Genomic DNA, 72,089 nt, shown 5'->3' with positions numbered 1-72,089 from the left:
CATACAGTATTGAATAGGGATTATTCTGCCTTTATGAAAAGGGATTTAGATTAAAACATGGCTTTTCTAGGGGACATACATCCTTTCAAACCAGCACACAGGGCTATTACATTAACTGTACAAAACAACCAGATCTCAATCCTATTCAAGTTTCCTGTAACAATATTGTTTGAATAAACTGAACATACAGTTAAATTAGATAGTATACTACAGAAAATATAAATCTTCATTGAATAAATATCTCTTCCTTTGGTCTCACACAGAAACTGAAGTTGTAAAACATTCAATAACATCCTTTACCCTGTATTCTGACTTATTTTATTCCTAACCAGATCAGCTTCATTCATATCTCCAATTGAAGTCTGATCTCTTTTTCAGCTTCTTTAACAGTTGCTGTATGGGGCAACACTGACCATCATAGTTGTAGAACTCTAACTCAGAGTCTCAGGTGTCACACAGATACCCAAAATTCCAGGGAATGACCAGATTATACACAGAGCCGTGCATCTCAGAATTTAGAAATAACAGTAAAAACTCAGGAAAGGATGTTATAGCTATAAGAGCTTATAATCTAGGGACCTTTACAATAAGCATTATTGAACATTCTGTACTCCATAATCATCAAATGCCCAATTTCTGCCTGTGTTCAAGTCCCTGATAACCTACACTCTAAAATTAAGTTCTCAGAGTTTGCACATTATACTTTGTCCATGTTAATGGGGAATTACAATATTTGTCTTTTTGTTTCTAGCTTATTTCAATCAACATAATTATCCTCAAGGTTTATTCCTCTAGTTGCAAGCCTTACAACTTTATTTCTTTTGGCAGCCAATTAACATTTCTTTGTATGCATACATCAAAGTTTGCCGTTCCACTATCAGCCACTGTATGCTTAGGCCACCACTATCCATTGCAAATTGTTAATACTGCCACTATAAACAGCAGAGGGCAAATGCCCATTCATGTTCCTGCTCTAAATTAGTCCAAGTATATACCTAATAATGATTGCAGGATTATATGGCAACCCTAGACCTAGCCTCCTGTGGAACCACAACACTGCATTCCAGAGGGGCTCTACCACTCCACTTCTTTATCAACAGTGAATGAGTACATCTCTCCACATTTTCTCCAGCATTTGGATCTTTGTTGATTTTTTACTCACACACTATACAATCCATTCTTCATGTACAATCAATGGTTCCTGGTATAAGCACATATTTATGCATTCCCCACTACAATCTATATGAAGAAATTTCCATTTCTTTTGCAGAGAAAAAAAAAAATGAATACAAAAATTAAAAGGAGAAACAACACCACCACCAAGAATTCCATACCCTTCCCTTATGTCACCCTCCTATTGACATTTAGCTTTTATAGATTGCCTGCTATAATTAATGGAAGCATAGCAATAACAATGTTATAGCTAACTATAGACCCCAGTTTGCATTGTTTTTCAATATACCATCCCATCTTCAGCACCATGCAATGTTGACATTAATATGATCTCACTCAGGCAAAATTTATATATAAATATATACATTGATTCACCATTATTAGCCACTCAAGATTTCATTAAGGTATATAATCCGTTTTTATCCTCTATCTTTCCATCTGGTGTCATATATATGTCCCTAGCCTTCCTCTTCCACATACTGACACTCAGCTTTGCTCATTCATTATAGTTACAATATTGTGCTATTATCAGAGAGTATTGTGCTATCTATTTCTGAATTTTTACAATCAATCCTGTTGAACATTCTCTACTCCTTAACCATGAAATGGCCTATCTGGCTAATTTCACTTAACATAATATCCTCAAGGTTCATCCACATTGTTGCAAGTGCCATGACTTTATTCTGTCTTACAGCTGTGTAATATTCCATCATATGTATACAACAGTTTGCTTATCCACTCATCTGTTCATAAACATTTGTGCTGTTTCCATCTCTTAGCAATCATGAATAATGCTGCTATAAGCATTGGTGTGCAAATGTCCATTGGTGCCCCCACCTTCAATCCTTCCACATATATATATATCTAGTAATGGGGATGCTGGATCAAATGGCAATTCTATACTTAGCATACTGAGGAACCACCAATTTTCCAGAGCATTCACACCATTTTAGGTGCCCACCAACAGTGGATAAGTGTACATCTTTCTCCACATCCTTTCCAGCACTTTGTTTTTTTGTTTTTTGGGTTTTTTTTTTTAACTTTTTTTATTAATTAAAAAAATTAACAAAGCATTAAGATATCATTCCATTCTACATATACAATCAGTAATTCTTAATATCATCACAGTTGCATATTCATCATTTCTTAGAACATTTGCATTGATTTAGAAAAAGAAATAAAAAGACAACAGAAGACACGAAATGATAACAGAGAAAAAAAAGATTATACATACCATACCCCTTACCCCTTGCTTTCATTTACCACTAGCATTTCAAACTAAATTTATTTTAACCTTTGTTCCCCCTATTATTTATTTTTATTCCATATGTTCTACTCTTCTGTTGATATAGTAGCTAAAAGGAGCATCAGACACAAGGTTTTCACACTCACAGAGTCTCATTGTGAAAGCTCTATCATTGTTCAATCATCATCAAGAAACATGGCTACTGGAACACAGCTCTACATTTTCAGGCACTTTCCTCCAGCCTCTCTGCTACATCTTGAACAACAAGGTGATATCTACTTAATGCATAAGAATAACCTCCAGGATAACCTTTCAACTCTGTTTGGAGTCTCAGCCATTGACACTTAGTCTCATTTCACTCTTCCTCCTTTGGTCGAGAAGGTTCTCTCAATCCCTTGATGTTAATTCTCAGCTCATTCTAGGGTTTTTCTCAGTCCCTTGATGCTGAGTCTCAGCTCATTCCAGGATCTCTGTCCCACGTTGCCAGGAAGGTCCACACCCCTGGGAGTCATGTCCCACGCAGAGAGGGGGAGGGTGGTGAGACTGCTCATCATGTTGGCTGGAGAGAGGCCACATCTGAGCAACAAAAGAGGCTCTCTTGGGGGTGACTCTTAGGCCTAAATTTTAAGTAGACTTGACCTATCCTTTGTGAGGTTAGGTTTCATATGAACAAACCCCAAGACTGGGGGCTCAGCCTATAGCTTTGGTTGTCCACACTGCTTGTGAGAATATCAAGACTTCAACTTGGGGAAGTTGAATTTCTCCCCAATCTCACCATTCCCCAAAGGGGGCTTGCAAATACTTTTCCAGTCACTGATCAAATCACTCTGGGATTCATCGGGGCATCACTCTGGACAAACCAACAAAATCTCATGTCCTACCTGTGATTCCAAGTACTTATCACATTCACTCAAACTATCTACATGAGTTATATTAGGAAATGCTCTAGTCAAAATATAAATTTTGTAGCAAATAAACATTTTTTGCTTTAGTCTCACGCATAAGGTGACATTTTAAAGTATTAATTATCATCTATTTTCAGCACCCTGCAATAATGACATTCCTTTGTTCTTCCTCATGCAGAAACATTTTTAAAATTTTTACATTGTACGTTTCACTATTATTATACACTCTAGGCATTCCTAGATTATACCATCTCGATCTTTACCATCTATATTTCTTTCTGATTTCATTTATGTCCCCAGCCCTCTTCCCTCTATCATTCTCACATGCAGCTTCATTCAGTGTTTTAACATAATTACATTAGTTAGGTAGTATTGTGCTGTCCATTTCTGAGTTTTTATATCCAGTCCTATTGCACAATCTGTGTCGCTTCAGCTCCAAGTACCCAATATCTCACCCTATTTCTATCTCCTGATGGTCTCTGTCACCAAGGAAATATTCCAAGTTTATTCATTAATGTCAGTTCATATCAGTGAGACCATACAGTATTTGTCCTTTTGTGTCTGGCTAATCACACTCAGCATAATGTCCTTAAGGTCCATGCATGTTGTTACATACTTCATAACTTTATTCTGTCTTACAGCTGCATAATATTCCATCTTATGTAAATGTCACAGTTTAATCAACTGTCTGTTGATGGACATTTTGGCTGTTTCCATCTCTTGGTAACTGTTAATAATGCTGCTATAAACATTGGTGTGTAAATGCCCATTTGCATCCTTGGCCTCGTGTCTTTTGAGTAGACAGCATATAGATGGGTCCTGTTTTTTAATCCATTCTGCCAGACTGTCTTTTGATTGGAGAGTTTAATCCATTAACATTCAAGTGTTATTACTGCATGGGTAGTACTTTCTTCTACTATTTTGCCTTCTGGATTTTATATGACATATCTAATTTTCCTTCTTTTTACCTTTACTCATAGTCTTCCTTTCTACACTCTTCTCCACACCTCTCTCTTCTGTCTTCGTATCTGTCTCTAGTGTTCCCTTTAGTATTTCTTGCAGAGCTGGTCTCTTGGTCACAAATTCTCTCAGTGATTTTTTTGTCTGAAAATGTTTTAATTTCTCCCTCATTTTTGAAGGACCGTTTTTCTGGATATAGAATTCTTGGTTGGCAGTTTTCTCTTTTAATAATTTAAATATATTATCCCACTGTCTTCTCGCCTCCATGGTTTCTGCTGAGAGATTTGCGCATAGTCTTATTGTGCTTCCCTTGTATGTGATGGATTGCTTTTCTCTTGCTACTTTCAAGATCCTCTTTCTCTTTGACCTCTGACATTCTGATTAAATGTCTTGGAGTATGTCTATTTGGATCTATTCTCTTTGGGGTATGCTGCACTTCTTGGATATGTAATTTTAAGTCTTTCATAAGAATTGGGAAATTTTCAGTGATAATTTCCTCCATTAGTTTTTCTCCTCCTTTTCCCTTCTCTTCTCCTTCTGGGACACCCACAACACGTATATTCGTGCGCTTCATATTGTCTTTCAATTCCCTGAGTCCCTGCTCATATTTTTCCATATTTTTTCCTATAGTTTCTGTTTCTTGTCAGATTTCAGATGTTCCGTCCTCCAGTTTTGAAATCCTATGTTCTGTCTCTCAAAATCTACCATTGTAGGTTTCCATTGTTTTTTTTTTCATCTCTTCTACTGTGTCTTTCATTTCCATAAGTTCTGTGATTTATTTTTTCAGACTTTCAGTTTCTTCTTTTTGTTCTTTCCTTGCGTTCTTTATATCCTCCCTCAATTCATTGATTTGGTTTTTGATGAGGTTTTCCACATCTGTCCGTACATTCTGAATTAGTTGTTTCAGCTCCTGTATGTCATATGAATTGTTGGTTTGTTCCTTTGACTGGGCCATATCTTCAATTTTCCCAGTGTGATTTGTTATTTTTTGCTGGCATCAAGGCATTTAATTACCTTAATTAGTTTATTCTGGAGATTGCTTTCACTTCTTTTATCTAGGGTTTTCTTGCTGGATGAATTTGCTGTCTATCTGTTCTGTGACATTCCATTCAGCTTTATCTGGACCTTTAGCTTAAGTTTTGTTTAACAGAGAATTTTTCAGTTCTTGTTTTCTTGTTTCTTGCCCTGCTTGTGTGGTGCCTTTCCCACACACACCCTTAGGAGGGTCTACTTAGATATTATAGACCCCAGCCAGATTTTCCCAGACCAAACTGGCCTCCTATCAGGAGGAAAGAGTCACCTGCATCGGTTTTCCCTGAGGGTGAGACCCAGCAGGTTGAAAGACTTTCCTGTGAAGTCTCTGGACTCTTTTTCTTATCCTGCCCTATGTGTGGCGCTTGTCTGACTGCAAGTCCCACCAGCATAAGATGATGCGGTACCTTTAACTTTGGCAGACTCTCCCTGCTGGGAGCGTGGTGGAGACAGAGGAGAGGTTGTAGGCTGGTTTTAATGGCTTCAAATTACCAAGCCCTGGTGTCTGAATTCCTTGATGGAGGGATTCCACCTGAGTTGGGCTTCATCCCTCCCCTAGGGAAGGCACAGGTTCCAGACAAGCCCCCAAGAGAGCTCACTGCTGCCTATGCCTGGGGCAGTTGCAACCTGAAATGTCCTGCCGCTGTATCCAGAGGCAGTCAAGCCTTTGTAGATACACAGCCACAAAAACTTCTGTTTCCTTCTTTTTTTTTCCCCCTTTTTCTGTCAGTCCTGCCCCCTTGGCACCGGGGCAAAAATGAGCAACCTCTACTTTGATCAGGTTCACCTAAGCTGGGGGCCTATTTTTAGTAGTCAGAATTTGTTAATTATTTCCACAATTGGCGTTTGATTGTGCCCAGTCCCTGCTGCTGGTAAAGTCCTTTCCTTTCCCCTCTGGGAAGCAGCCTGTGGGGGAGGGGTACTGGCCGCCATAGCTTTGGGAACTCACGGTTGAGGGGGGTGCTCGCAGCCAGTCCAGCTGGTCCAGACTGGGATACGCTGTGTGTCTGTCACTGACGTGGCCCCAGGAGCTGTTCTGTACTGTTTCTGGTTATTTAGTAGTTGTTCTGGAGGACGAACTAAAACATGCACGTTGTTAAGCTGCCATCTTCCGTTTTGTTTTTTTGAAAATGTCCATTCTAGTGGGTGTGAGATGATACTCATCATAGTTTTTATTTGCATTTCCGTAAAAGCCGGTGAAGTTGAGCATCTTTTCATGTCTTTTGCCCGTTTTAAGACTGGGTTGTATGTCTTTATCCTGTTGAGTTGTAGGATCTCTTTACGTATTCTGGATATTAAACCATTTTCTGATATGTGGTTTCCAAATATTGTCTTTCATTGAATAGGCTGCTTTTCTACAAAAAATGGACTTTCTGACAAAGTCCATTAATGCACAAAAGTGTTTAATTTTGAGAAAATTCCACTTATCTATTTCTTCTCTCAGACTTTGAGTGTAAGGTCTAGAAGAACAGCTCCTATCACAAGATCTTTAAGATATGTCCCCACATTTTCTTCTAAAAGTTGTATGGTCTTGGCTTTAATGTTTAGGTCTTTGATTCATTTTGAGAGTGTTTTGTATAAGGTGGGAGATATGGACCATCTTTCATTTTTGGGGATATGGATATATAGTTCTCCAACCACCATTTGTTGAAGAGGCAGTTCTGTCCCTTTCAGCTGACTTAACCACCTTATCAAAGATCAAGTGTCGGTAGATGAGAGTCTATTGGTGAACACTTATTTCAGTTCCACGGGTCAGTATTTCTTTATCTCACTATCAGGATGTTTTGACCACTGTAGCTTTCTAATACGCTTTACAGTCAGGCAGTATGACACGTCCCACTTCATTCTTCTTTCTCAAGGTATTCTTAGCTATTCAGGGAACCCTGCCCTTCCCAATAAATGTGGTTATTGGTTCTTCTGTTTCTCCAAAATTGTTAGTATTTTGATTGGTGCATTGAATCTATAAATAAATTTGGGGAGAACTGACATCATAACTATATTTAGTCTTCCAATCCATGAACACAGCATGCATTTCCATTTATTTACATCTTCTTGGATTTCTTTTAGCAATTTTTTTTTTTTTTAGTTTTCCATGTATAGGTCTTTTGTGTCCATAGTTAAATTTATTCCTAAATATTTGATTATTTTGGTTGCTATTGTAAATGGAATTTTCCTCTTTATTCCCTTCTCAGATTGCACATTTTTAGTGAATAGAAATAATATTGATTCTTGGGTATTGATCTTATACTTTGACACTTTGCTGTACTCATCTATTAGCTCTAGTAGCTCTGCTGTAGATATTTTGTGATTTTTGATATATAGGATCATGTCATCTGCACCCAGGGAAAGTTTCACTTCTTCCTTTCCAATTTGGATGACTTTTATTTCTTTTTCTTGCCTAAATGCTCTTTTGGAACTTCCAGCAGGGTTGATTGATGACAATGGGCATCCTTGTCTCGTTCCTGATGTTGGAGGGAAAGCTTTCAGCCTTTCACCATTGAGGTTGATGTTAGCTATAGTTTTTTTCATATATTCTCTTCATCCTGTTGAGGAACTTTCCAGGTATTCTTACCCAGTGAAGTGTTTTCAGGAAGAAAGGTTGTTAAATCTTGTCAAATGCTTTTTTTGCATCAATTGAGATGATCCTGTAGTTCTGACTTATTAATGAGATGTATTAACATTAATTCATTGTCTTGTGTTGAATCAGCCTTGTAAACCTGGAATAAAACCATATGGTCATGGTGTATAATTCTTCTAATGTGCTGCTGGAGTCAATTTGCGAGTACTCTGTTGATGATTTTTGCATCTATATTTATCAAAGAGATTGTCCTGTAGTTTTCTTTTCCTGTAGTATCTTTAGCTTTGGTATTAGGCTGATGTTGGTTCCATGGAATGGGTTAGGTAGTTGTCCCTCCTCTTCAATTCTCTGAAGAGCTTGAGCAGGATTGATACTAATTCTTTCTTCAATGCTTGGTAGAATTCACATGTGAAGCCATCTGGCCCTGGACATTTCTTTTTTGGGGAGGCTTTTTTGTTTTGTAATTTAAGTTTGATTTCTTATTTATTATCAACATACCTGAATTATAGCAAAGCATATTAGGTTAGAAGTGATAGGCCTCAAAAATTTGGATGGCACAAAAGGTATAAAAACAATTAGAGCAATAAGTTGGGTGGTTTTAACAAAATAAATCTTATATTGAGCAATGAGTTACATATCTGTATGACAAGAAATCAGAATAGTAAGTAAATGACAGATTTAAAGATATGCAAAGTGTGGATCACAGACTATTAGGATTTCAGAATAAGTCCATTTTTTTTATGAAGAATAACAAATGTATTTTATAACTCCACCTTCTCCTTTGATCTTTTTTTAAATTATTTACTGAAATATATATTCACATACATGTACTCATCCAACGTGTACAATCAATGGTTCAAAATATAATATAGCTGTGCATGTATCATTACAATCGACTTCTTTTCTCCTTTTTGTGAAAAATAACATATATACAAAACAGCAATAATTTCAAAGCACTTCACAACAATTAGTTGCAGAACAGATTTCGGAGTTTGGTATGGGTTACAATTCCACAATTTTAGGTTTTTATTTCTATCTACTCTGAGATACTGAAGACTAAAAGAAATATCAACATAATGACTCAGAAATCATGTTCATATGCTAAACCCTACCTTCTCTGTATAACTCCACCATCACCTTTGATCTTCCTCTTTTTGGGAGGTTTTTTGATGACTGATTTAAACTCTTCTGATTGGTTTCTTGAGGTCATCTATTTCTTCTCAAGTCAATGTTGCTTGCTGATGTTTTTCTAGGAAGTTCTGCATTCCATCTAAGCTGTCTAGTTTGTTAGCATATAGCTGGCTCATGGTAACTTGCCATTATCTCCTTTATCTCCGTAGGATCAGTAGTTATGTCCCCTCTCCCATTTCTGACTTTATGTGCATCCTCGCTCTCTTTTTTTGTCAGCATAGCTAAAGGTCCATCAATTTTATTGATTGTCTCAAAGAACCATCCTTTCGTGTGGTTGAGTCCCACTATTGTGTTCATATTCTCAAGTTCAGTTATTTCTGGCCTTATCGTTGCTATTTCTTTCCTTCTGTTTGTTTGCTGTTGTTTCTCTAGTTCCTGCACGTGAAAAGTTAATTCTTTGATTTCTCCTATTTCTTCTTTTTTAGTATAGGCATTTAGGGCAACAAATTTCCCTCTCAGTACCGCTCTTCCTTCATTCCATAAGTTTTGATAGATGTTGTTCTCATTTTCATTTGCCTCAAGATATTTACTGATTTTTCTTGTAATTTCTTCCTTGACCTACTGGTCGTTTAAGAATAAATGGTTTAGCTTCCATATATCTGAATTTTCCTGCCTTCTGTTAATCATTTTTGACTTCATTCCATTATGATCCAAGAAACTGTTTTGTATAATTTCAGTCTTTGTAATTATATTTATACCTTCTTTGTGATCCAACATGTGGTTTATCCTGGAGCATAAGCCAAGAGCTCTTAAAAAAAAATGTGTATCCTGCTGGTGTGGGATGTAATGTTCTATAAATGAACCTGATTTATAGAGTTCTATAAATCAAGAACTATAAATCAAGTTCATTTATCATACTAATCAAACTCCCCATTTTCTTACTGATCCTCTGTCTAGATATTCTATTCACTGATGAGAGTGGTGAATTGAAGTCTCCATTATTGTAGAGTTGTCTACTTCCCCCTTCAGTGTTTCAGTGTGTGCCTCAAGTACTGTAGCTTGGTGCATAAATATTTATGATTACTCTGTGTTCTTGATGAATTGTCCCTTTTATTAATACATATTGTCCTTGTCTCTTTTCATTGCTTTATACTTGAAGTCTCTTTTATCTGAAATTAATATAGCTGTCCCCACTCTTTTCTGGTACTTGTTTGCATGAAAAGCCTTGCTTTCAACCTTTCACTTTCAAACTATTTTTGTCCTGGGTCTAAAATGATTCTCTTGTTGACAGTATACAGATGGGTTCTGTTTTTTAATCCATTCTGTCAGTCTATGTCTTTAGATTGGGGAATTCTAATCCACTAACATTTATCCTAATGTTATTACGATAAAGGTAGTACTTTTGTCAATCATTTTGTCTTTTGGATTTTATATGTCATATCTATTTTTTTTTCTCTTTTTGCCTTTACTGACAGTCTTCATTTCTACACTCTTCTCCAGATCTCTCTCCTGTCTTTTCCTATCTGCCTGCAGTGTTCCCTTTAGTATTTCTTATAGAGCATGTCTCTTGTTCATGAATTCTCTCAGTGTCTGTTTGTCTGAAAATATTTTAAACTCCCCCTTATTTTTGAAGAACAGGTTTGCCAGATATAGAATTCTTGGTTGGCAGTTTTTCTCTTTCAGCATTTTAAATATATCATGCCACCACCTTCTTGCCTCCATGGTTTCCACTGAGAAATTTGCACACAGTCTTATTGAGCTTCCCTTGGATGTGATGTATCGCCTTTCTCTTGCTGCTTTCAGAATTCTCTGTCTTTGACATTTGATAATCTGATTAGTAAGTGTCTTGAAGTCGGTCTATTTGGATGTATTATTTGGGGTATGCTGCATTTCTTTTGTCTGCAGGATTTCAGATGTCTTGTCCTCTGGTTGACTAATCTTTTCTTTTGCCTCTTTACACCTGTCATACGTCTCCAGTGTGTTTTTCGTCTCCTCCATCGCGCCTTTCCTTCCCATAAGCACTGCCATTTCTGCGTTCAAGCTCGTGACATCTTCTCTTAGGTCACACAGTAATTCCTTTATTTCCTTCATCCCTTCTATCATCTCTTCCTTCACCTCCTTAAGCTGACTTTTTAGCTGATTTTGAAAATCTGCATAAAAATCTTTAATTAGTTGTTTCAACTCCTGTATATCATTTGAAGTGATAGTTTGTTCCTTTGACTGTGCCATATCTTCATTCTTACAAGTGTGATTCATGATTTTTTGTTGCTGTCTAGGCATCTGAGAGAATGTGATTTTAAAGGGAGCTTGGTCCTGGTTCAGAAATGAGCACAGATGCCTGCTTCTCCTCCTCCTTCCTGAAACAATAAAGGAACACAAAAACAAATAAACTTTCAAGAATGAAAGGAATTTAGGTTCTCATGGGGGGCAGTTAGAGATCTGAACAATGTTCTGAAATTCTTAAAGAACATGGAATTTTTTATGAGAAAAAACCAACTCCCACAACAGAGCCCCAGCAAGGGCCGGTTCAGTGGATGTGGACACAGAGCACAGGAGTTAAATCGGAATATTCATTTAATGTCAGTCTATAGAGAAAATAGTTAAACATGTACACACAATGTCCTCACCTCCTTGTTCCCATCCTAAAACACATGTAATCTCTTCTTAAAAATAAAAAACAGCCATTGATGGAGAGCGATTGTACTTGTGGGTATACCAAAAGCCTTCATTTTGGCATTTGGGGAACTCCTAATTTACAAAGCAGCTCTTTGCCTCTAACCTCAAAACAAATTTTTTTAGTCAACAAGGCTCACCCATAGAGTTCTCAATCAGCTTTTCACTCAGGAAAGAAACTTATGAGGAAAGCACAATATCAAATCCCATACTAACTATTTTGCAGAATTAACCCAATTTTTAATTTTAGTTCTTAACTATGAACAAACAACCAAGGATTACAAATCATATAAAGATAAACAATCATAAAAAAAAGTGTAAGATAGAAATATAGGAATATAACATTTTATATAGGAATATAAAATGGTGGAATGGCTAAGGATATCTCCTGGCAGTTTCTACTAGAGCTATGCAGATGCAGAATATGACTCAGCAATCTCACTCTTCCTGATATACCTAAGAAATTTGTGTGAATGTTCACCAAAGGACGTGTACAAGATTGTTCATAGCAGCACTACTCATAGCCCAAAGCTGAAATACAAACGCCCATTAATAGAAGAATAGGGATTAAAATGATAAGACTCACATGAGGGTAATGTGTCCTGATTTTACAGATCAAATAGGCTCGACCCTTATCATGTGGTACTTTGGTTTAAAAATTCCTAATATGTGTGACTCAACATTCGAGCAGATTATCAAAGGCAACTTCTCTCTAGAGATCTTTAAAAGAACAGAATTCCTTTTGTCTCCAGTGGTTTAACAGTGGCTCTACTTCTGTGGGTAAATGGACCACAGAGACGCCACCCTGTGTTTGCATCAGTCTGTCACTCAAATTTCTACTATTTGGATTAACAATCTGGAGAACAAAATCCAGGCATTTTGTTAAAATCTCCCTAAAATGCAGGGTCATGCTTACTGTTCCTAGAGCTGACTTGTGACAGATACAAAAAGGAAATACTATCTTTATTTCCCGGGTTTCCACCAGAGCATATCTTGTTCTGACAACCGCAAATGACATCCGTGTCCTGGTTGACTATACATCCTGCATCTCTGGCAAAAATGCACCATGTGAAATTATTCCTGATACTCAACCATCTCCTCACTGACTTACAGAGTACAGTTTATTTTAGTATCAGAGGCCCAAGGAAGGGGGAAACCAGGGTTCTGGCCCTGGCTGGGCAGCTGTGCGTGAAAGTTCGGGCAAGGCAGCTCAGGTCCCTAAGTCTGTGTTCCCTCGAGTGTAAACTGACAGTAGTGACTCAGTTCTCTCCCTTTCTTAATCCAAATGCCATGGAATATATGTTCGTCACAAAGGGTGAGAGATGATTTCTTTTTTGGTACGCATCTGGGTTTCACAACGCAATTAGCTTAAGCCCCAACTCTCATGTAAATAAAATTCTTACATGTTGCTATGAGAGAAATTCTCTTTTGCCTCAGGGTGGGCTGAAAGTTTCCATACTTGGGAAGGGAAATGGCAAGTCCTTCTCCCTTCCTGAGTCATCCACTTCTAGATTTTCTTCCACTGAGACCTGTGGTCCAACAATATGTCTTTTGGTGGGGAGGATGGGGAGTGACGGGGAAAATATTATACGCAGCTGAGAATTAGCCTCACTTAAGAACCGACTTCCTTTGAACACTGTGGTCTAACATATTTGGCCTATTATTTGGAAATTTCCTTTCCTTTTTATTCTTTCAAACCATCTACTTAAAGTTTTAAAAAGCCATGTCAACTCCCTAGGAAAAAAATGTTAAAGGAATTCTTTTATCTTATATTAGAATGGAGGTGATTGGTCGCATGCAAATCACAATATTTGCTTTATTTTACATACCTCGAGATGAGGGAACTGGGAAATATGGATACTTGGCAATGTATCTTTCAAAACATTTAGGGAGGAAAAACAGTAAGCTTAGTCAATCGGTATTTTAAATTCCACATCAATATTTTAAGCTCAAAGATAGGGTTTATTCCATTGAGAATTTCTCAAGTTTTATAATACAACAGATCATTTTTACTAATAAATGTTGCTATCTCATTGGTACTTTAATTTGTCAGCCTAATTTTTAATGTAGATTTTTTAGAATAATGCTACAGCACTGGTTTGCTTGGAATCACAACCATAACAACTCGCAAAAAAAATTAGTTTTTAAAAAGTCATCAACTTAGTTCACAAAAAAGACACTGACTGATGTTTTACGTTACTAAACTCTTAAACCTTAAATTGTCAGATAAAAAAAATCCAGAATGGTAAAACCTATTAATTTTAACTACTGGGAATATATGTGTTTGTTTTGTTTCTACTATCTGATTTTGTGTAGTTGATCGGTTTTAATTAAACAACACTTCCAAGTTTGAAAAGGAAGTTCACTTTATTTTCAAAAAATAAAAATGGAAATAGAAACATTTCTAATAAAGGCTAACTTAACAATTCAGGGAAGAGATGTGGGAGCATTATGCACTTAATGGAAGAGAGAAACAATTTTAACAAGTTTAATATATGTTTTTAAATCAGAGCTTAATATATTGCCTAGCACATGTTAAGCTCTCAATTAAAAACATATGTAGATTATATATTAAAAACTTGTTAAAAGCTGCTTATCTCTTTCATTGTTCTCTGATCAAAAGAAACTTTCAAAATAAAACTTTCAAGAAGTTTTAAAAATCATATTTAAGTGCACCAATAGCTAATGAATTTATAAAACAAATATTTGGTGTTTCATTATCTGATGCAGCTGTTTTCTTGGTTTTTTACCCTAGTACACTTTTCAACATGATACATATGTCTCTGTTGTCCCATGTCTCCATGATACAACAAACACAATTCTTGCACAATAATTTAAATACTCTGTTCAAAAATCAGTACTTGAAAGTAATCTCCAATTTTCAAGCAATTTACAGGAAATATGGAAAAATAATCATATTATCTATTCATACAAATTTATGTTCATGTGGTCACAATTTGCTTTAAGACACTACAAAGGGAAAATAAAAGAACAAAAATGTATTCAGAGATGCAATTTAGTGTCTGTCTATGATTAAAAGTTTTTATTACTTCTGCATTATCACCATTTTAAGGAAGGAGTAATAAAGGTCAGGATTGGTTTCACAGGGAGAAACAATAGGCTCAGGGAGCTTGAGATCAGAAGAATCAATCCCTAGTCACCCACAAATGTTTTCTGAACTCTTACAAATATCTGATATCCCTTCCGAATAGCACAGAACCTTCCATCCACAAAACCGAAAACCTCAGAGAGAGGTAAAACTTGTTTTTGTAAGTTATTGTTGGCAGCTAGGAAAGGCAGATAGAGGGGAAAGCTCCCCTGGGCTCGGCACAGGAGGGTGGGAATGTCACTGCCTCTTAGAGCAGAATCAGAAAGTGGAAGCAAGGACCCAGCTTACTAATTTTACCCAAGGTTAAGTCACAATCATGCTGGTATCACCACTTAAATAGGTTTAACATGTGCCTTAAACTGGCATCCCAGGTTCCCCAGGGATTAGCACACATATTTTGGAGTCTCTAAACTCAATGAGAATTTTTTTTTATGTTTTTGTTTTGATACTGAATGCAAAGTTTTTGTTTGTTTGCTAATTTAAAAGCCAAAATCTTTCTTTAGCAGGCATATTTTAATTGGAAGACATTTTCAGAGAATAAGGCATTAGTTCCTCAGGTTAGTATTTGTCAAACAAGGGTTCTGGTGGCCGATTAACACTCCTTGTGTTACACAATATAGAAACATAAGGCATTATGTATGTTAACTAAAATTGCTCAAATATGAGAAACAAAGAGTAAATAGGAAAACCTACAAAGAAAACCACTGTCCATGCTGGAGGTCACCTGTGGATTTCTATTCAGTCTGAATCTATTAGTCTCAGAAAAGAAAACCCAGAAAAAGTCTGGGTTTAGAAACCCAAAACGGTTTCTAAAGGTCCACTAGTAAACCTTCAAGAAATGCTCAGAATATAATATGGCATAAGATTTCAAAACCCACAAGGCTATCTATCTGAGAGCTAAAAGGGGAAAGTTTCTTTGGAGGTTAATATGAACACAATAACGTGTTGTCTAAAGCCACTGGGATACATGCTCCCAGTTCCATGGTGCTTACTCACGGGGCTTTGTAATACATGCAACCACCATCAGTCACCTGAGACAGCCTGGCACGACTGTAAGAGGCTGATGCAATCCCACACCTACTGAATAGGTTTCTTGGGCAGAGGTCAAGCTTTTGATTACGCTCCCCAGGTGATTCTGATACACACATAAGAGATTAAGAACTACCGCTCAGGTTGAACAGGAAATTATGAAATAGCAACCCACCCCCAAATAACCCCATCTCTTCCTTCTTTCTACACTTACACTCAGATTTAGTACAGACTGAAAATGGTAGACATGTCAAGTGCAATTCAGTATTTTGCTATGATTCAAGGGCATCAGGGACAAGCGAAACATCTCTAGAGCCTCTTCACATATTTTCTCATTCTCAAAATTGTTCCCTGCTTCACTGTCAGAAGAGATTTTGAAAAATGGTGTGCTTTTCTTGAAACCCAATATTAGCTTGATATGATAGTGGTAAAAAAAAAAGTTAATATATTGTCATCTATTTTTATATATAGCTAGGTAGGGTCTATTTTAATTTGTAACATATCAAAGTACAGCAGAGAATGGTTTGTTTAGTCAAAATACTGCAACTTGATGGGATAAATAAAAATCTTCTTCATCTTTTAATGAGAAGTAAACTTTATTTCTGATAATCTAAGAAAGTATATTCAATGGAGATTTGGAAAACACAGAAAAGCAGATGGAATAATGGGCACTATATTTCAGCTCCAACCAGACCGTAAGTTCTGCAAGGTGGGGAATTTTGTTTTGAACATTGTAGTAGGCAGAGTACTTGGACTAGAACTTGGCACAAAGTGTGAAAAGTCAATAAATATTTGTTGGGTGTGATGAAAATGCTGTTTAAATTTCTTCCTTAAGACAAACTTGAAGTAGAATTATTTTAAAAGAAAAAATTGCCAACTGCCCTCCTGAAAGCTTATACCAATTCACATATCCCAAGAATACTACAGCAGATTGCCTTTTCTTTTTAATTGGCAAATACTGTAAACATTGGTAGTTTCCTATTTTTATTTGCATCTTTAAATGATTAATAATTTTGAACGATTTTTTTCATCCTATGATCATGTGCATTCCTCTTTTTGATAAATGCCTGATCACTTCCTATTTACCCATATTTGTAATGGGAAAAAAATTACCTTTGTATAACTAACTGGTAACAGGTCTTTTTGTAAAAAAAGAACATAATATCTTTTTGTTATTGTTGTTTTTTGTTTTTGTATGCTGTATGGCAGGGTCACATTTCATTATTTTCCATGTGAGTATCCTGCTATTGTAGCACCATTTGTTGAATTTTCTTTTTTTTTACATGGGCAGGCACCGGGAATCGAACCCGGTTCCTCTGGCATGGCAGGCAAGCATTCTTGCCTGCTAAGCCACCGTGGCCCAAGAATATAACATCTTTTTATGAAAGTTACAAAAATTTTCCCAATTGATGTTTGCCTTTTAACATTACAGGTTTTTATTTTTGTCTCATATAAGGTACTAATTATTTTGTAGTCAAATTTCTTAATATTTTCTTATATTATTTTTGTCAATCCTGAGATGATCATAAAATTATCAAGGGTGCATATCTACACTGTAGGTACAGGAGATCATTAGTTTAAGTTAGAGCTCACTTTAGTGAACGTTTCTTTATTTTTGGAAACATGACATGCAGAATTAAATAAATTAGAAATGAATAAAGTTATACAATAACTTCAAAACTATGACAAGAAACTTGTCAAAAATATAATTACATAACTGGTTAATAATTTTGATGAAAGATATACACATTATAAGCAAAAGCATTTAGAATAGATTTTTCAAGTATGCATCTTAAATATGTAATATTTTATCCTTAGTCTCTCTTCCTTCGGTTTGGATAAGGTGGGCTTAGAAAATGGCCATTCAATCTGCCTTACTGATTGACAGGCTTGACTTAACCTTGTCCTTCGGCCATTGTGAATGAACTTTAAATCTAAGATAAGAATAGCTCGTCAGTTAACTTCCTTTTACAGAGAACTTAGAAAGTAGGTCCAGCTCAGGATGGCGAAAATCCACTTCCTTATTTTTAATAATCTGAGATCACAAAACTGCACTAGAATTCACAGGAGGAAAAAATGCATTGTTACATACTGCTTTGATTAAAGTTATGCTTCCTAGCATTCCCTAAACCGATGCACCATTTTAAAAAAAATCACAATATATTTCTGAATACCTAAAGTTCACTAGGCAATCATTAAGGCTGCATGTGAAGTAAATTACCAACTTTAGCAGTTAAGTAGATCTAAGAGGTTATACAAATAAATAGTTTTGCCAAAAATCTACAAAGTAGACATAAATAACTATAAAAGCAATACATGTATATCTTTCAAGCTCATTATGAGGCATTAAAGTTTTATCTTTCAGGATGATTTAGATCAACGAATCCAAATATTTTCACTTCAGCATGACTGCACAATTCAATATGACTGGACACTTCAATATGACTGGACAATTCCATAAGACTGGAATTCAAACAACATTCAGTTCTAAAAGAAACAGCATCTGTGCATGAAGGTCTTAATTGGGTGGACAGTAGGTAGGGTAACAGCCCCCAAATATGTCCATACCCCAATCCCCAGCACCTGGGAATATGGGCTTTCCTTTTGAACGCTGAGATTAGCACTTCCTCGCAGAGCAGATGAACGCTGTGAAGTGGCCATACCTCACACGTGTCACCCACGTGGCCCACGTGCAGAAAACACTCACATAGAGGGTGAGGGGAGGAATCTGCAGAGAACTGTGGTGGAAAAGCGGAGGCAGCCAGGGGAAAAGAAGCTAGCCCAGTTTTCGTCAGATTTCCATCTGGTTGTAACAAAGGGAAGTAAACAATCAGATTAGGATAAACCCTGCCTAATACCAACAATTGGGCTTCATAAGCATGAGCCTTAGCAGAGCGAAAATGGGGGTCCCCACTTATTCCGTGGCCTCCGACACAAGACCCTGAGTTCCTCACTCAGGCACTCACACTGCAGCGCAGGCACTAAAGTAAACGCTCCCCTTACTAAGGAACGCAATGAGTCGAGAAAGCAGAGAACAGAGCACGTCAAAACCCTCCCAGAAATCTGTACCAAATAGTACATGTGTCTCATTAGCTAAAAGTGTGTGCATGATTTTTCAAAAATAGCTAATGTTGTGATTTATAAATTCACGTTTTTATAAACAAATACGTCCTTATTTTTCATGCCTGGGTTCAGTTTATCCATATTTGCAGCTACCAGACCTTAGACTTTAGTATGAAATATGTAGTATCACCTCAAAGCTGTGATGGGAATCGGGAGGCCTGTTAAGAGGACACTGAAGAGCTCAAACAGGCGTGGAAGCTAAGTCTGATCTCTGCAGCTCATCTGTCAAATGAGGCAACCGGATGAGATCACGCCTAAGGTTTCATTCACTGCAACATTCTCAGATTTCTAATTAAACATTCACAACCTCTCATATAGCTCACTTCCTAAGGTTTATTACACTGGATTTACATGTCAGATATATATGACATAATTATATATATATATGTCTTTATATATACATTTATATATATATTATGCCTTTCCACAAACAATGAAAGAGAACAGAACACCAACGAAAAATACATACAAGCTCTTATTAAACAGACTCCTTCCAGAGGGTGCACGGGTAGTTCAGCGGTAGAATTCTTACCTGCTATGCGGGAGACCTGGGTTCGATTCCCAGCCCATGCACTTCCCAAAAAACAAACCAACAAAAACAAACAATTCCACAAATGGTGCTGCAGTAACGGGATGCTCACACGGAAAAGGAAATGTGACCCCTGCCATACAGCACATAAAAAAACAGAAGGCTCTTCCCAAAGCATCATTGGAAATGACTCAGAGAGAAGAGCTCCACTAAAGGGTCATTTTCTTCAAATGGTTTCTAGGTGATCTGATCCGTTTTATCCCACCAGAGGATAAGCCCCACGAAGGCAGAATCTGTCTGTCTGTCATGTTTATAAAGTTCACGCGCAGGGCAGCCCAAAAGCAATGGTTAACGCTGGGAGTCCGGGAAGGACGCAGATTTGTGTCTGTACAAGTACTTGAAGAACAGGTGGTCCTAGAGTCCTCTGATTAACTTTTCTATGAAGGACACTTCCACGGAAGTCAAGCCATGAAGACAGAGCCGAGCTACCGTGGAAGAAGCAGGGTGGCCACTGTCCTGCGGACCCCCCGATGGGGCAGTGTGCTGTGAATGGGTGACACATGCACCTGGTACAGGGGTGCCTGTGCTGAGCAACAGCCCCCTCCAGCCCTCAACCTGCCCGAGCATTCCAGCAGGTGGTCTGGCACGGGCAAGCGTGTGTCTTCACCCCAACGTGCCCTCAAGATGTACCTTTGTACTTCTGCCCTGACACTGGAAACCAGTGGCACATGACACAACAAATGAGCCTGTTAAACTCGAGTAACACGTATGGCCCTTTGACTGAAGAATCTTAGTAGGACTCTTACTGCACACCCGTTCCAGCTCGTCCACGTGAACCAGGTTCCCATCCTGCCCTCACAAAACTGAATAACGAACTGTCGGGGGGGGGGGGGGGACAACTTAATTTTCACAATAATTAGGATCATGTAGTTTATTGGGGATACTTCTGGTCCTTGCAGTACCTCTGCAGACAGGAAGGTACTTTTCCTATTTTATATGACTGGAAGGCAGGCAACTATTCATTAAAAACAAAAACAATGGGCGGGCCAAGGTGGCTCTGCAGGTAAAAATGCTTGCCTGTCATGCCCGAGGACCCGGTTCGATTCCCAGTGCCTGCTCCTGCCCATGTAAAAAAAAAAAAACAACAACAACAAAGTCTTTCTAGCCCGGGTGGAAACTGAAGAAAGGGGAGCCAAGGATCCTGACATACATGACTGAAATGAAGTTGGGAGAAGATATGTGCTGTCAGATTAGGCTTTGAGAAGTACTGAGAGTGGACACTGCTAAGTGCTTTTTTTTTTACAGATGAAGAAACTGAAGTTCACAGAGGTAAAGGGTGACATTTGATTTATTCTAGGTGATCTCTATAGGTCCCTTCAAGTAAGAGGCTTGCTTGGGCAAGACTCTTGCTTGACAGCAATTCCTGTGGCTTATTATGACCCATATTTGGGGATTCTGCCTCCCCCCCCCCCCATTAGAATGATCTACTGAGTTCTGTGAAAATACAGTAACTGTGAATGCATCCAGGCATTCTTATTTTTTAAAAAATATTCCCAGATGGTTTTACTGTGTAGACACAGAGAACCTAAGAGTGAAGGGCTGTTCATTTAAAAACTAGGGCAGACTCTCAAGTCCATCCTCAAGAGAGGTATCTGAAGAGCTAACAAATAACAATCAGAAAGCATTCAGATCTGAATGTTAAGTGTTGGCAACAGTTAAAATTCTCCCGGTGCCTTTTTCAGTATGAAGTAATTATCACACAATCAATAGTAGAAAGATGTACTAGCTGTAGGCAAGTTCATAAAACAGTAATATGAAGAGAATTACACTAATGCAATCAGCTGTTTACAATCCTGACTGCATATTTGACTCACTTTAGGAAAATTTTCTTAAATACTAAAATTTTTAAGACTCACCATGGAGCAATTAAATCAGAATCTCCTAGGTAGGCTAATTCAGTCACTTGATTATTAGGCAGTATTTCTCAATATTTACCATGTGTGGGAATCTCCTGGGGATCTGTTAAACCCCAGCTGTCTCACTAAGTCTGGGGTAGGGTTTAAATGCTGCATTTCCCAGCATCTGCATGAGGCTGATGGTATCAGTTTGTGAACCACGCTGGGTGTGAAGGTCTTAGAACACCGGCTCTCAAACTTGGCTGCACACTGGAATCACCTGGGGAGTTAAAAAACTAACAAACAAATAATATCTGGGTCTCCCCCCACCCCACTACCACCAGAGATTCTGATTTCACTGTTTTGGGGTGCTGCCTGCACATCATGATTTTTTTAAGTTCTCCAGATAATTCTAATAGGTAGCAAAGTTTTACTGCTTTAAGACTCTATAGATTGAAATAGCAAAGAATAAAGAATACTTAGTAAACCATGAATGAGGAGAATATTATTACGGAATTATTCTGCAAGGATCATTTCATTGAAAGAAAAGTTTGTAGCTGGGGGAAAGAATCTACAGAAAAGTTTCTTGGCCTACCGAACAACATCTAAAAGTCAGGATTTCCAGTTTCTCTAGAATGTTCGGAATCTCCGCCACCACCGTATCTGTGTTCCTGGTGGGTGACTGGGTGGACCTGAGTAGGAGCTGCCCCTTTAGGAGGCGCACACATTCTCCAGCGTGCTAGGTCCCCTCGCCCCAGTTCCTTTACCTGCATTAACCTGCGTTGACCCCTGGGGGCAAATGAGTTTGGGAGTTCTGGATTACATCTGCCTTCCACACCCTGATTCCACCCTGGGCAGTGTCTGACCGCTCAAACACATCGGCGCTTACTCCTCAATCACAATGGGCTACTGTACGTAAAATGAGCCATTAGTCTGCTCAGCAGAATTCTTGGACATTGCCCTGGTATATGTATTAATGAGCTGCCCTTCCTCACGGCTAGTGCTCAGATATATTCAAGGCGACACAGCGAGTGGTGGAGTCCAGAAAACAGCCCTGGAAGCCAGGCACTTAACTCCGTGTGTAAGGATACAGAAATTATCTCACAAGGTTATGAGAATTAAATCAGATAATATGCCCAGAGCACTTATCAAAGTTCCTGCCTCAGTGACAAACTGCCACTATTGTCACTACTTATTTTGTACCCATACCTTTACCTGGGCACAGGAACTGGGTAAACCCAATGCAGAGTGAGAATCTCCTTTCAGACAACCTGACTGTAAAACCCTTCAAGAGACTATAAACTTACATTTTCCTGTTAAAGGAAAGCTAGGAAATATTTTATACATTAAACCAACCAACCAAACAAGCCAGCCAAGAACAAACAAACAAAACCTACTAGAAAGAATTATAATTAAAAGACTCTGGACTTAAAAAGCCCTCATACATCTGGGGAGAACCTGTCATCCAGCATTCCCTAATCGTGTCCAGTGCCTCATCCCTGCACTGCTACCTTGTGTGGTCACAGATGTAGGTCTCTCTCACTAGGCTGAGTACCTTCAGAGACAACAGCTCTCTTCTGTCCAGACTGTCCCCGAGAGGGACTTTCACAAGGCAGATATAAAGCGGTACTGCAAGAATGAGCAAATGTACTCATACATTCCACTCATTCCAGAGAACTCTTGGCAGCTTAAGGTTTTGTTGCACTATCTATCTTTTCGTATTAAACTACCTCAAAGCTTCCATCACCTCAGTGTATCAGTACCAGAATATCCTGTGTTTGGGGATGATGTTAATATAAACCAATCCCCTCGCACCTGGAATTGCATCTTTCCATATTTCAATGAGCAAAAGCTGAGTTTATTTGTATAGAATCCAAATTTTCACAATCAATGAAGAGCATGCTTGTTGATTTCCTAGACCTTTGTGTGGACTGAAATCCTTTAACCCTCTCCCCTTCCAGGTATCTCATTTATAGCTTCATCAGGTCTTCAAAGAGGGGGTAGATGACTAAACCTGTCCTGGGAAGTTTCAAACACCAAGCTCATCCAAACATAGTACTATCTTGCAAATTCATGTAGCCACAGAAATCATTCTAGTATCTAAAAAATGTGTTTCAAAAAAGCAAGAATGAAGCGTTTATTCATTTGCTTCGAAAAAATCATCTTCAACAATATAACCGAAGTAAAGTTAATCTCTAAGCTACTCCAGACATTCCATATAGTTAAATTTTTTCAACATCCTCATGCCTTATCTATTCATTGCATTTGTTGTTATCAAATAAATGAGGTAACATTTCTTAAAGTCATGCATTTATAATTGTTTCCATTTCCTAAAATATATCTCATTTAATTTACAAAAGACATCCTTGACTGAGCAACTACGATGATTCCTCTTTTCTTCTAAGAATTCATTCAACACTTCAGGGCAATCAGCCACGCTGTGCTATACTGCTTGGTTATGTGAAAATCTACTAAGCTTCAATTTTTAGCCCTCAGCAAGCTGCCTTATTTAAAATGAAGGTGTTCAGAACAGTATAAACCATTTAGTATCTGGATGAAAGGGCAGATATTTTCCAAGTCATCTAATCCAACTTCCTCATTTTCTGGATGAGAGAACGGAGATTTATTCCACCCAGCCTTGGGGTAGGCTGCTACTGAGAGAGCAAGCAAACGACGAGAGTTGCTGCAGACCCAGCCCTTTCCAGTGCGAGCCACTGCCTGGCTGCGAGGAGACCCAGTCCTCCTGGCCTTTGTGCGATCCCACACGTCCTGTCCTGTCCCGACCATTCTTTCACCCAGACCATCTCTGATGCAGCTGGTGTCCCAGAGAGACGAGGTGACAGTTCCCTCTGAATGAAGAGCAGATGTGTGCACTGCTGGCTGGGAACGCTCGGTGCACTCAGCCTGCACGCCCGGCACCCATCCAGCCCACACTGCATAACCCGGCGGGACCGGAGGGCAAGGAGAATCGTTGCAGACAGATGCTCACGCTGCTAACAGAGCTGGGAGTTATCAAGTCCTTCGTTTATAACCCAGGAATTCCATGCTCTCTCCCAGCACCCATGAAACGGGACAGGACATCTTATTAACGTCCAAAAACAGTAAAATCAAACCCCCAGACAGACACTGTCCAATTTTTTTTTGAAAATTCAAACTTACAGGTTATTCCCACAGCAACTGATTCTATCGGAATTACTGAGAACATATCAGATTGGTCAACAGGAAAAGGAACAAACACTAAGGCACACATGTGCTCCCTTTATTCTTAATTCTAACAAACACGTGAATTTTGGCCATAATCATTCACGTCATTGAAGAATTCATACTTCACTGATGTTAAACCCAACTTATAAATCCAGGTATTTAAAGGAGTTTAAAATTGTTATTTTTAGATAAGCACAGACTTATTTTGGAAGTAAAAATAAAATATGCAATAAGTAATTCAAAATCAATGAATATTAATTAAATGAATTACTTAATTCTGCATAAACAACAACAACAAAAACACTTCTCTTTATTTCCCAAATATAGTGTGCTGGTTTGAAAGGATTTATGTACCCTAGAAAAGCCATGTTTTAAACCTGATCCTGTCTTGTGGGAACAACTGTTTCTTTAAATCCCCATTCAACGATGTAGGTTGGGATCTTCTGATTAGATTATCCCCATGAAGATGTGACACAACTAACTGTGGGTATTAACTTTTTTATTAGATGGAGAGGTGACTCCACCCAACCCAGGTGAGTCTTGATTAGTTTACTGGAGTCCTTTCAAAGAGGAAACATCTTGGAGAGCACAGAGCCTTAAGAGAGAGCCTTGAGAACCAGAGCCCACGCAGCCAGAGACCTTTAGAGATGAAGGAGGAAATCGCCCCCGGGGGAACATCATGAAATAAGAAGCCTGGAGAGAAAACTAGCAGACTTTGCCATGTTCACCCTATATCTTCCCAGTTGAAAGAGAAACCCTGAACCTCATCGGCCTTCCTGAACCAAGGTATCTTTCCCTGGATGTCTTAGATTGGACAGTTCTATCGCCTTGCCTTAATTTGGACATTTTTACAGCTTTAGAACTGTGAACTTGTAGCTTATTGAATTCCTCTTTTAAAAAGCCATTCCGTTTCTGGTATATTGCATTCCAGCGGCTAGCAAACTAGAACAGTTGTGAATACAGAGGTTGAGTAAGTTGATTAAAAAAGTTTTTGGCTAAGAAAACCACCTTTTTGAAATGCACATCTAAAGCAATTTAATGTAGCTTTAAAAGAGATTTAAAAAGACTGAGATAGGTGGCATATAGTGGAACTTTATGAGATATCTAAAGAAATTAAGTATTTATGGTAAAATCTAAGGCTTGAAAATAATCCAGCTAATAATAGTAAATCTGAGTACAGAGAGGGTTACATGTGTACATACACAGAGAAAAAACTTGGGGATAAAGAAATGTTCACTGTCACCACTGCTCCCTGCTCCATCGTGATTTGCTTGAGGAGGTTTCCCTAGTGCCCAGTGCCATGTCTGCCTCACAGGATGACAAGAGCGAGTGTAGTATATTTTTAAGGGTGCAGTCTCTAAATTCCAGATTAAAATTTGAAGTTCAAATTTCAACCTCTCTTCTTAGAACAAGCTGGGTGACCTTGAGAAATTATTCTCTCCATTTTTCAGTTCCATCAGAGGATCATTATGCACATTACTTGATTTATTAGATATAAAACAGGTACTTGGTACACAGTAAATATCTAATTTATACTATATCATGTTGGATACTTGATAAACAAATGCTAAAATGTATTTAATTCAGTTTAAAAATTTGAAGCATAGAATTTAGAACAGCAGTGACTCTTAGACATGATGTAGTAGTTTAGTCCAATCTCTTCATCTTTACAGATAAGAAATTTGCCCCAAATGTAAAAGCTATTAAGAGTAAAGTCAGTTCTGCCACTTCAATGCTGTCGGTTATATGTCGACTAGACATCGTCACTGGCTCATTCCCAGTCTGAAAAGGGAAGTTTCACGTTCTTCCTCTTGCTTCCTGCCAATTCCCTTCACCAGCGACTCCAACACTTTAATTTGAACAGTGGTTTATAAAACATATACATGCACACGTGTATATATGTGTTCTACTATGTTATATCTAAACCATCCTCTGCCTACCTGCAGGAATAAACTGCTGAATCCAATATTGATATCACAGGACATGTTATTTAAGCTTTGCCAAATTTTCAAAAGAATTTAACAGAAAGTATAACGTCACTACAAACAATATTTAAGTAATGGCTAACAATTCATACTTGCATCTTTGTTTCTATGTTTCATGTAGCCATCCAGCCTTTTCTTTTTAGGCTTTTAATGTCTTGAAAAAAACTCCGCATTTCTAACATTTTTATTTATAAAACATGCCATATTTTTAGATGGGGTTGCTTAACAGGCTATTTTAAAAGCACTTTCCAGAATCCCAATTCAAAGCTGCAAAATTCAATATGCATTAACAATGAGTGCTGGTGTATTAACCATAGGTTGTGAGACACATCACCTCTCATTTCTTGCATTTACTGTCTGAAGTGGGAGGAACGCTTTAACCAGGAAGCAGCTGCAGGAACAATGAACAAATCTGGAACCGTGACTTTTAGAGTTGAGGAGTAAAATACACTGTGCAACTAACAATTATATCAAGAAATAAAGCTTCAGTTATGACAGGTGTGCTCTAAGTTGACTATTTTCTGCAATTACAAAATGCTAACTTTAAAATGAAAAAAAAAGGCTGTATTATTAACACAAGGAACTACAGAATATACATTTTCCCTCTTGAACCTTCTTTTCTGGAAACAAATTAATATGGATTAAATGGGATAAAAAACCAGGCTTTATTTTATTCTCTTGATGGCAACTTACTTCATGTTCCCTTCCTTTTACTTCATTGTTAGAGAATGGTTGTACTGAAAACATCAAAATAACAATGTTACTACATACATGAGCCAATGTGTTCAGTTTTCTACTTTATGGTCAATAAGAAACATGGGTAGATAATGAGAAACATGGGTAGATAATCTTACAAGTATTGTGTAAGTTTGGCTATTGGGAAACATACTAAGAAAGCATGAGTTTAACTCAATAAATCTGAACGGGCACAAAAAACTATCTCTAGAAAAAAAAAAAAGAATGCAGATCAATGCCTTGCTGGTGAAGAGTCAAAAACATCTTTCCCGTTATCAGATGTAAGATATTGAGTACAAAAAAAAATATCTTTCCATTCTTTCCCTGTGACTCAATGGGTGTTTAGGAGAAAGCCATAATTAGGTGTTCTCTATTATTCAAGAACAAAGGTTTATGAAATTAAATTTCTTATGGGCCTTGAAGCATGCAAGCCCTAAGAGGTTGGCTGAATCTTTCTAACCACTCAGATACTTACTGAGAGCATCGTCTGTAACAGACGCAAGTTCCAAGAGCTGTGGTTATAGATACAGCAGTGAACAACACCTACAAAAGCCTCAACCTCACGAAACTTATTTGGATAGATTTAAAAAAAAAAAAAACAATAAATTAGATAACACCAAATGATACGAAAAAATAAAGCAGGGCAGATGGGAGGGACTGCATACGTGGATGGCGGGGAGAAGGTCTGTCACTGTAAAGAGGGTAGTTTGGAAAGACCTCACTGAAAAGATATTTGAGTAAAAACATGAAGTTGAGCATGCGGCTATCTGGGGAAAACAAGAGTTCAGGCAGTGGCTACACAGCAAGGGCAGGGTCCTAAGGCAGGAGCATGCCTGAGCAGTTCAAGGAACAGCAAAGAGGCTGGAGTGTGGCTGGAAGAGAGTGAAAAAGGAGGGGAGAATAGGAGAAATAAGGTTAGTATGGCAAAACACAGATGGCTGGCTGCAAATTCTTTAACAGTCCTCATATCAAGTAGTGGGGACTCTGTTCCCTCCCTGGAATCTGGACTTGCATGTGATCGCTGGGATCAATGCAGCATACCCGAAATAGCACGACTCCAGCTCCAGGCCTCACCTTTCAGAGAAGTGGCAGCTTCTGCCTTGGTCTCCTGGGGCCCTGAGGCACCAGGTAAGGAGTCTGACTACCCAATGGGGGAGACCACCTGGGGACACCTGAGACCACACGGAGAGGAAGCTCGTCTTCCAGCTGTCCCTATCAAGGCACCAGGTGTGTCCGTAAAGCAATCTGGACTTTCCATACTCATTCAGCTATCGGATGAATACCATCAAGTTACCCGTGTTGATGCCATGTGGAATGCAAGAATCAGAGAGCTCTACTCAACTCCTGACTCTCTAAACCATATGACAAAAGTTCACAGGTTTGTTTCACTGCATCAGAAAACAGAATCAGTCAGCCAGGTAAGGGATGGAAGGACAGACGGTGCAGGGTCTGTCAGAATCAGGCAACAAACACTGTAAATAAGAAAGGTGACTACTTGGAAGACGACACATAGATGGGAAAATGACTTGTTAAACAGCAAAGGAGAAGAAGCCTCGCTTTTCTCAAGCAGAGACGGCTATTGAATCACGGTTCCTGGGCTGGCCAGTTTTATGAATCAAGTCGGCTAGCTATCGTGTTATATAATGAAACACTAATCTAGGTGTTACTGGGAAGGTATTTTGTAGATGTGGTTCACATTCATACTCAACTCAGTTGACTTTAAATAGAAGAGATCATCCTAGATAAGTGAAAGGTCTTAAAAGCAAAATTGAGGTTTCCACGAAGAAATTGCACCCGCAGCTTCAGCTTGTGCCTAGGCGTTCTAGCCTGCCGTTCCTGATTGCCTCCCCTCCCACCCACCCCAAGTTTCGGATCTGTCATCCTCCTTAATCACATCTTCAGGAATTAAGCCAATTCCTTGCAATACATTCCTTACTATATACCTCTTCCTGGTTCTGTTCATCGGGTTGAAACGTTGACTTACACAGTTCCTATAAGACCAGTGGGGAAGAGAGGAAGGGATGAGGACACCCCTAATAATTTAGGGGAGCTTCAGTAAGGAAAAGCCTCCAGTCTCACTGGGGTACCTTCAAGGACACAGCTGAGCAGAACCCAGAACACTATTCCCTACATGTCACATCCCCTCCGTGCCCCCTCACTTCCCTCAGTTCCGGGGCAGTTCGGGTGATTCCAAATCTGCCCAGGCCCCTATGTTTGAAAAGCTCAGGGTAAGGTCTAGGAAGGCTTTGTGGCTAGGATAAGAAGGGGCAGGGTGAGCTGTGAAGAAGACACTAGAGACCGAAGGGCATACAGACAGGATTTATAACCAGAGAACCATGCAGACCAGACAGCTCAGGGAAAAGGGAGACCAGGTAGTGGTAGTCTGAAGCTACCCCGGAAAAGGCCATGCATGAGCTTCTAATCCATTGTTGTGGCCACAGACCTGCTGTAGGTGGAACCTTTTGATTAGGTTGTTTCAACGGAGACGTGGCCCACTTCATTCAAGGGAGGTGGGATCTTAACCCACTCACTGGAGTCCTCTATAAAAGGATAAAGCCCCCAAAAAATAAAAAATAAAAAAATTGTTTAAAAAGGATAAAGCCCTGAGATCTGAGACAATAGCACACCCACAGAAGCTGAGAGAAGAGGCCACTAAAGCCAGAAGCTGAAACAAGGAACCTGGGAAAGAACGACTATGTGCCTTTCCCAGTGACAGAGGTGTCCCAGATACCGGCAGCCTTCCTTCAGAGAAGGTATCGTCCTACTGATGCCTTAACTTGGGGACATTTTCATAGCCTTAGAACTGTACACTTCTAAGTTAATAAATCCCCATTGTAAAGGCCAACCCATTTCTGGTATACTGCATTCCAGTAGCTTTAGAAAACAAAAACACCAAGCAAATAAGTTTATGAACTAACAAAGTATTTTCCAAAGAAAAATCCTGAAATGACGGTTTACCTAACCTTTCCACCACCTGTAGAAATGAAGGACTAGAGAGTAAAGTCCACTTATACAAAAGTTCCATTTTGCACACCTGAGATATTATACTCCTCTTTAAGGGAGAAGGAGGTTTCTCTTCTCTCTCGTCATGGAGCCACACTTCCTGCGGTTAACATTCCCCCTTTAATCCAGGGTTTGAGAAATAAAAGAAGGTCATGAAAGGTCCAACCAACCAAGCCAGACCTGGAAGCCAACGATGAGAGGCTTTGGGAACCTGCAACTTTAGGCAGACCTCAATTATCATCTGCAGTATGCAGAATAAAGGCCCTTGAAAGTTCTTTACAGGACTGATCCCCCACCCCCAGGTAAAGGCAGAGAAACCCGCCTCTGGGCTTGGGACGAGGGGTGGACAGCTGTGCCATTTATGCTGTGGCTGTGCCGGGTGTGGGGAGGGCAGCTGACAGGCGGACTGCACCCATCGCCACAACAGCCTCTTGAATACCTTTATGTGGACACCTCTCCTGGTCTCCTGGCTTCTCTGTGCTCTTTCTGTGGTTTTGCAGAGGTTTCCTCTGCTCTAACTGGGCAACAGACATTCCTCCGTCTTTTTCCTGTCATCCAGAAAAAAATTCTAAAGTTATGCACTGATTTCCTAGGAAGGAGGAATGGGGATAAGGAGGCAAAAGAGGTAGGAAACATCCTTTTCAGAGTTCAGTTTTATACTACTTAATCATTTCTTAAATGCACAGGCCCATTATGCTCTTAAAATTTTAAAATGAATAATGAGGAAACCCAGTTTGTTAACACAGATTATCTAATTTCAAAACCAATCCTTTTATTTTATTTCACTGTTTAATTTTATTACAAACACCGATATGCTTATAATACCTGCCAAACTTTTTTTGAATTTAATAAGATACCTGTCTCCAAGTAAACGTGATTGTAAATTAAAAAAAAAAAAAAACAGGTGTATTGTTGCAAAACAAATGATCACAAATTTATAGGCTTAAAACCATGCAAACTTATTAGCTCACAGTTCCATTTAGCAGAAGTCTGAGCACAGAATGGCTGGGTTTTCGGCCCAGGGTCTTTAGAGTCTGAAATCAAGGTACTGGCTGGGCTGCACTTCCCTTGGAGGCTCTGGGGAACAATCCCCTTCCAAGCTTCTTCAGGTTGCTGGCCCAACCACGGTCTCCACTCCCTTGCTAGGGGTTGGGTGGGAGCTCCTTTCAGTCCCTAGAGGCCACCCACATTCTTTACCTCGTGGTTCCCTCCATGTTCTAAGTCAGCAGTGAACACTTCCTCAAGTCAAACCACTCTCACCAGGAAACAGACATTTCACCAGGCCTTTTAAGGGTGATTTCCTATTTAAAGGACTGACTTGAGATCTTAATTATTCCTGAAAAGCCCCTTCACAGCTATACCTAGATTAGCATTTGATTGCCTAACTAAACGGTCTGTTAGAATCTTGGGAGCCATTGGGAAATTCTGCCTACTGCAGCAAGTAAATCAGCATTATACTGCCTTCAGGAGGAGCTGATGGTGTTTACTTGAAGTGATGGTTTGAAACTGGATGCACCCCAGAAAAGCATGTTACTAAAGTTAATCCATTTCTGAGGGTGTGAACCCATTAGAAGTAGGGTCTCTTTTGATAAGGCTTTTCAGTTTAGGTGTGACCCACCTCATTTAGGATGAGTCTTAATGCTTCTACTGGGATCCTTCATAGTAGAATGAAATTCAGACCAACAGAGAGAAAGCCACAGAAGCCAGAAGCTGAAAGCAAAAAAACCTGGAAGAGGAGGGGGAGAGAGGCCAGTAGAGGCTGCCACGTGGCAGCGTCAAGGGTCATTGAAAGCTGGTCTTCGTAAAGAATCACCTGGCAATGCCTTGATTTGGACATTTTCATGCACTCAGACTGTAAGCTAATAAATTCCCATTGTTAAAAGCCAACCCACTTTATGGTTATCTGCTTTCAGCAGCCTTTGCGAACTAAAACTACCACCATTTTGGATTTTATTTTCATCTAAAATTAAAGGGTTTTTTAGTAATACTTTCTTGATAAGATGGTCTGTGGTTCAAGCACAGTAAGTAAAATGTATGAACAACTTAAAAGAAAAGCAAAATGGAAATAGTTCTAAGCCAATTTCAATTATTTCAAAGATTCATTTTAATCATTTCCAAGCAGTCAATGTATGGTAGGCTAATGGCTTTTTGAATCTTTTTAATCAGAACAGTAAATAATAATACTACATGGAGGACTCAGGAAGTATGAATCAGTTTAATGATGTTGGAAAATTTATTTCTAGTCAACTGAAAATGAAAATATTTTTCATAATATTAGCTATTTTACCAAATTATTTAGGAAATGTGATTTAAAGAAAGAAATGTGCTTTGGCGAAGAAATAAGACTAGATTGAAGGTTGAGGTGAGGGAAAGCATTATTAGCACTTAGGAATCATACCCCTTAGCTTTTCTAATCACAGTACAGTGTTTTATGGATTGTACAAGGTACCCTTTTCTACACGTTTAATGGTTGTTCTTGTTCTTCAATTATCAATTAACATAAGAAAATGCAGCACAAGGAGTTAAGTAACATGAGTTCTCATCCTGCTGTACCTTTAAATACTTGGGTACCTTAGGAAAAGTCATTTATCTCTGGACCTCACTAGCTCCATCTGTAAAATAAAACCAGTTTAGAATTTTATAGTTGGCCATGAACCTTTGAGATTATGATCTTTAGAGTTCCACCCAGCTCTAATGTCATATTAACCTAAATAACAACTTTTAAAAGGAAAAATATTCCACCTACATATAGAAATGCTATTCTTTACTGGCTAGAAGAAGGTATTTGGTTTCCTTTTTGAAATAAGTTATTTCTCTTATCACTTTTAATTTTAGATAACTTCCTGCAGATGTTTGAGCATTTCAATAAATAAACCTTTTTAATACTGCTCCTTTCCCCATTAGCAATTCAACAGCCCATTAGGCTCTTCTTTTGATTATGTTCTCAAGTTCTTTATTTACATCATTTAAAAGAATTTCATTATCCTGCAAGATTATACACGCTTCCAATGCTTCAAGGCCTAATGTATTAAAATCAATTCAGTTTTCCTGTAATGACAGGGCTGTGTCACCTTGCTTGGCATGGTCTACCAAAAAGGAGGTAAAATTCACAATATATTATTCTGAATCTTAATATCATAATTTAATATTTCTAAACTTTTGACACAGTTTAACTGACATTTACTGAGGTTATAAAATATGATTTTGTGCCAGGCCATAAGTTTCCTAGGGGCATCTTTTTATCCTCAGCACATAGCACAGTGTTTAAAACTTAGTAGGTTTTCAAAATGAGTATAAATAATGCACAGGCCCTGCTTTCAAGGAACTTATGATGTAATGCGGAAGAAGGAAATATGTCAAATGACAAATGAAACTATTAACTCATGTCATGGGGTCTGTGGTATCCGTCCCGCCCCCGAAGATGCCCACATCCTAATCCCCAGAGCCACCAATGAACGTGCTGTTACATGGTAAAATGGAATTAAGGCTGTTAATCACCTGACTTTAAACAATTCAGCCTGGATTATCTGGGGGGACCCAATGTAATCAAATGAGCTCTCAAAGGAAGAAGCAGGAGGCAGAAGGGGCCACAGATGTGACCTGGAAAGAACCAGACCCACCTTTGCTGGTTACAAAACAGAGGAATAGGGGGCACTCTGGAATCTGGGAAGAGCAAGGAAACAGATTCTCCCCTAGAGCCTCCAGAAAGGAATGCAGTTAAGTCAACAACTTGATTTTAACCCACTGTACCCATGCCAGACTTTTGACCAACAGAACTATAAGATAAATCTGCATTTAAACGGAGTTTGCGGTAACTTGATATGGCAGCAATAGAGTAGTAACCCCAGATTGCAGAATTGTTTTCAGCTTGGGAAAGGCTTTACTACAGCGGTATTTCCTCAAGACACGAAGGGTTTGGATACAGTTAAGGAAAACCGTATTCTGTTGGTTAAATCCTTGCTAATCAGAGAGTGGTCTCCTCTGGGTAACATTGTGACCACTGGCGCTTTGCTGGAAATGTAGTATCTCAGGCTACACCCAGACCTGAACCAGAATCAGCATTTTAACAAGATCACCAGGGGCTCTGCATTCATATTCAAGTGAGAGAAGTACTAGACTATATTTATTTAAAACTATTTCAAAACGTGTAAAAATCTTGACACTTTTTGACATTCAGATTTGCTGAAAAAAATTTACACACACACAAACTCTAGGTTGTTACTTGCTACCAACTGACCAAAGAAACAAACATTTTTACTACTCATAAATAATGAAGTACTTCAAATAAATCCATTCCCCTTCCCCAAACTGCAAAGGATTTCCCTTTGAATGTCAAAATGTTATTGCCTTCAAATAAATATTAGAATTCCTGGAATAATACTCATAGAGCCATCTTGTGGGGGATAAAATAATTTCATTCACGTAATACATTTTCTTTAATTACTTTAATATAAAAGACAGCAATGTTCCATATTTTACATAATATTTTGAAAAAAAAGTTTAAAAACCCTCTAATAAGTATTTAGTGAAAATAACAAATGTACTTCGGGGTATCAATGACTACAAAATTACTAATACCAAATCACTGATGGCTTTGGCATTAACAATAATATTTGGAGAGTGGATAGAGAAAATATAAAGTAGAATATGGACATTGTAAACTACGTTTTATCCAGTCCTCTACCACCATTTTACTAGAAAATGTGAAATCTATAAGATATATTCAAGATGGTTGAAATATTCAGCTAAAGTCACACTTCAAAAATGTTAAACAGCCCTTCACTAATTATATTCCATTCATTTATAAAATTAAAACAAGCAATGACCCAATGAGTCTTTCTATGTAAAAGATTTAACCAAAGAAGAGAACTTCAACAAAGAATTAGTAACAGTGACTAGAACAAGAAAATTAGCATAATCAAGAGATATAATTATTCAACGTGATTTGGTTAGGTTAGAACAATGCAACTCAGTAAGTCAGTAACACCGTGAAGAAACGAGGTATAATCAGAGTCCTGTTGTTAATTTCTCATACAGCAATCCTATTTCAATCAACCTATAAAGTGAAAGCACTGAATCCACGTTAACATTATACATACATCTTAGTAATAATATAAGAAGAGCGCCAAACCATTATGGGTACATTTTTTTTCTTCCAAGCACATAATTAAGAAAACGTCACAAGTGTGCACTTTGGGAAGTTAGGACTGGGGTACACAGTGGCAGCGAGACAGGCACCTCCATTGTAATTTTCGGAAATAAATAAAAGCACAAACAAAACAGAAGGTAAGCAGCACCTGAAGCCTTGGACGTTTGTGACTAAATGCTGGTACCCGAATGGTTTAGCTGGTTGTTTTACTAAGAGACACAGAGGAGCTGATTTTGTACTTAATAATTTAGTTCTAGTAGAGACAAGAGCCTGTCTGGCTTAGGGTCCTGTCCTTCCTGGTGGTGAGAAACAGAGCAGTCCTTGGAACGTCCTATACTTTGGAAAGCAAACCGGATTCTGGAGCACTCGCCTTGATGAGGTTCTGCACTTCCTTGAATTTCGGGTGGTCTTTGTCAGCCACCAGCTGCAGCAGGACAGCCTCGCTCGTGGTGACTATGATCCCAGTCCGGGCGAGACGCTACAGGAAAAGGCAGACGTAAAGGCGAGTCAGAACACGACACAAGAAAGAACCCTACCTTGTAACAATAAAGGTACATGCAGGCACTGTAATTAGCACACCTACGAAAAACACACTCCCTATCTGCACCACCGATTTCGGTGGTGGTGACGTGGCTCAACACAAGCCACCATACAAACCCATTATGATAATTCTCAACATCAGCAGAATGGACTCGACATGAGTAAAAGGAAACAGGCCGTTACCGTGACTTACTTGTGCCAGGGAGAGGACAGCAAGCAAGGCTAAAACGGAGAGGTAAGAGGGAAAGGAAGGGGGTGGACCAGGATCTCATGAGTGAATATTTCAACAATTCTAATTGCTATGTCCTAAACACTACTTGCAGATGTGAGCATTGCCTCTCACTCATTCACTGACTCAACGAAGGGCCACTATTTACTTATTTATTAAACTTTTCAATTTCTATTTCTGTTATTCAGATAAAAAGATGCTTTCTTCCACATCAGACGCTCCTAGCAGTTTAAATGAGATCATATTTATGATGCCAGTGCTTTCATGCTTGGCACTTAATAGTTACTTTTTTAATGGGGAAGGAGATTACGTATAACGCTCCATTAGCTAGGTCATGGCTATAACAGCAATTGTTTACAATATTTCTACTGATTTTTATTTTATTATCCAATTTGATATGGTTTTAATTGCATCAAAATTACTGGAGGAATTAAAACAATGATTCTCAATTTTTTTTGTCTGCCCCCAAGACAGCATGCACCTCCTTCCCATAAGTAAGAGTTTCTCTGTCTAGAAATGATTAGTGATAAGAAAGAAAAAAAGAGCCTTGTGTTTAAAAATGTGCCCCCTGTTAATAACTGAACTACCAGGAACTACACCATGATAAATTTTTTAGAATTACTAAACCAGAGTATAAAATTGAAAGCTGTAAAGTTTCACTGATCAACCAAAGAATGTCCTTGCCAAATTCTTCCAACGGAATCATAATAAACAACCAAAGACAGAACTCTCAAGGGGAGAAGACAGGGGAAGGAAGAGAAAGGGGTAGAAGGAAAGAGGGAGAGAAGGTAAGAAGGGAGAGGGGGGAAGAAGCAGTGGGGAGAGAGGGGAAAGAAAAAGAGAAGAGAATTCTATAGTAGAAATTAGACACACATTCTCTGCACTAGCCTTCTTCAGGAGCTCTGGGGAAAAGCATGCAAACTGTTATCCCAAGACGTAGCTACTGTAAGAGCCAGGGAAGATGAGGTGGTTGGAAACAATTACCTGCCCACTGTTCAATCAATGGACTTCCAATGATTCAGTGTGAATCTGAATCACACACTTTCAATGTCTTCAGAAGTGCTTTGTAAACTCTAAAGTGCAAACAAAGGTCAGTTCTCAATCATTTTTCTAGTTCCTTAGTGAGCCAGGTCTGAGGAAGAAATTTAGTGAACCAGGAAGAAGCCGTCCCGAAATGCCCAGTGCTCTCCCTGGGGCTCTCCTGACCAGAGCCTGGTCAACAGTCCTCAGGGACGTCCGGCCTCGGTACACTGCGGCACTCGCCACTCAGCTCGGAACCTCCTCACAGAAATACGTTTTTGCAAAATAAAACCTACACAATATTAGTTAGTTTCAAGAATGGAATGTGGCCAATACTGTTTGAGTTTTAAAATAATATAGCCAAGAAACTGCATCAGGGGAAGGCAAGACTCAGCATATGCAGCACTTCTGAGATCAGGCTTGTTGCCTCCCCAGCCTGCAGGGTCTCTGAGAAACAGCAGAGCACATTCTCCCAGAAATACAAGGCAGATTCCTGCCCACCTCTCTGAGCTATGGGTACCTACAATGCTGGCCCCAAGTTCATTTTCTTTCTAGGTTTAAAAAGGGGCAATTAAAACCCCAGCTGTTTAATGTACACAGATGCATGTCTTAATAGATTTTCAAAGTTCTTCCCTTATCCTTGCAAAACCAGTCCAACTAGGCCAGAAAGAAAAGAAAGGTTGGTTGCTCTGACACCCAAACCAAAAAATGCAAGACCACAAAATCCTGACAGCCTCAAGGGGGGACAAAACTCAACCTATCAGATCTCCAAGCAACACTAAAAACTCCCCAGAAGTACAAGGACATCAAGTTCTAGAGAGGGTTTTATTCTATTTGATTCTGCACTTACCCTATAATTATCAGTTGAAACAAGCTATGCCTGAACACGGCAGATACTCAAAACACATCCGTTGAATAAAGCACATACCACATACATAACCCTGGCACAGATTTCAATAATGGTAGCTATAAATCCTATCAATTTAGTAATCTTAACAGGCAAAACGGCTAGTCTCAGGAATTATCTTATGTAGAATTGTGTCCCAAGGAATAGAGAGGAAAGGGAGATGGCCATGTTGCTATTTAACTTTCACAGTCACACAATAAAAGAGAAAATGACATTTCTCCCAGTTATCTAAGGCCCAACTATATCATATCCCTATCAAAGTAAGACCAAGAGTGAAACATTGAAATATGTCAATGTGTCAAGCTTCCCCATCACCATTTTTTGCCTTTTCAACCTTAAAAGTTTAACTCTAGATCCCGGTAAAAATAGTAATAAAAATAAATGTAGAGGCTAACATTTGAGTGTTTACCACTTATTTACTGCATCAAGCACTGTACTAAGTTATGACTTTTAATCCTCACAAAAGTTCTATAATGTATTTGCTATTATTATTTCCATTACACCAATGAATAATCTGATACATAGGTGTTAAATAACTTATACATTTATGGAATGCCAGAACCTGCATTCAGACGCATCCAATTACCTCACTATCAGGGCTCCTAATCGCTGGTATTACAGGCAACCTCTCAAAGAATTAGGATCACACGGTAAATAGCGAACCATGTTTTTATTGAGTGTCCTGGGAGACAGAATGGGCAACCATCAAAATTTCCTGTGATAAAAGTCATAATAAGGACAGGTCTAAGAAACGTATGTAAGGAGACATCCTTGAAATCTCTTTACAAGCAAGGAAGGTTTTTGCTTCGTTTTGTTACTTGTATTGTTTGTAGCTTTTTACTTCCTTGGAAACTCTTCAAGGTCTCAACTCAGCATCATAATAAAGCTTATCCAAAGGCATAAAGAGCTGTGTGCTGAGGTGGTGAGGACTTGACAATGAAGTGTTTAAACTCACAGTATCCGAGGAAATTTGCAAAGGCTACCAAGGATAAATAACTGGTTTAAAGATCTTTGCTGAAACTGGAACAAGCAATATTTTACCCACTATGTAACTACTGGAGAGAAACCAATAGTTCAGATGCACTTGAAAACAGATGAACAAAATAAATAAACTATTTCCACCTGTGATCCCCAAAATGTACTCCCTGCATTAGCGGTGACAGAGAAGGGGTAGCCCACCAGACCCTTATGACACCTGCTGCTGCAGGCACCCACCTGCATCTGAATCAGCCTTCCTCCACTGGCCTTGCTGACCTGTCTTTCCTGACTGTTCATTACCTTTTCTGAGCTGCTCTACTTTACCACCCGTAATGAACAATTTAAGCTAAAGAGGTGATTCATCAATTCCACAGAGAAAGCAGTTCGTAAGCCAATCTGTCCATCAAACACTGAAGGGTCTCAAAATAAATAATCTGTATTTCCCGTTCTTGATAAAATTAGATCAGAGAACTCAACAATTAAATAGAGCACTCTATTTCATATGGAGTGAATGTGCCAAAGGATTATATGGGAGTCTTCTCTTCACCAACCTTGGAACAGGGAATGCTTAAGTAAGATTGCTTTTATGTGATGATGACGAAGAACTGTTGAGTCCCTAACTCTAGAATATCCTGATTCGCTACTGCCAGAGAGCCACAAAACACTGTGAGTGGTGTCCACAGCCAGCGACACAGCTCCCATCCCCAGAAATTCAAGTCTGAGAAAACTAATTTAAGGTTGAACCAAGTTTAGGCCCAATATGTCCTAGTTTTCGGCTAGCACTTGGCTGAATTGGGCTGTTTTTAATTTGCAAATCCTGAAACAGCTAGGACTAAACCTCTCTGAATATTTTAATTTGCTATAAAACTATAGAGAAGTAACAAAAAAGGACAAAAAATGAGCTTTTGGCTTTACTACAAATCTAAGGAGTATAAAAGATATAAAACAGGATATGGTGGTGAAACCTTAAAGGTCAATCAACACACAGTCGAGTCTCGGGAAATCAACGAGTCTGACACTGACAGACCACGCTCAAATTAAGCGATAAACGTCCATTACTCTTAAGTATTCAAAAAATCTTCAAATTTATTGGAAAATTTTGACATGACATATTTTAATACAGTACAATTACCTCAAGAGCAAACATCCTGTCCATCATGCTTCTCGACGAAGTGGCATCAGCAACAATATGTACCTCGATGCCTCGGCCAACCAGCTCCAGCGCAGTTTGTTGGATGCACACATGAGTCTAGTAGGAAAGCAAAGAATCCCATGTACTAATGTGCTAAACTTAGAGCACTTCACAGATGTACCATAACACGCTAAAGCAGAAAAAGCGTCATAAGCCTAAAGGCCTTGTTTTAGAGCAAGTTTTGCATCTAATTAACAAGACGATCTTGAACATAAACCAGCATCTCTGGCATTGGTTTACTCCTTCGTAAAAGGAGGAATTGGACTACATCAATGTTTCTCATATTAGGAACTTTGAACACATTCATAAAGCTCTGTGAATTTGTTTTTAAAGATTTTCATCTGCATCATCTGGATGACCTTCATAGAGAGGACAGCTACCAACCAGTCTGGGGACCACTTGCAGCCATGTTTATGTCTGTATTTATGCCAAGTGCCTAGCACAAACAATGATTTTGCAGTACTGTATACTGAGCAAGCAGTGGGAAAACTGAGTCATTCCAAGGGACCCGTGAGTAGAGATAGACCAAACTAAAAATAACTTGTGACATATGCAAAAAAAAAAAAAAAAACCCTGTTACATCATCAGCAAATGTATTATACAGATTCCATCTTTGCAAGCGCTAACTTATAACACATGAGCAGAGAATATGGAGTAAAAACAAGCTCCAATGATAACCAGATTATACAACCAATAATGCCATACTACCAAACTTATCTTCACATGACAAAAGGGCTCTGGAGAACTATCAACTGATACCTCATTAAAAATAGCATTGGAAGACTGCTCAAATATAATACTGATTATACATGAGTTCTAATTATGATGAACAAGCAAAAAAAGTGTAAAAGCAACAGTATTTGGTATAACATATTTAAATAAACCAGATTCCTCTGCAATTATGAAGTTAGAATACAAAAATACCTAATGTATATATAAATCTGAGACTACATCTTTCTATTATTAAAACCTATTGCTACAAAATCTACCAAAAAACATAGACATTAAATTAATGTTATTTTATTTATTTATTTATTTTTTGGGCATGGGCAGGCTCCGGGAATCAAACCCAGGTCTCCAGCATGGCAGGTGAGAATTCTGCCACTGGGCCACCGTTGCACCACCCATTAATGTTATTTGATTTCATGGGTTTTATAGTTTTGTTAATAATTGTCTAAAAGCTATGATGAAATACCAAGATTCTGTTTGTAAATGTTCAAAAAATCAACACAAAGTCAATTTAAATCAACATTAGGAATCCAAAAGGATGTTTTTTTAAAAAGGTCTGTACATGACTCAAATTTAAAAAGCAATTAACTACATGATTACTAAAGTTTTCTAGCACAGAATTATAGAGTAAAACAAAAAATCACAAAACAGAAATAAAAGTAACATCTATGGTGAAAATATGTTCTGAAAGTAGTGATTAAAAATACAGGCCCTTCGATTAACCAAAAACATCCTAAAAAAAAAAATAGGAGGACTTACAATCCCTGAGTTAATTATAAAGCCACAATGGTCAAAGCAGCATGGTATTGGCACAAAGATAAACATACTGATCAATGGAACAGAGCTGAAGAGTTAGGAAGAAGACCCTCCGATCTATGGTCAATTGATTTTTGGCAAGGCCCCCAAATCCACTGATCTGGGACAAAACAGTCTCTTCAATAAATGGGGCTGGGAGAACTGGAAATCCACATCCAGAAAGGATGAAAGATGATCCCTACCTCACACCCTATACAAAAATGAACTCAAAGCAGATCAAAGAGTGAAATATAAGAGCCAGTACCACAAAACCCCCAGAAGAAAATATAGGGAAACACCTTCAAGACCTAGTGATAGGAGGTAGCTTTTTAGACCTTACACCCAAAGCACAAAATATAAATGGTAACTTCTCAAGACTGGACACTGTGTTTCAAAGGACTCTGTCAAAAAGATGATAAGGCAGCCAACTCAGTGGGAGAGAATATTTGGAAACCACATAACTGATAAAGGATTGATATCCAGTATATATAAAGAAATCCTACAACTTAACACCAAAAGGGCAAACAACCCAATCATAAAATAGGCTAAAGATCTGAATAGATTTTTCCAAAGAAGAAATAGAAATGGCTAAAAAGCACATACAAAGATGTTCATCTTGATTAGCTACCAGAAAATGCAAATCAAAACCACAAGATATTATCTCACACCTGTAAGAATGGCTGCTATTAAACAAACAGAAAGCTACAAAAGTTGAAGATGATGTGGAGAAACTGGAACACTTATTTACTACTAGTGGAAAAGCCGCTGTGGAAAATAGTTTGGCAAGTCCACAGAAAACGAAACATTGAATTGCCCTATGACCAGGCAATTCTGCTACTTGGTATAAACCTAGAAGAGCTGAAAGCAGTGATGAAGAGACATTTGCACTTGATGTTCACAGCAGCATTATTCATAATCGCCAAAAGATAGAAACAATCCATGGGTCTACCAACAGATGAGTGGACTAACAAAATGTTGTCTACACATGCAATGGAATATTATGCAGCAGTAAGAAGGAATGAGGTCCTGAAGCACATGACAAGATGGATAAGCCTTGAGAACATAATGCTGAGTGAAGTAAGCCAGACACAAAAGGACACTCATTGTATGACTTCACCAATCTGAACCATCAAGAAAATGTAAACTCAGAGTCTTAGAATATAGGGGACGTAGAGATAAACAGAAGCTAGAGAAGGGATAGCAGTTACCTAGCATGTACAGAACTGTTAATGAAGTTAAACGTAAATGTTCGAGAATGGATAGAGAATGGTAGTTCATTATTGGGATTATAAGTAATAGTACCGTACTGAAGAGGAAGATGATTTAGAGGACTTTTTAAAGTCATGTGTCTCACCAATTAACACGACACATAAGGCTTGCATGAACTATTTCAAATGAAATAAAAAATACAGGCCTGAGAATCAATCAGCCTGGATTCACACGCAGCTTTATCTCTTACCAACTGTATGATCTTGGACAAGTCATACAGAATTTCTATGCTTCAACTTTTCTCAACCATAAAATGGGGAGAAAATACTTCGATTATAGGTCTGTTATGTGGTTTTAATGAGTTAAGTGCTATACATTGTTTACCTCACAAATAATCAACATTTTATAACTAAATGGTATTCTATACACATTTCTACATTCTGGAAATATATTAAGTTTTCAATCAATAATATCACGTGTAACACATGACAAGTACTTACTTCTACTCCGAATAATACCACACTCCTGACTCCAGGAGTCTCAGCTAATGCCGCTTCTACTTCTGGTAATACCATTGAAAATTTGGTCTTTGGAAGTACCAGCTTTACACCAGTTAAATCAATTTCTTGAACAGTGCTTCCCAGACCTTTAGGGTACTGCTCTGTTACAATAACTGGAATTCCTAAAATCCGGGCTCCTTGTAACTGCAAAAATACCAAACAGGGCAACAATTAGACATCTACACATGTGAATGTACACGAATGCATATCGTACACGAGCAAACAAAAAATATACAGACATACCAATCTTTGTCCCACACTAATAATATCCCCAAAATACTTGATGGCTGGTCTGAACCTTTCTTGCATATCACAGCAGAAAAACACAGTGCTTGAAGGTGTAAGATTTCCCAGGGTGGTGAGCTGAGGAAAAAGAAAAAAAGAAAGAGTTAGCACCTGTTATACAGTGACATTTATTTTCAGCACAGGTCAATAAAGAAAGAAAAATGTTTCAACTACATGACCCAGTAAGTTAATTTCTACAACGTTTCTCTGAAAGAAATTACCTGAATTATAAGGGAAAAAAATTACCCACAAGGATGTGTTCCCTGAACTGCTTAAGAGTGAAAAATCAGAAATAAACCAAAGGCCAACAACAAAACAAAAATGGTTTCACAAATTTTAATACACTCATGTGACAAAACATTTTTCGCCAATTAAACAACATATGTACACATGTTTTCAAAGAATTTGTAACATCAAAGGAGAAAGCATAGTTCAATAATATTTCAATTCTGTAAAAATGTAAGTAAAAAAGTAGAAGCAAATAGATGGAAATCTTAACAGGTAGTAGGATTGTTGGCAATTTTTTCTTTTTACTTTATATTTTCCAAAAGTTATTTTAAAAAAATTTTAAGTTATTTAAAAAGCATATATTACTTTTAAAATCAGAAAAAATTACAGTAATAAAAAGCTTGACTTCAAAGCTGCAGAGGCTTGTTAAGTACAAAGAGTCAAATTTAAAATAATCTATGGCAGACTATGGAACATAAAAATTAAATAACAGGCAGAAACTAATCTAGAATAAATCCAGAATTATTGGCCTCATAAAGAGAAAAGAGTAAATTGTTATTCTCAAGCATTACTTTTAGAGTTCAAAACAACGAAATGCTGCCAAGCACACATTACCACTTTTAAAAGAACTGCTCTGTGCTGTGGGGAGAAAAAGACTTAAGTTTGATGAGTGCATTCTTAAAACATATTTGTCACAATCAGGAAAGTCAATGAATTGAGATGAAAATTGGATACTGGATTTCCAAACTTCCTATTAATGTGGTAGTTGGTTTACTCTAAATATTTGGGCCCAATATAAACCCACCAAATAGAAAACCATCGTCACATACAAGAACGTAAGGTCCCTGGATTCTAAAGACTGTGGCACTTTCTTTCAGCAGTCTCAAATTGCAGGAAGCTCGGTAAAGGATGTGTTCTGGTCCCGAATGAATCGATGCCACTACTCTTACTAGTCACCTCTCAACTGCCTTTTCCAATATCCTCTTTTGCTGTCCTTAAAAACACCCACAAATAATAATTGTTCATATTCCTCTGGAGGAAAAAGTTTTATTGACCAAAAATGGGAAGAGAGAAATGAGATTAAACAAAGTGTCAGTGGCTGAGAGATTTCAGAATTGAGAGGTTATTCTGGAGTTTATTCTTATGCACTATATAACTACCCCTTTTTAGTGTATGGTGCATTGGAGTGGTGGGAGGGAAGTACCTGAAACTGTTGAGCTGTGTTCCAGTAGCCTTGATTCTTGAAGACAATTGTATAAAGATAGAAATTGTACAATGTGACTGTGGAAAGTGGGAACACCTTGTGTCTCAAGCTTTTATCCCAGGAATGAACAGACGAGTAAGAAAATATGGATAAAAAATTAATAGATAATACGGGGGACAAAGGGTAAAATAAATTGGGTAGATGGAAACACTAGTGGTCAATGAGAGGGGTAACAGGTATGGCATGTATGAGTTTTTCTTTTTTTCTTTTATTTTTCTGGAGTGATGCAAATGTTCTAAAAAAATGATCATGGTGATGAATGAATAAACTACTAGGTGATAATACTGTGAGCCACTGATTGCACACCATGGATGGAATGTATGTGTGTGAAGATTTCTCAATAAAATATATATATATATAAAATACTTGGTGGTGGCTCTGCTACCTGCCTGAACCTGTTCTCTGGATGTTAAGCAAGATGGCGTACGCTCAAGGCACAGCTACATGACTCAACCGAACAACTGAAAGAAATGTTCTCTTTATAATGATAAGACTGTTCTAACAGGCTCGCATTTCGTTTTTTCTATGTCCTGTTCCAAAGGACCCTGACAAGCACGTTTAATGTCCCTCTGGTACAGAATCTATAGACACATACCGATGAACCATGGGGAAGCCAACACCAAGTTCATGGAAGAATGTAAGAGCCATCTGTAATCATCTCTGGCTGTTTCCTTACCTAATGCTTTAATGCAAGTATTATGCCTGTTAGTCATTTTCAAAAGCAGTAAGCATGATGCCTATACACGAGGATTGCTAGGAAAACCAACTCAGGAATAAAACTCATTTATTCAAGGAGACATAAAATTCAGTACCTTTGTATCTCTGGGGTATTATCCTCAGAACTAATCACCATTTATGGCTATGTATTTTAAATTCTTACTAGACATTAAAGCTGACACAAAAGACTCAAATATCTATATTTTATCAATTTGAAGCACTTTTTAATTAAAAGTACAACCATAAAAAGATGTTACCACCATTTGTAAAAAATACTCTATACCAGAGCTGATGGTGGAGTGTATATAGGAATCCTATATTTTATGCATCATTGTTCTTTAAACTCACAACTTCTCTAATAAAAATAAAAAGAATTTAAAAACAAACAAAACACAAAGCTGAAAAGCAAAACAATATATGCAAAAAAAATTTTTTTGAAGCACTGGTTCTTAGTTGCCCATAATATGTTTAGAGCACACTGTTTTAAAGCATTTTGCCTACGACTGGCCTGTCTGAAATTATAGTAATGCAACTCAGCCAATCTCATTGTTCACAACAGGTGAAAGCCAGGCCCTGCACACTTGGGGAAGTGTGTCAGAAGCCATGAACTGATATGCTTATGGTTCGTACCTGCTTACAGCTCTAGCGCACAGAGCTTATCTTGGACTCTATTGACTGATTATGTTTCTAGCAAGTTGGGTTGGCTAAATCCACAGAACGTTATGGCCAGCAAATCAGAAAGCAAACAGCTAGAGGCAGGCAAACTAACAACAGCACAAGAAATGAGAGCTGGCAGAGAAAATATTCAAAATACAATAAAAGGTGGACCAAAACTCAACTCTACCGTCTAGGCCTCTAGTGAAGGTTAAGAAGCCATGTACAACTTAAAGATTGGGAGAATATCACCAGTCTAGCACTCTCATTAACAAAATGTTAAATTATATCACATTTCAGATGGACTATGATATAAAATAGTCAAAATATGTTTAAGTTGGGATATTTAAAGGAGTAAGTCCTTATCTACCCAGAAATCTTGAATATTGAGAAAAATGTGGTGTCTCCTGGGGCTCCTGCATGTCAGCTGTTAGGTATCCTGCATTTATATACTTTCAACAAATAAAGAAGGAAACCACAGATAACACAGTGGAAAGCAGAGATGCCTGGTGACAGCCTAGTTAGTTAAAAATTCCCCATCTTAAATACATACTCTCCCCTGCTGACTAAAAGCCGAGGAGCATAGAAAGGGGGCGGGTGGGAACAAGCACCTTTGCAGTAGAGAAACCTGACCAACACACGGCAGCCAGGTTACCGACAACGACGATGACACATTGACAGCATGTACCCAACAGGATGAGACGACAATGACCTCCACCCACTTCCTCTCAAAATCCCATAACCCCAGTCTAACTAGGAGAAAAACATCAGACTAACCAAAACTGAGGATTCCTCTACCAAAATGACTGGTATGCCTCAAAACTGCCAAGGTCATCAAAATCAAAGAAGGACTCTGACATGGTCAGAGCCCAGACTAATGCAAAGGTATGGGATTCTTGAGTGGACTCTGGAACAGAAAAAGGGAATTTGGGAACGACGAGTGAAATCCAAATAAAGCGTGCAGTTTAACAGTGATGTACCATAGTAATAGCAAGGATTCCACAGATGTGACAAATGTAACATAGAAATGTATGATGTTAACAACACCGGAAAATAAATAAGGAGTATCTTTGCGACTCTGCTGTAAATCTAAAACTATTCTAAATTTTAAAAGTTTATTTAAGTTAAAAAAACAAAATGGCTTCCCAATGGTATCATGGTGGTTAAGACAGAAAAGAGTACCTTTTAAACAACTCCATTCCCCAAAACAGAAAGCTTTTTGGATACCAAAAACAAACCAAAAAACTCTAACCATGTCCAACCACTCCCCTCCCTGAAGTCACACGAATTCCAATATGCTCTTGGTAAAACTATATAGTAATAAGACAAAGGTGGCTCAGTGGCAGAGTTCTTGCCTGCCAAGAAAGAGACTGGGTTTGGTTCCCAGTGCCTGCCCATGCAAAAAAAAAAAAAAAATTATATAGTAACACTATCATTCAGAGGCTTTTTACTTTGAGTCCTTAAGTTCTCTTATAACAAAATTTTGTGGATAACTAAAAACATTGCCAATAGTCAAGCATGTTTCAATTGCAAGATATCCAATCCTTTCACAGTAAGTTAAATGTGAACTTGCTCAAATACCATCACAAGTAAAATTGCAATTACAGACCACAGCATATTTACAAGGCATGAAGAAATCTCATAAATACATGTGTATGCATATACCAATATATTGATGTACATTCCCACATATGCATACACACAAAAACAGTATATAAATCAAATACACATTTGTAAATCTAAAAAATAGATCACAGCCCAACGGCTTCCTCAATGAGGAATTCAAAAGGCCAAATTCATGTATAAATTTTTTGTCTGTTTTCTTATGAATTACCATAGCTGGGATTTGACCTCAGGTTTCATACTCAAGACTTGACCTCAGGTTTCATACTCAAGACTTGTTTTCACCCCAAGCTCCATTATTAGCATTATCAGTTCAGTACTTATCTCCTCCCTTGCCATTACGTGTGCTCTCTGAATGCTGGAGCTGCAGGGACCCTGCTCCACCTTGCCTGATCCCTCTTGGTCACGCAGGACAGGCCATTTGGGCTAGCTGGCTGTGCACTGGTAATATTCCACCCCATAAAAGCAATGCATGGTGAGTAATCTGTGTATCTTTAGTGATGATGAAGAGTTTGGAATTGTAAATCTGATTTGCTTTCAAACTTCCAGTAGTTCCAAAACAGACATAATCTGCTGGGAACACAGACTGGAAGGGAATCTGGTATATCAATGCTTTATTCTGAAATGTTTCCAAGAAAATCTGATTAGCACAGCTATAGGAAGCCTCGCTCCAGCACCGGCTCACACAAAACCAAGCACTGTGATGTAAGGATCCCTACAGAGCACAGCTTGGGGGACGTTAGAATCTAAGTCCCAAACTCAATTTCAGTATTTCCAATGAGATGAACTTGGGTAAATCATTTTACATCTCCAAACTACTGTTTCCTCATCTGTAAAAGAGCAAGGAAAAAAGTATCAACCTCACAGTATTAATTCAAGGAATAAACAAGCTACACAGATATCTAACAATAACTGTATTAAGCTATTGTTACCGGACAAAGGCCGTGGATTCTTCTGCCCGAGAAAAAGTTTATTACTACATGTGTTAGCAGTAGAGCACACAGCCTAACAGCCCAAAATCTGTCTCCCCGAGTTTAGGGGGTTCAAAGTTTTTAAGGATTTTAGCAAGGGGAGATGAGGTCATTTGGGACAGCTAAGTTTAAAGCAGAAAAGGAGACAAGTGTTATCATTATTATTTCAACAGGAGAGCAGCAGTTGAAAGGAGGGGAGACAGAGCCATCCCTGCAGTAGTAAAGGTGCAAACCAAAAGGAAGAAGGAGTCAATGGCCGACCTCATTAGCATCAGGCCTTTGCTTTACAAGAGAATGACCAGCTCTTACTGTCACAAAGGCACAGGATAAGGGCTTTTCAGTTATTTCAGATATCAAGGCAGCTGGACCACAATTCAGAGATCTCAGGTATTTCCCTGTCTACTCCAGCATTTCAGAAAGCAAAAAGAGGAATTTTTACATAACGATTTACTAATGAAAACCATCCCTTAAATCCTGATTTCTCATTTCCACTATGGTGATATTTGTCATACGTGAAATATTACACACTCATTACACATGAAAGCTGAACACATATTTAAAAACGTACTCTCTAATATGGATAAAATACCATCTACTAAGAAGACCCCTTAAGAAATGTTTATATAGAGAAATACTAACATTACCTAACTTGCTATGTTAATCCAGTCTGAAGAATTTAAAAATGATTCATAAAGTAGATTTCCAGATGTCACCAAAAGACTTAGCATTACATGATTTGTTCCTGGCAAAAACAAATTTGGGGCTTTTTAATTTAGGCTACAAGCGTATTTATTCCGTTCTTATTTTCCCAACATACGCACCTCCTGTCATCTGACTTGGATGTCACCAGCATAGTCCAACTCTACCTTACCAGTTAAAGTATGGTTCTCTAACTCCCCAAAGGTCAGATGTCTCCATCCACCTCAGGGCTGAGGGCGGAGCGATCTCTTAAGACTGTACCTCAGACTGGGGCAAAAGTGCATGTGGATAGAGGCCAGGAGCACAGGGACATCTGAATTCACGTAAGGAAGTAATTAGAATTCCCTTTGGTTAAAGAAATGAAAGAAAAAAATTTCCAAATGCAGATCACATCTCTCACTCTCAAACACAGCTTTTAATTTTGTTTGTTTTTTTTTACAGGTAGCCTCTATTGTTTTCACAAGGGGAGAAAAGCATATAATACTTTGGGCAATAATCATCTGGAATGGTAAATTAAAAGTGGCATGGACACCCATCAAACCCATGAAGAGGAAACGATACCACAAAGGCAGGAGGGCTCTGTCTCCTCCCAGTGCCCCAGGCTCTGCCCCTCCCCTAAGACAGACCCCTGAGGGATCTATCAAGTCGTCCTACCAGGCCCTTGCAGTAAAGGTCCCACAATAAAAAAATCACCAACTTCAAACTAGCAGGCCAAAGGAAGAACAGATTCCTTCCTCTTTCTGTCCAATTCCTAATTCCTTCCTTCCCACCAGGGATTCTATGGTCTCTCCTAGCTATAAGAGATCCATGTCTCTATTAAATTAAATACATAAATAAACCTCCCAGAAAAAGGAAGGCTGGAGTTGACTCTTTCTCCAGTTGGCCACCTTAGGAAAAGGTGAAAATAACCCACCCAGGGAAGCCTCCATCTCCTGTCCACAAGCAGCTGCCAAAGACTTTCCTCCTCTATACAGAAGTAAAATTCCCCCACTGACATCCTTCTCACTGTAATTCCCCCACTGACAACCTTCTCACTGTGTGCATTTCCTTCTTCTCTTCTACTTGGACTCTGCCTTCCCTGTGAAAGGCTGGAAAACACACCAGATATCAAATTTACATTGGTTTCCTATTAAATGTTTCCATTAGTTACTTAGGAAATCTTTTAAAAATTAAAACTTGTAAGCCATAAAGAATGACTTAATTCCCAACAGATATAATTCTCTCATTTACATTCCTTCCCCTGTGTCTCAAAATTCATCAGACTTCAAGCATTCTGATCAAGCAGCAGACACATAAACCATGTATGAAACACGACCTCGGTCTTCAGCCACCTGAGCTGGCAGGAGACATTCAATCACTTTGACAGAATATTTAGCAGAAGACACTGAGAAGTTACCACGCCCTAATCACTGACAATGGGACTTAAAGATCCTTCCCCACCATACCACTAACCGCCCACAGGTGCAGACAGCGTGGCACAGCAGCCACTGTGTCTTACAAGGTCCCTAGAAATAGCAGTCAAACAAGCATTAAAGCAAACAGCCCCCAATGCATGTTAAGAATAAAGTCCATATGTATTTATGGACTGGCTGCAGGCTCCAGACCTGTCTGGACAGACAATCTATGCAGCAGATTACTGTGGTCAAATCTGCACTCTTTTCCTGCCTCACCGTTGGGCCGTCAAGTCTTCCTAAGAGACAATTATTTATTCCGAAGAACAATGAACAGAATCAAGATAAATGACGCTACAAGCACAATTTTGTGACTTGTTTTCCATACTGCCTGATATTCTCATAAAGCAGAAAAAGAAAACATAAATGCTATGGTCTGCTGGGAGGACCTCCAAATGTTTTGCTAGCTGTACCTACATGGCCCTATAACCTTGGGCAATCTCCTAATCACTCTACCTCTATGCTCTTCTCTTCTGCAAAATGACAAAGTTATAATTAGATTATTAGATGAAAAAAATTGGGTTTTATACATGTCAGCATTCACCGTGCCACGCAGCTGCCATTCAAGAGGTGGTGGAATGAACGCCATGGTCTCTTCTGGCTATAAACTGTCCGCGTCTCTAGCTGGGCTTCCCAAAAACATAGCGGCTTGTTAAGAAATACCTTTCCCTTCTTAATCTTATTTGAATCAGACCAGGCCTGACTCCACACTGTTACTGGACAAAGGTGGTGGATTCTTGTCCGATGCACTCAATGCCCAATTCCTGAGAGACCAGGGTTTCAGAGAGAGACGTTTACTGCTAGGCACAAAGCAGATCAGATGCCCGATTGCCCAGAACTCTCTCTCTGTTAACAGCAGTCATTCTGAAAATTTTATAGCATCAAAAGACAGGCAGGTTTTAGGATAATGAGCACAATGGTTCTAGATGCTATAATTAGAGGTGATCTGATTATCGAGCATGTGCAAACTGAGTACATGCTTAGGCACAGAACATGCCTTATAGGTTAAAAGTCTAAGCTACTGCGCATGTCAGTGGGCTCACCTGGTGAGATCCAGTCTTAGTTATGAGGGTAACTTTGGGCCTGGGGCAGGTTAGTTCTGGGCTGACCTAAGACCTTTCGCTAATAAACATTAGGGACTGCCTTTAGTGATCACAAGACTCTGAAGTTGAAAAACATGATAACTGGGTACAAATGAAGGTTAGTCACAAGATTTTTACAATCACAGAGGCAGAAGCTAAAGGCCACACAGTCATTATCAGAGATCAAGGCAGCTAGGTCACAATTCAAAGATGTCAGGTATTTCCCTGTCTACTCCAACATACCCCAGAAAGCAAAAAGAAATATCTATATAATGATTCAGTACTCATAATCATCTTTTAAATCCTAACTTCTCAGTTACAATGTTATTTCTAAGCTGGGTGAGGAATTTGGCTGAAAAAAGTCAAAGTATTAATGATTACCAAAATGAGACAATATAAAAGGAAAATATTTTTAAATACCCTGAACTATATAAAGTGTTATACAAATACCTAGAATATTTACTGGGAAAACAATTACAGTTTTGGAAGGATGGAAGAGATTAATGCTACTACTATTTAACTATTATTGTTTTAAATACCACTACAAAAATTAACTATACATTGTTTCCGATACCAAGCAAAATATTTCAAAAGCAACAAGTGACCTGAACTATATAATGCCTTTTTTGAAAATGTACAAGATATTTTAGACCTATGTTTACATTATTGACTTCCACAATGTTCAACTAAAGAGTTATTGGACCAAGGCCTACAACCTACTGCCTTAAAATGAAAATTTCAAAAGAAAAATTCTATCTTTAAAAAAAAAAAAAACACCTGCCCCAGCAGCAGGGGTAGATGCAAATCTGGAACACAGCTCGCAGCCTCCCTTTCAACCATAACAGGAAATGCTTCAAAGTCCAAATCTTAAGGAGAGCTTGCCACCTCTTTTTAAGTGGATTAGTCAAAGATGCATCCAACTCTTTGGGCATTTGGGGACAATCTACATAGACTGACAAAGGCAGGCTGCAGAGGTGTCGGCCCTAAAAATTATTGAGGACAAATAATGGAGAGAGGTGAGCACTAAAAACCGCAATTCTCCATGTGGACAGCAGGACAAATTCTGGGGTGTCAGAGGTCATTCTACCTCCCCTTAGGCTTCCCAGGGTGACCGGCAAACAGCACTGCTTTTGTCCTCTGAGCACAGGAACTTCATCCAGGTTAGCTGGATGCTTCTGGCCTGGATGCTGGGTGATAGGAGAGACAAACAATTCTGCAGTATATATCTGAACAAAAACAAACAAACAAACAAAAAAACTAGGAAATAATCCTCAGAAACCTGACACTTGGATGTTAAAATCCCTTCCGACCCTGAACCCCACATTTTCTTCCGGAGAAACGGCTCATCAGTTGCTCTGGTAAAGAAATAGAAAAATCGTTGCTGGTGTCGTACCCAAATTATACCTTATGTTATTTCCTCTCAAAAATATAAATACCCCAGGGATTCCTCGCAGCGCAACAGGACAGAGGGAGCTAGAGCCCAGCCTTCAAGTAAAATAAAACCATTAACTAATCCTCAGGCGTAACTACTTTCTCGGCCAGTATGATACCAGGAAATCATGCTTAAGTTCGGTTTCACAGTCCTGGAGTCAATGACTTTTTCAATGAAGGCTACACAAGTAATCAACAGATTCGGCAAATTATTTCACTGGCGGTTGGGGAAGGATCGAGCCCAAGGACCTGAGAACCTGGGAGGCCAAGAAAAGGGTCCGACTTGGAAAAGTTTGTGCTTTCACAAGGGGTTAATAACTCCGGGAAACAGACCCCAAGGTCAACACTCCTCACCCTCTTTCTGCCTCATCTGCCAGCATCTACCACCCCTGCACACAAAGGGGCGGCGGGAGGCTCGAGACCTCAGTCGGGGGGTGACCGCGGGCGCCGCGGCCAGCAGGGAGGTCCACGCCCCGGCGTCGGCGGGGCTCCGCGGGGGACCGTCACCCTCCGGCAGCCGCCTTCCCGGGCCAGCCCCGAGGCTGGGAGAGCCCAGAGCCGCGCGCTCTTTCAGCCCCGGCGAGGCGCGCCCGGGGCACCTGAGGAGCGCGGCGGAGGCGGGGACGCCCGGGGACTCGGAGGAGCAGCGGGGCGCCCGGCCCCGGCGCGGGACCCACCTGGATCTGCAGCGGCACGAGGCGCACCTTGCAGCGCTCGCTCACCGCGAAGCCCTTGGGCAGGTCCACGTACTGGCCCCATTCCTCCGCGAAGAGTTGCACGACGAATTTGCGGTGCATGTCGATCTGGTCGCCGTAGAGACTCAGGAACTTCTGGATGAGCAGCTCGTAGCCCGCGCCGTGAGGCACCGACGAGGGCCGCGCGAAAACTGAAAAGCAGAAGAGGACCGGGACCGAGCCCGACGACGCCCCCGCGCCCACGCCGCCGCTGTTGGGGAGCGCCGGCACCGAGGGCTCCGCCGCCGCCATGTTCCCCCGAGCGTCTGCGAGCTCCGAAGCCGCCGAGGCGCGCACCCTCGGCCGCCCGCCGCGGCCCCGCCTCCCCGCCCGCCCTACGGCCCGCCGCCGGCTCCGGAAGGCGGGGAGGCGGGTCCTCGAGGCCCGGGCGCGCGCGCCTCACTCCCGCCCCCGCAGAGGCAGGGCCGCGGCGGACTGGCGGGCGGGGAAGCTGCGGTGGGGGTGCGCGCGGGGAGGCCTTGGTGAGGGAGCGCGCGCGGGGGCGCGGGTGAAGGAGCGCGCGGGGAGGCCTCGGTGAGGGAGCGCGCGCGGGGCCGCGGTTAGGAGCGCGCGGGGAGGCCTCGGTGAGGGAGCGCGCGCGGGGGCCGCGGGTGAAGGAGCGCGCGGGGAGGCCTTGGTGAGGGAGAGCGCGCGGGGGGCGCGGGTGAAGGAGCGCGCGGGAAGGCCTTGGTGAGGGAGCGCGCGCGGGGGCCGCGGGTGAAGGAGCGCGCGGGGAGGCCTTGGTGAGGGAGCGCGCGCGGGGGGCGCGGGTGAAGGAGCGCGCGGGGAGGCCTTGGTGAGGGAGCGCGCGCGGGGCCGCGGTTAGGAGCGCGCGCGGGGGGCGCGGTTAGGAGCGCGCGGGGAGGCCTTGGTGAGGGAGCGCGCGCGCGGACCGCGGTTAGGAGCGCGCGGGGAGGCCCGTGTACGCGCGCGAGTGCCGGCGCCCGCCGCCGCGGACCACCCCCTCTAACCGCCGCCACCGCCTTGGCGCCCCTAAGGGTTTAGGGGGTCATGCGGCCGCCGAGGTGCTCCCGCTTTTGGGGCCCGGGTGCTCCAGACCACTGAGCGGTTTGTGGGGTGCTCACCCTCCCTCCCACACCCGTCCCCGCCGCCCGCTTTCGGACCGGCGGTGTTCTCGGGGAGTTTAGGGTGTGATTGGAAACGTGGGACTGCCAGATCAGGGCTCTGGGACGCCTCATCTGTGGGCTGTGGGCGCGGGCGGTGTGGGCGCGCCTCCGCGGGCTGTCTGCCTGGAGGTGACGGCGGCCTTTAAGACCTGCGAGGCTGGGTGCCCAGGAAGAGCAGTCCCCTTCAGTCCTCCCCGGTGAGGGCCAGCCGGGGCCTCGAGTCTTTTAGTCCTGTGCAACACTGCAGCTGTCGTAATGGAGTTGAGAGTTTGGCCTTCTTTATCAATTTCCGGGAGCACTTGGATTGGGAGCTGTACGAAATAAAGACAATTGAGGACAAAAATCTGAACTATATATTCAGACTATGGGTGTTTCTGTTTTTAAGTGAGCAAAATCCGCCACTCCTTGAACCTGCCTTGGGTAGGTTCTAATGCACTGCAATTAACGGGCATTGCAGAGGCGTTCACCTCATCCCCAGCACAGGTGTACCCTGATGTCGCCTGGGAAAGATAGACTCATAGGTATGAACGGAAAATTAGTCTGTAGATATCAGGAGTTTCTTCTTAGGAGAGGTGTGACTATTGAAGCAGGGTTCCTCACTGTACTCCTGACGGTTTGGACTGGATACTTCTTGTGCATTGAGGATGTGTGGCATCCATGCACTAGTTGTCAGTAGGGCCTCCGCTCTCTCTCCCGTCCCCAGTTAAGGAAAATCAAAGTTGTTCCCGCACATTCCCACGTGCACCCCCCCCCCCAGGGGGTAGATGCACCCCCGGTTGAGAATCACTGCTTTAAAGGAACGGAAGACTGTCCTTTGTTCTTGCCTGCTCACTTTTGTACCCAAGCTACTGAAATAGTCCGTTTTCTGGGTTCTCATCAAACTTTGAGTGGTCCCGTGAGATCAAGAATATTTTTGCCGATGTCACTCGATGGCAAGGTCCTTTGCCTAATAAGAGAAAGATACCCCCTCTAGAATAGCATTACAAAACGGTGCTCCTCTGGGTGGGCCAATTAGAAAGGTATTCCTTTCTCCGGGCTCATGCATCTGGTACAGAAGAGGGGGCAGATAAGAGACTGGCTTGTCCCTCAAGCCTCCTCAACAAGCCCCTTCTTCTTAGCATAATCTTCTGTGATGACTCTGTGAAGCCAACACAGAGTAAGTGAAATGAAAACATTTCACTCAGATTTTTAAAGTAACTTTTTGACTTTGAGCATCTGAGAGTCGTTTGGCAACCCAATTTAATGGTGTGCTCTGTCTATATGGAAATTGTGCATCAACTAGCGTTATTACTTATAAGGTTATTCAATAGGCATATTCATATTTGAGTGCTGTGTGTAAAGTGTGCATAATTATACTAAAAAAAGGAGCCATGACTATACATTTCACTAATAAATTACTCCTCTTGGGGAAACTAATTATTAGTGTGATAAAGGTACCTTTTGTGTTATTGAAAAGAGTTATAAATAAGAACCCATAAACTAGTATTCTAAGACAACTAGAACTTTCCTAATTGACAAAGTCACAATTACAGATAAAATCCCCAAATAATCTCATAGAAGATTCCCTGAAGCTTTACTAATTAGGCATTTAAAGTTAAGTAGTTTGTTTTAGAATTTAAATTCCAAGCAATTCAAGAAGGTAATTTACACAGTATTGATTGATATGTTAATATGCCACAGAAACAATGCCCCAAAATCTCAGTGCTTTAACAAACACGTATTTCTCACTTTCCCTAGTTAATAGCAACATTTGACAAGTTGATCACTCCTTCCTTTTTGAAACATAGTCTCTGTTTGGTCTCCTGAATCCCACTCTCCTTTAGTTCTCATTCTACCTCACTGGTCACTCATTTGCACACTCCTCATTTCATAGACTTCTTAAACATTCAGTTACACCGGGACTCAGTCCTCATCCATTCTCTAAGACCCATGGTTTTGAATATCACCCATAGGCCTTTACCTTCCAAGTTCACATCCTCTTGAAGCACAGTGTCTGCAAGTCTTCTTTGGATCATGGAGACAGCGTGTTCCCAACTGACAATAACGCTATGACTCATAACACTGTGGGGCATTAAATGCTGCCAGCTGTGAGCAGGGCCTGAGTAGAAAAGTATCCTGCAGCAGGTCCAGGTGATGGTGCAAGCTGCCCTGCTAGAGGCCACAGAGCCTGGCAGATGCTATGTTAGGATTATCAGTGTGTTTTAGCTTGCTAAAGCTGCCAGAATGCACTATAACAGAAATTGAATGGATTTTTAAAAGGGAATTTATTAAGTTGCAAGTTTACAGCTCTAAGGCTATAAAATGCCCAGACTAAGGCATCCAGGGAAAGATACCTTGACTCAAGAAAGACCAATGGCCTCTATCAGCTGGGAAGGCATCTAACTGGCATCTGCTGGGGTCCTTGGTTTCTGGACACTTCAGTCAACTGGGAAGGCACATGGTGACATGTACCATTGAGAAAGTCTGCTAGCTTTCTCTCCAGACTTCCCATTGCAGAAAGCTTCTGGGGGCAGCAGGGGGTGGGGGACTGGGGGAGTGGGGGCAGGTTTCTTCTGCATCTCCAGAGTCCTCTTGTCTGTGTCAACTCTAAAGTTTTTTCTGAAATGGTTACCTCTTAAAGGAGTCTAGTAAGCAACCCCACCTTGAATGGGTGGAGACACATCTCCATGGAAACCATCTTACCAAAAGGTCTCACCCAGTAATACTGAATCAGGGTTAAAGAATATGGCTTTTCTGGGGTGTACAGCAGTTTCAAGCCAGCACACAATGGTATGAAGGGATGCTTTGCAGTTCATGGCAAGCCCGATTGTGAGAACCACAAAGCAGACACCTTCAGTTCTGGAGCAAGCCCATGCCATCTACAACAGAAATGCATAGTGCTCCTGATTGAACACCAATCAACCATACAGATCCCATCCTAAATTGGTTTCTGCCAGAACCACCAGGACTTAATGCTGGGTGGGCCCAACAGAAATCCATAGGAAGGTGAAAGTGGTACTTCTGGGATCAAGCACAAGCAAGACTGGACAGAACAAACTAGCTACACCAACAGATAGTCCAGACACCTATGTCATCCACTACTACTCCACCAGTGTCTCTCCCTCAGTTCTCCATTACACTTGTTGATGGAGAAAAATTTCAAGTTTGGTTCGAAAATGGATTGGCTCAGTTAAATAGAAGAATAAGGGGAAATTCTCCCGGTAGGCCAAGGTTTGGGCAGTAATCTGGTCATCTACATTGTGAAGGATGAGATGCTGCCTGGAGTTAGAAACTACATAGACTCATACAGTGGTAAATGGCTTGAGCCGCCAACCAGGGACCTGGAGGAAGAAAGATTGGAAGATATGGAGCAGAGAGATCTGTGCGAGAGACATGCATGTGGGAATGAGCACCAAGAATGGGCGTCTTCATATGGAGCAGAGAGATCTGTGCGAGAGACATGCATGTGGGAATGAGCACCAAGAATGGGCGTCTTCATATGGAGCAGAGAGATCTGTGCGAGAGACATGCATGTGGGAATGAGCACCAAGAATGGGCGTCTTCATATTTCATGGCAATGCTCTCCACCACAGGAAAAGCCCTATATCAACAGGTAGACAACTAGAATACCTAAGTAACTCCAACAAATCAATACTTAAAAGAAAATGACCCATTTGAAAAATGAGAGAAAAGACTTGAACGGGAAGGCCACAGAAGAAGATAAAAGTCTAATCAAAACATGAAAAAGTGCTTATCATCACTGTATGTCAGAAAAAAAGTAAATTAAATAAACAAAATACCACTTCATACCCACTAAAACAGTTAAAATGAAAAAGACATTGGGGCGATTCCCGGCCAATGCACTCCCCCCACCCTGCCCCCCAAAACTCCACAAATGGTGCTGCAATAATGGGACTGTCACATGGAAAAAGAATGAAATGTGACCCCCACCATATAGCATACAAAAAAACCAGACATTGGGGACAACATGGAATAACTAGAACATGCACATTTTGCAGATAGATGTATAAAATGGTACAGCCATTTTGGAAAAACTGATATGGTAGCTTCTTACATAAACATACACTTGTCCTTTATCCCCCAAATCTCTATCTTAAGTACTCACCCAGAAGAAATGAAAATACATGTCCACAAAAAGAACTTGTACACAAATGTTCATGGCAGCTTCATTTGCAATAGCCCAAAACTGGAAATAACTCAAATATCCATTAAGAACATGATATTGGATAAGCAAATTGTGACACATTCATAAAATACAATACCACACAGAAACAAAAGGAGTGAATATCTGATACATACAATGATATGGATGTCTCTGAGAAACATTATGTGGGGAAAAGAAGCCAGATACAAAAGACTGTATATTGTATAATTCCATTCATATAAAGTTCAAAACAGACAAAACTAATCTCTGGTGATAGAAATCAGAACAAATCAGCTCAATGGGTTGCTATGGGAAATGGGAATGATTCGAAGAGGTCACAAGAGAACTTTCTGGCTGATGGAAATAATCTACATTTCATTCACATACTTAAGATCTATGCATTTTACTATATGTAAATTTTTGCTTTAAAATAAAAGGGCAGGGCAGGCCACAGTGGCTCAGCAGGCAGGATTCTCACCTGCCATGCTGGAGACCTGGGTTCGATTCCCAGTGCCGGCCCATGCAAATTAATTAATTAATTAATTAAATAAAAGGGTAAAAAATCTTATTTCTCTGATGCTAATCTCTATAGCTTATTCTCTCTACCCAAGTCCCATTGACATCCTTTATGCTTGGATTCTTTCAGCCTGGAAACACGTTTCTGCAGATAGCCACATAGTTTTACTCCTTCATTTAATTTAGGTTTCTGTTCAAATTAAAACCACAAATCAGAGAGGTCCACACTTACCATCTTATATAAAGTACCACTTACCTCCCTCCATCACAATCTGTACCTTTTTACTGCTTCATTTTTCTCTTCCTTCTTATCACTTTATCACTCTTTGTATACCTTATGAGACCAGAGACTTGGTGTTTTTGTTCACTACTCTATCACCAACCATTATAATATGTCTGGCACATAACGAGCTCCCTACAAATATTTGTTGAAAAGTTATGTTGACTATAACATATATTCTAACATAGAACATATGTTCTAGTTTGCTAGCTGCCAGAATGCAATGTACCAGAAATGGAATGGCTTTTAAAAAGGGGAATTTAATAAATTGTTAGTTTACAGTTCTAAGGCTGAGAAAATGTCCCAATTAAAACAAGTCTATAGAAATGTCCAATCAAAGGCGCCCAGGGACAGATACCTTGGTTCAAGAAGGCCAACGAAGTTCAGGGTTTCTCTCTCAAGTGAAAGGGCATATGGTGAACATGGGTCAGGGTTCCTCTCTCATCTGGAAGGGCACATGGTGAACACAGCATCATTTGCTAGCTTCTTCTCCTGGCTTCCTGTTTCATGAAGCTCCCCAGGAGGCATTTTCCTTCTTCAACTCCAAAGGTCGCTGGCTGGTGGACTCTGCTTCTCGTGGCTATGTTGTTCTGCTCTGCTCTCTCTGATTTTTCTTCATTCTCCAAAATGTTTCCTCTTTTATAGGACTCCAGAAATGAATCAATGGGTGGAGACATGCCTCCACCTAATCCAGCTTAACAACTCTTGATTAAATCACATCTCCAGAGAGATGATCTAATTACAGTTTCAAGCATACAATACTGAATAGGGATTAGAAGAAACAGCTGCCTTTACAAAATGAGATTAGGATTAAAACATGGTTTTTCTAGGGTACATACATCATTTCAAGCTAATTGTATTTAAAAATCATAAGAATAGTCTGTCAAAGCTGATGTTTTAGATGAATCTTGCATGTCCACTGTAAATTAATCCTGGAACGGCTATTATTAGAGGATTATTGGATTTGTCTAGAAGGCTGCAAGCAAGGTTATCTGATTCCTTTCGTATTTCCTGTAAACTTTGTGGTAAAGAAGGCAAAGAAAGCCAAGTATCAAAACAGCATTTAAATCCTTCTGCATGGGGAATTTTCTGTGAAGGAAAGGAAAAATACTGTATCTATTAAACTTCTACCAAAGAAACAGAATCAGTAGAGTGTGTGTGTATTGTGTGTGTGTGTGTGTGTGTATTCACATAAACACACTCAGAGATTTAAGGAATTGGCTTGGCAACTGTGAGGGTTTACAAATTCAAACTCTCAGACCAGATGCTGTAGTCCACGGGCAGAATTTCTTTTTCAGAAAGGCTCGATCTTGCTCTTAAAACCTTACAATTGATTGAATGAAGCCCATCCAGATTATCAAGGATAATCTATTTTACTGAAAGTCTACTCAACACATAGATTAGTGTTGTGTTAATAACTGTGTACTATAGCCTAAGCATGCTCACACATAAAAATAACCATCACAAGTGTCAAGATGGGATTCTAGAGAAAGCTGGAGTGTGGTACAAACAAATGACTTGAAGAGCTACCAGATACATTTTGGAAATAGAAGAGACCTCAGTGATTAATTTAGCTTGCCAGGTCTGCTATAAGAAATACCACAGACTGGTTGGCTCAAACAACGACAGGAATTCACTGTCTCACAGTTTCGGGAACTAAAAGTCCAAAATCAAGATATCCATAGGTCATGCTTTCTCCAAAGTCTCTCATGTTTCTTGCCAGCAATCTGGAACTCAAAGTCTGTCTCCTTTTGCCTCCTTCTACTGCTGTGTCCAATTTCCTCTGCTTATAAGGTTTCCGGCCATATTGGACTAACGCCACTCTGATTCAAGTTTGGCCTCATCTTAATTGGATCTTCAAAGATGCTTTCTGCAAATGAGTTCACATCCACAGGATCAGGGGTTAAGAATTGAACATGTCTTTAGTGGGGGGGGGGGGGCATAATTCAATTCACTACAGAGATCATGCGGTAGAGGGAATTGAGCAGAAAATTATCGGCAAGACTTTTTTTGTTATCATCATCACCATCATCATCACAAAAGATTTTACAGTTGATTGCTGGTGCATGCAGCTAAGATTGTGACCCATAATGTCATTCATACTTGCATTAATATAAAATTAAACAGCTTCAATTTTTTATGTATTCATCCAACCAACAAATAAAGGTATTAAGGGTTTTGTGATGCTTTTATTGGGTTTTCAGTTTGCTGTGAATAAGTAGATAATATACAGGTAAACAGATAAATGCACAGGTAAACAGATGAATGAATAAGATAACACTAGTTAGTGATAAGGCAAAAAAAAAAAAGAAGAAGAAGAGAAAAGAACATCATAGAGCACAGTTGCAGGATATGTTTGATAGTTTGTCTGTGATGTCCTTTCTTAGAAGGAAGCACTTAAGCTGAGATCTGAGTGGTAAGAAAAAGCATACCAGGCAGAAGGAAGATTAAATCCAAAGATTCAGAGACTAACAAGCTTGCTGTGTGTGGTGGTTTGAAGCTGTAGGTGCCCCAGAAAAACATGTCCTTAAATCTAATCTATTCCTACGGGTGTGAACCCACTGTAAGTAGGGCCTTTAGATGAGGCTGCTTCAGTTAAGCTGTAACCCACCTAAATCAGTAGGGTCTTAATCCTATTACTGGAGTCCTTTATAAGAGAATGAAATTCAGACAGAGAGAGAAAATCACAAAAAGCAAGAGGCTAGATATTGATGGAAACTGGAAGAGAAGGGAGAGACCAGGGGACTCTGCCATTTGTCTTGCCATGTGACAGAGGAACTAAGGATGAGTCAGCTCCAGATTGCCCCTGATTCCCAAAGACTAGGAAGAAAGCATCACCCTGATGACACCTTGATTTGGACTTTCTTTTAGCCTCAACACTGTGAGCAAATAAATTCCCATTGTTTAACCCAACCCATTTCATGGTATTTTCTTGAGCAGTCTAGGACACTAAAATAGTATGCTTGAAAAAAAAATAGTGTGCTTGAGAAATGATATGGTTAGAACATGGTGGACTGCCTGGGATGAGATCAGCGAAGAAAGTCATGGCTATATCATGCAGGACCTTGCATGCCACAAAAGGAATTTAATTTTATTCTGACCACAATGCTTCAGTCTGGGATATGACATGAACCAATTTATGAAAACAATCATTTATGTGGATAATTGTATACACGGGATAAAATGTTGAAGCTGAGATATGCTTGTTTGACTATTATAGTGCTGCAGACATGAGGTAATGACTCAGGCTACTCTAGGTTAGTGATTCCCAGCAGCAGGTGATTTTCCCAGGGCATATTTGCAGTGTCTAGAGACATGTTTGGCTGCTACGACTTAGGTGGAGGGGGCAGCACTACTGGAACCTAGCGGATAGAAGCTGGGGATGTTGCTAAAGATGTTACAATGAACAGGGCAGCCCCACCCAACAAGCAAGTATTCAGCCTGAAATGTCAATACTGTTGAGGTTGAGGAAGCCTGCTCTAGAGTAATGTAAATAGAAATAAGCAGATGAATGTGTTATAATTTTAGAAGTAAAATTGAGAGGACTTTCTATAGATTAGATATGAGAGATCAGGAAAAGGCAGAAATCCAGAATGACTTCTCACTCTTGGGCTGGAGGCAGTGAGGTTGTGCCGTTACTGAGATAGAATGAAGAAGAGGGAAATATTTGTGAGTGGAAACCAAGAGGAGATGGCAGGTAAATTGTTGCCTGTTTGAATCTAGACCTCATAAGAGAGGAGGCTTGAGACATGAATATACGAGTCATCAGCACAAGGAAGGTATTTAAGCACAGAAGTCAATGAGATCACCCAGAGGAGGTTGTAGCTGCGGTATAAAATAGGGCCTAGGACAGAGTGAAGGTTAAGCAAAGGAGGTGAAGGTAGGAAAGAGATTGATAAGAAATAGACATTGAGGTAGGAGGGAAAATGTGGACATTTGCATCATGGAAATGAAGGAAAATGACATTACTATTAGATTAATCAAATAAAATTACCTAAATCATATTAGAAAACAGAAATTTCATATGATCCAATCTAATAGGAAGAAAATATGGACAATTTAGGTCAAGTTCTGCGGGGAGATCAAATATGGTAAGATGAGCAGGTAGAATATAGAAACTAAAGGCATTCATAATTTTGACCAGATCTGGAATTTCTAGCTGTTTTCTTTTGTTTTCACAGAATATACTTTCAGAACCACATTTTCTACTTTAATACATTCTCTCACCATGACTATTCTTTGAGGATAGAAGGATGTTTACAATTTATTGTATTTTGTGTTTCAGAATTTCCATGTATCTCATCAGGAAGTTTCTGTCCAAAGCTGAGTCTGGTCCATTTTTCAATGAAGAGACTCCTGGAGTGGAAAGAAAAAAAAAAAAGTGGCAAAATTATGAACTCTTTCTCAAATCCAGAACTCCTATTGCCTTCAAAATTTATCTTAATATGATGAAATTGTATAATCTAAGACAATTTAGCAACAACTCACTAATCACATTTTGCATGTCTTGAATTGTCCCAAGTTGAGTTATTGCTGGTTTGGAATCTGAATCACATTGCTGCTTGCCAACACTACTTTCCTATAGGTGGACATGTCTCCTTGGCAAACCCAAGTTTTGTGACTTGCCCTTCTTGGGCTGAAAGTTGGCAGAGCATTTCAGGTCGGTATGGCACTAAACATCCACATCTTCTCTCCAAATAAGATGAAGGAGGCATCCTTGCTCCTATCAAAGACTCTTGTTGTAGGGGCCACGGTGGCTCAGTAGGCAAGAATGCCTACCTGCCATGCCAGAGGACCCAGGTTCGATTCCCAGTGCCTGCCCATGTAACAACAACAACAAAAAAAGACTCTTGTTCTAGTTGGCTAGCTCCTGGAATGCAATATACCAGAAACAGAATGGCTTTTAAAAAGGGAAATTTAATAAGCTGCTAGTTTTCAGTTCTAAGGTCAAGAAAATGTCCCAATTAAAACAAGTTTATAGAAATGTCCAATCAAAGGCATCCATCCAGGGAAAGATACTTTGGTTCAGAAAGGCCGATGAAGTTCAGGGTTTCTCTCTCAAGTGAGAAGGCACATGGCAAACATAGTCAGGGCTTCTCTCTCATCTGGAAGGGCACATGGTGAACACAGCATCATCTGCCAGTTTTCTCTCCTGGCTTCCGGTTTCATGAAGCTCCCTGGGAGGCGTTTTCCTTCTTCATCTCCAAAGATCTCTGGCTCATGGACTCTGCTTCGTGGTGCTGCAGCATTCTCTGCTCTCTCCGAATCTCGAATCTCGTGTCTCCAAAATGTTTCCTCTTTTATAGGACTTCAAACATTAATTAAGACTCACCCGAATGCGTGGAGACATGTCGTCACCTAATCCAGTTTAACAACCACTCTCGATTACATCACATCTTCAGGGAGATGATCTGATTACAGTTTCAAACATACAATGCTGAATAGGGATTAGAAGAAACGGCTACCTTTACAAAATGGGATTAGGATTAAAACATGGCTTTTCTAGGGGACACACATCCTTTCAAACCAGCACAACTCCTATTAGGCTCTAGATTAGGCTCTGTAATTGTCCCCCCACCCCTTCCATGAACAAATTCTCCTTCTCTACTGGATTTTTCCCATCAGAAATATATTTTATTATTTCCTCACTTAAAAAAAAAAAGTCTTGTCCTTCTCTTCTCCTTCAAATATGGGCCCATTACTCTGCTCTCTATGGCAAAACTTCTTGAGAAAGGTGACCCTACTTTTTTTTATTTCCATTTACTTCAAATCACCCCAATATGGATTCAGCCTTCCTCAGTTTATTAAATCTGTTCTTGTCAAGGTCACTAGTCATCTCACCATATCCATTTCATCAGCAAATTCTATTGCTTCTACCAACCAATTATTTTGCTGGTCATTGGGTTTTCTCTACTCCATTGCAATCATCTTAATCCAAGCCACATCATCTATCACCGAATTACTGCTGTAGTTCCCCAGGTAGTTTCTTTTTTTCATCACTTACCTCCCATGCCACTTTGAAAGTATTATGTACCCCCTCAAAGCCATGTTTTAATTCTGATCTAATATTGTAGGAACAGCCATATCTTTTAATCCTGATTCAATAATGTAGGGTGGAAATTTTTAATTAGATTATCTCCATAGAGATGTGGCACATCCAGTTGTAGGTGTGAACTTTTGATTAGATGGAGATGTGACTCCACCCCTTTCAGGTGGGTCTTGATTAGTTTACTGGAATCCTTTAAAAGAGGAAACATTTTGGAGAGAATCAGAAATGACAGAAGCCTCAGACAGAAACTTCAAAACATATGCTGACACTTGGAGAACACAGACACAAATGTTTGGAGATGCTGGGAGCCCAGCAGGCATCACCATGAGATATTAAGCAAACCAGAACCTGGAGAGAGCCAAGGGAAGCCAAGAGATGAAAGCCAGCCCTGGAGAAATAAAGTGAGGAACCCCCACAGGAACAAAGGCTAAAGGCAACAGAGCCCAGGAGTAAGGGACCAGCAAGCGACCAGCCATGTGACTTCCCAGCTGATAGAATGCGTTCCAAATGTATCAGCCTTTCTTGAATTAAGGTATCTTTCTCTGGATATTTTAGTTTGGACATTTTTATAGCCTTAGAACTGTAAACTTGTACCTTATTAAATTCCCTTTATAAAGGTTTTTCCATTTCTGGTATATTGCATTCCGGCAGCATTTAAGAAACTAATGCACCTCCTGTACTCTGTTCTCCACACAGGAGACAGAGTGAACTATTAACAATATAAATTAGAAGCTGTCAACTCTTTGCTTAAAATCCCTCACTGGCTTCCTATTATATTTAAAATGAAATCCATCTCCTTACCTTGGCCTGCAAGCTGACATGGTCTAACTTCTCCTTTCCCTCTCTTCTCTCATATCTTTCTATCCTTAACCTTTCCTGCTCCAGTCACATTGATTCTCTAGAAAGCCTTGCATTCACTTCACCTATAAGACTGTTTCCCAAGATTTTCCCATGTTTGGCTCCCTTTCATCCTTTAGGTCTATCTAGAGAAGATTCCCTCAGTTAAACCCCCCTTTCTTCTTGTAGTATTGCCCACATTTCTTCCTTAGCACTTCCCATTCAGTAGTCACCCTTTTCATAAGTGTATTTATGGTCCTTCTCTCCCACTAAAGCATGTACACTCATATCAAAATACCCCCAGTAGCGCAAGGCCTATCAAATAAAACACATTCAATAAATATTTGTTGAAGAAAACAGTACAAATCTATATTTAATTGATCTATCTTTCTCCTTAAATTTTTTGAATCTCTGGTTGATTATTTTTAGTTTGTTTCCCATCCCTTGCCCAAAGATATTAAGAGATTGCTATATCCTGGTGTACTCCCTGAATGCAAATTATTGACTATCTGAATGGCTTTGTACATTTGAATCAACTAAAAATACTTTTACTTGCAAGAAACAGAATTTTGACTAACAGCAGATTAGATGACTAGGCGTTTCCACTTTGCAAGTAACTAGAAGTTCAGAAGAGAGTGGTAGCTGTACTGAGGTCAGCAGCTTGATGATGTCACAGTTCAGAGTGGCCATCTCCCCGATTCTCTCACCCTTCTCATAGTCCCATGGCAACTGTATCAAAAAGCTATATTCAGAGACTGGAAACAAGAGCAGTAGAGAGTTTTTATCTACTTACCTCTTCTTAATTTGCCAGGGCTGATATGACACATGCCACACACTGGCTGGCTAAACAACAGGAATTCATTGGCCCACAGTGAGGGAGGCTGGGAGTCTGAAATCAGGGTCTTGGCAGGCCATGCTTTCTCCCAGAATCTTTAATATTCTGGTGCTGGCTTGTCACAATCCGTGGGGTTCCATAGCTTGTATCACTGCCTCCTGTCACATGTGGTGTCCCTCCCTTTTCTAGGTTGTTAGGACTTCCGGCTTCTATTGGCTGCTTACATCTGAGTTTCCTTTGTGTTATAAGGACTTCAGTCTTATGGATTAAGGCCCACCCCGAACCAATCTGGCCCCATCTGAACAGACTCCTCAATGATCCTTTTCACACAAGTCCATGCCTTAACTAATAATAGCATCTTCAAAAGTGCTACTTAGAAATCATTCCATTCTACATATGCAATCAGTAATTCTTAACATCATCACATAGATGCATGATTATCATTTCTTAGTACATTTGCGTCGATTTAGGAAAAGAACTAGCAAAACAACAGAAAAAGATATAGAATGTTAATATAGAGAAAAAAATAAAAATAATAATAATAGTAAAAAAAAAGAAAAGAAAAGGAAAAAGAAAAAAAAAAAGACAAACAAACAGACAGACAAAAAAAAAAAAGTGCTACTTAAAAATGGTCGCATGCTAACCCTAAAATGAGCTGAGAATTAACATCAAGCAATTGAGAGAACTTTCTCGACCAAGGGGGAAAGAGTGAAATGAGACTAAGTGTCAATGGCTGAGAGATTCCAAACAGAGTTGAGAGGTTATCCTAGAGGTTATTCTTATGCATTAAATAGATATTACCTTGTTGTTCAAGATGTAGCGGAGAGGCTGGAGGGAATTGCCTGAAAATGTAGAGCTGTGCTTCAGTAGCCATGTCTCTTGACGATGATTGAACAATGATAGAGCTTTCACAATGAGACTCTGTGAATGTGAAAACCTTGTGTCTGATGCTCCTTTTAGCTACTATATCAACAGAAGAGTAGAACATATGAAATAAAAATAAATAATAGGGGGGAACAAATGTTAAAATAAATTTAGTTTGAAATGCTAGTGGTAAATGAAAGCGAGGGGTAAGGGGTATGGTATGTATAATCTTTATTTTCTCTATTATCGTTTTATTTCTTTTTCTGTTGTCTTTTTATTTCTTTTTCTAAATTGATGCAAATGTTCTAAGAAATGATGAATATGCAACTATGTGATGATATTAAGAATTACTGATTGTATATGTAGAATGGAATGATATCTTCATGTTTTGTTTGTTAATTTTTTTTAATTAATAAAAAAAAGTTTTAAAAAAATGGTTGCATGCCCACAGGAACATGGATTAAGACATGAATCTGTCTTTTGTGAGGTATATGATTTAATCCCCAACATTTGCCATCATTGGAGGGGAAATTATCTTTTATAGAAGACCCTAAACAGACTTCCTCTGTCATCTCGTGGACAAGAACTAGGTCACGTGCCAACACTTAGACCTAAAAAGTAGATATTTGTGTAGCAAGGAATAAGGAAGGAGCAGCTTCTGAGTGGACAACAAATTGCAATTGCCATATAGCCATCACAAGGCTAACCTAATTCTGCCTTCCATCTTTGGCTTTGACTTATTGATGGAGCAGATGGCAATTGCCCCAGTTTTTACTTTATTACTTTGTCCACAATCTTGGGATGTTTTTCAACATGTGAACATTGCAATTAAAGCAGACAGAAAGGTTCATTGCTTTCATACATATCTGACTTTTATACTTGGTCTTTGTGGCCACTTTATACTGTCCTTTCCATCACCTCTATTAAACTTTTAAATCTAGTATGGAGATTTTAGGCACTTTTCTTATAACCTTTTTTTCTGGAGCTTAAACTTACTTGGCAAGAATAATATTTCTATAATTAGTATTGCTTTGATGCCAGCATCTACTTTCATTGGCAAAATATTTTTCCCAGTTTAAACTTATTGAAAAACTGATTGAATTATCTTGATTTCCTACTATTTCTCTCTCAGGAACAACCACTCCAACCCTAATAGGTTACACCCAACTTTTGTGCTACTGGGTTTTTGAGCCTTAGAAAATAAATAAAAGGATCTTTGCGATCTAAGCAAAAACAACAACAAGAACTAATGGAGCTTTTTGTACATGAAAATTTTACTTTCCTTTAGCTATATTTAAATCAATTATCTATTTAGCCCTCTGTGTTGTGAATGAATTACAGTGCATTTGCTTCACCTTTGTTGGAGACTATTTATTGAACATCTACTGCTCATCAGGCCCAAGGCTCAACACTTACATGTATTATTTAATTTAATTCATATGATAACCCAAAAAGGCAATATTTTTTTTCATAGTTCCTCAGAGGAAACCAAGGCCAGAGAAGTTAAATGCCTGCTTAGGAGTCATACAACTTGTAACTGACAGAGTAGGGACTCAGTAAGGAGTCCAACAGCACTTAACCACTGGAGTAGACTGCCTTCTCACACATGGACTTCTTTATCAACCTTTGAGAAGCAAATTTTGGCTCCAAATACTATTAAGAGCTACCAATATCATGGCTTCTCAAGGCCCTTCCAGATGACTTTGCTGCCTGGAATATAAATAGGACATCTTCCAACTCAATCAGCAGAATAAGGGATGGAAGGCAGCTGCTGCTTTACTAAGGTTATACTGGTCCCTCTCCCCTTTACAGCTGCTTAAAAGCTATACTGGTGGAAAGGGGACTGCTGAATTGATGTTGTCTTCATTTCCTCCATAAGTTTTCTTCTGGAACCCACTTCTGGACTCAAGGAGACACAAAGCCACTGAGGGAAAATGTAGTTAATGGTCCATGAGCTGTCCTAGTTCTCCATAATTCTGAGTGTGAATTTCTGGCCATCTTCTGAAATGCTAATCACAAACACTTTTGTAATCTTTAGTATGTTACAGGCACTGATCTAGGTGTTGGATTAGTTTCCTGTGACTTCTTTAACAAGTTGTCACAAACTTGGTGACTTAAAACAACAGAATTTTATTCTTTCACAGTCCAGAAGGCCAGAAGTCTGAAATGAAGGTGTCGGCAAGGCTGTATTCCCTCTGAATCCTTTCCTTAACTCCTCTAGCTTCTGGGGGCTGCCAACAGTCTTTAGCTTGTGGCTATATTACTCCAATTTCTGCCTCAAACATTGTATTATCTTCTCCTCTATGTGTCTAAGGTCAAATATCGCCATCTCCCTCTCATAAGGACAGATGTGACAGTGCATGGGTACACGAGGGTAAGGGTCCACACACAATGAAGACAGGCTCCCCAGCTCCAGATTCTTAAATTAATCACATATTCAAAGACACCTTTCCCACAGAAGGTAACATTTACAGGTCCAGGGATCTGAAACTTTGGGGGACTATTATTCAGCCCACTATACTGTTTTATACGTATTATCTCAATCATCACATAACCATTGAGATAAATATTGCGAAACCTCTATTTACTGATAAGGAAATTGAAGCAAAGAGAGATTATATCATTTGTCCAAGATCAAGTAGCTTTTAAGTGGCCTGGATTTGAACCCAGTAATTTTACA

At 39.7% G+C, this 72,089-nt stretch overlaps 1 protein-coding gene, 1 long non-coding RNA gene and 1 other non-coding gene across 3 annotated transcripts; 1 reads left to right on the top strand and 2 right to left on the bottom strand.

Moving 5' to 3' along the window:
• The first annotated feature begins 19,461 nt into the window (after positions 1-19,461).
• Positions 19,462-19,532, top strand: TRNAS-GCU (transfer RNA serine (anticodon GCU)). Its single transcript has one exon. It is a non-coding gene; the product is annotated as a tRNA-Ser (tRNA).
• Positions 19,533-30,749: 11,217 nt separating this feature from the next.
• ISOC1 (isochorismatase domain containing 1) lies at positions 30,750-55,024 on the bottom strand. The gene is made up of 5 exons (XM_077138324.1): positions 54,701-55,024; positions 43,862-43,981; positions 43,559-43,762; positions 40,266-40,382; positions 30,750-35,937 (listed from the first exon to the last, which is right to left on the bottom strand). Exons 1-5 carry the CDS (start codon positions 55,007-55,009, stop codon positions 35,791-35,793), a joined length of 897 nt encoding a protein of 298 aa, XP_076994439.1. The 5' UTR covers positions 55,010-55,024; the 3' UTR covers positions 30,750-35,790.
• Positions 55,025-61,617: 6,593 nt separating this feature from the next.
• On the bottom strand, positions 61,618-68,625 carry LOC143664428 (uncharacterized). The gene is made up of 3 exons (XR_013166415.1): positions 68,289-68,625; positions 65,052-65,180; positions 61,618-62,694 (listed from the first exon to the last, which is right to left on the bottom strand). It is a non-coding gene; the product is annotated as an uncharacterized LOC143664428 (long non-coding RNA).
• Between the last annotated feature and the right edge of the window lie 3,464 nt (positions 68,626-72,089).

This window comes from Tamandua tetradactyla, chromosome 20 (genome assembly GCF_023851605.1).
Source record: "Tamandua tetradactyla isolate mTamTet1 chromosome 20, mTamTet1.pri, whole genome shotgun sequence".
In the NCBI taxonomy this organism is placed as follows: domain Eukaryota; kingdom Metazoa; phylum Chordata; class Mammalia; order Pilosa; family Myrmecophagidae; genus Tamandua; species Tamandua tetradactyla.
Note: the sequence above shows the minus strand (reverse complement) of the source record. Positions and strands in the feature narration are given on the sequence as shown.

What these genes read in the sequence shown, in the direction of transcription:
- ISOC1 (XM_077138324.1), bottom strand. Translation starts at nt 55,009, where the DNA reads ATGGCGGCGGCGGAGCCCTCGGTGCCGGCGCTCCCCAACAGCGGCGGC. An exon ending in TGGTATTATTCGGAGTAGAA is followed by an intron (nt 40,383 to 43,558) that starts GTAAGTACTTGT and finishes CTTTCCTACTAG; the next exon opens with ACTCATGTGTGCATCCAACA. An exon ending in ACAGGATGTTTGCTCTTGAG is followed by an intron (nt 35,938 to 40,265) that starts GTAATTGTACTG and finishes CTTTTCCTGTAG; the next exon opens with CGTCTCGCCCGGACTGGGAT.